This window comes from Triticum dicoccoides, chromosome 1B (genome assembly GCF_002162155.2).
Source record: "Triticum dicoccoides isolate Atlit2015 ecotype Zavitan chromosome 1B, WEW_v2.0, whole genome shotgun sequence".
Classification (NCBI taxonomy): domain Eukaryota; kingdom Viridiplantae; phylum Streptophyta; class Magnoliopsida; order Poales; family Poaceae; genus Triticum; species Triticum dicoccoides.
The window spans coordinates 295304925-295377013 of NC_041381.1; the positions used below are offsets into that span (position 1 = coordinate 295304925).

The following is a 72089-nucleotide window of genomic DNA, read 5'->3' on the forward strand; positions in this document are numbered from 1 at the left end:
TCCCGTGGCCTCGCTAGCCCATTGGGTACCCTAGGGCCGACCCAAAATTCAGCTAGAATTCCACAGTTTTTTAGCTATTTATACACGGAGAACATTTTCTAAGAAATCTAATAACAAGACAACAAATAATTACCTAAGTGGGCATGATAATATGAAATAAATAGATGTTACAAAGGAATTCTAAGTGTAATTTCAACTCTTTTCACATCCAATACATGACAATCTACATTCGCTGACGATATTACAGGTTCAATGAGCATCTAGCTACATATTTCAAGGAGCAGCGATTACACTTCATCATCTATGTGTATACAGCATTGTAGCATCGGCTGCCTGGCCAGAGCTCGTCGGAGCCATGTTTGGAAGGGTGAGGACACGAGAGGGATGCACATCAGCTCGGAGAAGGGGGGAAGGGGAAGGTAGCAGCCTGGAAGAAGAAGCGGTGACATAAAGCATATTTTTCTTAGTTTAATTATACGTCATCTCATCCAAATTACCTAATTAGCATGATGCATGCTACTCCCTCCATTCCCAAATATTTGTCTTTCTAGGGATTTCAAATGGACATAACATACGGATGTATGTAGACATATTTTAGAGTGTAGATTCACTCATTTTGCTCCGTATGTAGTCACTTGTTGGAATCTCTAGAAAGACAAATATTTGGGAACGAAGGGAGTACTTGATATGATACCCAAATAGATGATGCATGCTACTTGATATGATACCCCAGTAGAGGGGTATTAGATGTATATGAGTCAGACATCCTGGATTAATAAGTAAATAATCAGACTCTTTGGAAAACAGGAATTACATGCACACTCCTAAAAAAGGAATTACATGCACAATTCCCTCAAAAAAAAGAGTTACATGCAGAAAAATAAACACTGGAATTAATGCATGGTTTCCATGAGAACTGATGTCATAGTAGTTTCCTTTTCAATGAGATTTTTTTTGTGTTAGTCAAACTGTTGTGATTAGTTAGCGCATATTAATTAGAGGGAAATCTCCCCTTGTCCTGCGGCATGCAGGCGTCTTGTAGCAACCGACACATATCTTTTCCCCTCTCCTCTAACCGTTGCATCGGTTCCAACCATCGCGTCTTGTGCGATGCGTCTCTTCCAAACATATATAAGCTGTACTATTTCTATCAATCAAAACAAGTTGATCTTTTCATTCAAACACGTTATCACGCACGCTCTGCCGAGAGCACAGGAAGTCCTCGCCGACGGTGAGATGCCTGGACTCATCTCTTTCTTCCTCCGCCTCATCCGTGAGGACGGCCGCCGTCGCCGTTTCACAGCCCGTGGCCATTATGGAGTAGGCGGGCGCCGTCACCGCCGATTCGGACGCCGTGGCGCTGGACAAGGCCACCATGCCGCTATACGCGGCCCTTGACGTGGCCTCCACGCCCCCAGACACGGCCATCGCGCCGCTACTCCCGGTGACCACGCCCCAACGGTGGCCAGCCCCAGCGCGCCTCCCGCACATGCAGGAGAAGAGATCCCCGGGCCCATGCTCGCGGCTCCAACGCGGATTCCGCCTCCGCCTCCAGCGCCGACTGACGAGCCCGGCTTCTTCGTCTTTGTGCCGTTCCCGAATGGCGCCGGAGGGACGATCCAAGCCGCTGGCCCGACGCCGGTCGTGCAGCCTGAAGACGTGGACGCCGGCCCGAGTCGCAGCGCCACCGAGCACCCGCACGCCTCCACCTCCGTGCTGGACGAGGCACCGTCATCCCCGCGCGCGGTCGCCCGACCGCGCCTCCAGGACTCCGCAAGCATGGAGGGACGCCGCCGCCTCTTCAGTCGCGCCATCACCGCCATCGACCGCCGTGAAAGCAGCCACTCCGGCCTTGCCTCCGATCTGCCGAACGGCGTCCCTGCCGGCGTCGTCTACATCTCCTCGTCCGAGGAAGAAGGAGGCACGTCGGCGACCACTTTGTGAGAAGCAGCAATGGAGTGTGTGGGGGTGGCGGCGCACAGGAGTTGGTCGGGAGGATTGGGATCCCTCGATCCCTAATCACCAGCCGTATAAAGGCCAGCCGACCGCCCCCACTCCACGTGGGCTTTGGGCCTGTGCCCAGATAGTCCCTGGCTACGGGCTGAATTGCAGAAATTTCTCTTTCTTTCTTCTGTTTAATCCTTTTAACAGTAGTTGTAGCAGTAATTTATCACTGTTTTAGTACTGTTTAGCCTATGTACATGTAGTTATTTACATTCTAGTCTGGTATTTAGATTTACTCTATTTTAGGACTTGTGTAAATATTTGTAGGCTGTTTACATTATGTAATGTATTTGATAATGTAAATAAAGGACCAACATTATCTAGAAATGTCATGTTCAATGTGTTTACCACATTCCAATTTTCTAGAACATGTTCCAACGATTGAGATTAATTTCTCTCGTACAACAAACTTGCAAATTTTTGATACACGCCTCCCTCATTATATTTGGAATCACGGTCTATATTTTGTCCAATTCGACAAATGATTACCTTCAATGTGCATTTCCTTATATTTGAATTGATAACATACACACAGTAATAGAAACAAATGCATCTACTGACATTGTCAGATTATGTAGCCTATTACTGTGAGATCCATGCGATCTTGGACGTGTTATGTTCAATCAATTGAGGTCTACATTATTCAAGTTCTTCACTTGAGTATCAAATTTTGCACCATTATTACAATACAACCATGATGGTTTTTAATTTACCCTAGTAAATTAATTATCTCTGGTTCATCCATGTAGGTAAACGATGACCGCAAAAGAATTTGAGGAGCTTGCCCTCAATGGCCACAACTACCCTACATGGGCCATGGACGTCAAGATCAGTCTTGCTTCCCGTGGGATAGCGCGTGCAATCCAGGACCCGGAGACTCCTCTACCGGCCGGAACCACGCCGCTGACAGAACAACAAAACTATGCAAGTTTATACATCATAAGGCATCATATTCACCCAGATCTTAAGTCTGAATACTTAGAGGAGGAATCTCCCAGTACTCTGTTTCTAGCCCTCAAAACAAGATATGAACAGCAGAAGGCAGTTGTCCTGCCAGAAGCACTCCATGATTGGACTCACCTTCGTCTTCAGGATTTCAAGTCCATCGGTGAGTGCAACCACAAGGTTCATAAGATAAGTTCCAAACTGCGCTTTTGCGGGAAGGAACCTACTGACGCGGAGAAGATAGAGAAAACTTTATCTACTATGCTCCCTTCAGACAGGATCCTCCAGCAGCAATACGGTGCTCGCAACTATACTGTCTATTTCGAGCTTATTCATATGTTACTTGAGGCTAAAAAGCATGATGAGCTACTCGCTAAGAATGGCTCTCAACGCCCAGTTGGGGCACAACCTTTACCTGAAGTTCATATGAATGTCGCGAATAGACAGAAGTTTGATGGTGCCTTTAGAGGCAATCAATCAAATGTCCAGAACAAGCGAAAGCGCATTAGGAACAGGAGGTCTAGGAACTCAGACAAGGGAAAAGGCACTGCAAAGCCCAAGCATGATAAATCTCTGCTTTGCAACAAGTGTGGATGCTACACGCACCCCACCGACAAGTGCAAGATCCCAAAGCATCTGGTTATGTTGTACCAGCAATCTCAGGGACGCAAAGCACCTCAAGGGAAGAGGTTCGAAGCCAATTTCAACCTTCATTCAGACAGCACCAATGGAGCCGGTAGTTCGCACGACGTTCCTCCTGGACCGAGCAACACCATTGTGTTCCATCAACCAGAGGACCTTGCCGACACGGAAAACATGATGATTGAGTACACCTCAAACGAAGTGTTTGGAGACTTTGACTAGTCCCACAATCTCCATAGTGATCTATTTAGCTATGTCCATTTGTGATGTTGTAATAAGAATATAAGTATTGTTGTTGTCCTTATATTGTATCAGCACATTTGATATAATAAGATTGTAATTGTACTAACATATTTGATATAAATAAGATTGTATTCTATGTATTTACATGACATTTTCTTATTGAAAGTTCTTTGTTTTATATATAGTTCTCTACGGTGACAATCCGATGGAAGAGGAATTATGCCTTGTGGATAGTGCAACCACAAACTCCATACTGAGGGAGATGAAATATTTTCAAACTCTGGAAAAGATGAATGGAGATATTCTAACTATCGCTGGACGCGATACGGTAATCGTTGGCACTGGACGTGCCATATTTACCCTCCCAGGTGGTACACAAGTGACAATTGAGGATGCTTTGTTGTATGAGAGAATTCCTTATTTGGCCTTCTCTTAAAATTTGGTTCCCTTTTTGGCCCTAAAAGATCTTTTTTTCCTTTTCTGACACTCAAACTTCATTTTGTTCCCTCTATGACATTTCCGTCAGTTTTGCAAACTAACACCGTTAAATACAACATGAAAAGTCCATTTTACCCCTGGTGTATTTTGTGACCAAAATGGAAGCCAAAACAGTGGCAATATGAACTGGAATATATTACCAAATGAAACAAAATCTGCAATTATCCCCTGTACAGTACAGTACACACATGCACAAATTTCAATTGAAAATTTGGACAGAGCCTCCCTTGTATTTTGGAGGCATATCCCGTGTACAGTACACATATGCACAAAAAACACACATAATTGCTCCAGGTTCACATATATGCAAACATCCCACATAGCTGGTCATCTACACACATTCAGGTTCACATAAAAGTGACATACAATAGTCCAGGTTCACATAAAGATGACATAATAGCCCAGGTTCACAACAGGTCGCATATAGCACGTAAAGAGGGTTCACAACAGGTCGCATATAGCACGTAAAGAGCCAAGGTCCACACATATATCACATAAACAGCTCAGCTTTCAAAATGAGACATGATACGGAAAGTAATGACATGAGAATCACAAACTAAGTCTCCTTTTGCTTCGTGTGCTCATTGCAGGGCTAGCAGGGTTGAATTTCTTGCTGCGTGTACCCATTGCAGGGCTGTCAAGTGGCACCATAGGAAGGTGTGGAGTAATTTCAGCAACCTCTTTGCTTTTTCTTTTGGCATGTACCTTCACAGCAACATGTGTTTTCTTTTTGGCAACATCATGTTCGCCACAAATGGGTTGTGTTCCTGATCTAGACATACACGTACATGACATACAGGTAGCCCAAGTTAACAATAGAATAATGCATAACATAACATTAGAACTTCGAAACTACCATAGGTTACCTTTTTGCTCCTCCGGATCCAGATTTACCACCTTTCCCTTTTTCCTTGGTTGTTTTCTCCAAGATTTGGCTATGATGAGAAGAATGCACTTAGAACACAAAGGCATAATTAATTATATTTAATTATGAGCATGGTTGTTGCTAACCTTGGCGGAAAACGCATGGCTGATGGAGCATCATCCTCGCAAGGCACAATTGATGATTGAGCTGATTTTGTGGTCTTTGTCCTCTTCTTTGGTGGTCCTCTACATGAGCATCAAAAAAATAGTTAACATGTATGGTTTTTACAAAAAAAAATGCAAGTGATGCAATATACAATAAAATTCATTACCTCACAGCTAAAATAGCGGCAATGTCATCTGGGTTACCCTTCTTGCATTTGTGCCAATGATGCCCATAGTCCTTGCAAATAGGGCATAAGTGTTGGCCGCTTTTTCTTTTCTTCTCACTGCAGCCTTTATACCTCTCAGTTTTAGGCCTACCCAATGTGGCTTTTAGTAGTGGTGGAAACATGAAGAATCCATGGTCTGATTTAGGCCACTGGTTCTTGTCAACCATGGCAGGGATTAGTTGGTCATAAGCTGCTCTAAATTTGTGAATGGAGTAACACAAGTCCACATAGTTCTCTATGCGTGCATTGGTAAGAGATGTGATAAATGCTAGACCATGTTTGCAAGGAAGGCCAGAAACTTCCCATTGTCTACAAGAACATGTCCTGTCAAGCAAGTTGACCACAAACCTAAAGCCGCTGCCTCCCAATGCGGTTACTTCAGCAACTTCTTCTGAGCTTTCAACCACCTCCAAGTTTAATTCTCTGGTCTTTGCATTCAACTTCTTAATTATGTGGGGAAGAATCAACCCAACTAACTTTCTTGCTACCTTTCTCCTTCGGTTCCACATGATCATAATCAATTGCCTAAGCTTATCAAAGAAGTCGTCCAAGTTCAAGGACTTGTGATGCTTAATCCAATTATTGAAGCACTCAGCCAAGTTGTTTGTAACATAATCCACCTTGGAAATTGTTGAGAACTGACTCCTAGACCACAACCTAGTGTGCCACTTCCTAAGATATGCAGTTGCCGTTGGCTTTGCTATGTCCATTGCAACCCAATTTTTCTCAAATAAATATGGGTTCCATGAGTAAGCAGCAGCCCAAAGGTGGTCATCAAAAACCTTTCCATGAAACTTCTTCTTGAAGTTGGACACCAAGTGAAACATACATTCCCTATGTTCAGCCTCTGGGAACACTTCTTTTACACCGGTCATCACTGGCTGCCCAGCGTCGGTGCATATGGTTAAACCCCTTGGGGATCCTATGGCTTGCCTAACCAATTGCATGAACCAGATCCAGTTCTCATTAGTTTCAGAATCAAAAACACCCATACAGACTGGATACATCCAACTATGGCCATCAACGGCGGTAGCACTAGCCAGTTGCCCCTTGAATCTGCCTGTCAAGAAGGTGCTATCTACTGCCAAGTATGGCCTGCAACCACTAAGGAACCCGTCGATGCAAGGCTTCAAAGCGACAAAAAATCTCTTAAATCTGATTTTATCTTTTATTGTGTGGTGCTCAATTATCACTATGCTACCGGGGCAGCACCTTTCAATTTGTGCCTTAAAACTATACAGATTATCAAAGCTTGTATCCCAATCACCATATAGTTCCTTCAAGGCTAGCAGCTTACCCATGTATACTCTCTTGTACTTGATGTTGATTCCATGGTGCTCTTTAAGCTTCTTTCGCAATGCCTTTGGTCCTAGAGTTGCATCCTCAATTAGCCAATCCTTCACGTGCTCACATATCCACCGCTTGGTTGCATTCTTTATCTTCTTTTTCCTTTTTGTACTTGAGCAATCATGACCACAAGAGTTCTTTCTCACCTACAAAAGACAAACATAGATAATTAGTAAAGATCTTTTAACAATTTAAGCACACATGAGTAAAGTTAGAAATTACCATTACGGTGCACCCATCTTCCATTGTAGAAGCATATATCCTCCATGGACACTTATCTTCATCCCTTCTTGAACAATAAGCCCTGAACCTATGTGGTGCACTTTTCTCGGTGTTAAACTCGAATTCATGTTTGATTGCATGTTGAGAAAGCGCCAATTTAAACTCTGCCATATTGGGATATTTTCTTCCTTCGGTCATTGGGGGATCTAATTTATCATATTCTAAATGTGGTGCATGCTCTGCCTCGTGCACTTCCTCATCTTCCTCTACTTCCTCATCGCTCTCATCCTCGCTCACATCCTCGCTCTCATGATCAGGAACATAGTCTTCGTCCCTTTCTTTATCGGAACAGGGAACCATGATAAGAGGATCTAATTTATCATAATCATCATCGTCTAAATAAATATTTTCCTCATCAACACCAACATGTTCATTCTCAGGTATTGGGTTGCGAAGATAATCATCGTCGTCTTGTTCTGTGATGCTAGGTTGGATATGCACATCAATATGCCACTCCGTGATAGGCTCATATGGTTCAGATGGATCACAATATGCAACAAACAAGTGCACAACCTTTGTCTTAGAGAGTTTCTCAAACATAGACACCAATTCCTGGTCAGATGTTACTTCTGGGTAGATTTTAAGAAAAGGATCATAGTACTGAACATGTGCAACTTCCAAATAGCGAGGCGAGTACTGCTCTACGATTGATTCAACCAAGTCCTTATAATTTGTTAAGTCGGAATCAATAACCTTATCATAACAAAAGCATTTGATATCCTTCCTAGCTTTTTTTGGGTTGCCAAGCAATTTGATTTTCAGCAAATATGTTGAATTTGGATCCATCCTGTAAAAGCAAAAGATCAATTGTGCATGAACATACTTGCTTCATGTTTTAAACAAAAAATGTGACATGTGTAAACAGATTATCCAATATAACATATTTGCTTTATATGAACATAATCTTTGTCTATTGTTTCATTGCAGATTTGGCAGCAACAAATATCCATCTCTAACTACTCTGTTGCATCTTCGATCCATCTCAAGGACGTATCATGGCAGCAAATACTCAAATATAGAGAAAACAGGCACTTACCCTTGTAGCCATGCCGGAGCACTTGCATCCGAGGCCGTCGCACCTGAACCTCCCTCTGCCTCCCCGCCATGGCCGCCCTCCGGCGCCGCACCTGGAGCTCCCTCCGCCTCCCCGCCATGGACGCCCTCCAGTGGCGCGCCTGGAACTCCCTCCGCCTCCCCGGCATGGACGCCCTTCGCCTCCCCGCCATGGCCGCCCGTCGCCTCCCCGCCATGGCCGCCCGAGGCCGAGACCGGCGCAGCGTCGGCCACGCCCTCCACCGCGCCGTCCATCCCGCCACCAGTAGCAGCATCGGCCACACCCTCCTCCATCCGCGATTTTTTTAGGGTTAGGGATCGAGGGAGGGAAAGGGGAATCGAGCAGAGTAGGGAGGGGATCGGGGGGTTGACCCAGCGCAGCGCCTGACGGTTCGCTCAACCAGTTTTTTTTTCAGCGTCCTAGCAGGGGTAAGAACAACATTTCCAGTCACAGTTAACGTTGCTAACAGCAAAAACTGACAGATGTGTCAAAGAAGGAAGAAAATGAAGTTGTGGTGTCAAAAAAGGAAAAATAAAATTTTTAGGGTCAAAAAGGGAACTAGATTTTAAGAATGGGTCAAATAAGGAATTCTCTCCTAATCCCGACTCATCACGTACCCTGATCAGTTATCGAGATATCCGTAAAAATGGCTTTCACATTGAAACTCATGAAGACAACAAAAAGGAGTATCTACTCTTCACCAAAGATCACGGATATGGCAAGCAGGTACATGAAAAAATTCCTTCTCTATCATCAGGTTTGTACTATACGTACATCAAACCCGTAGAACATGTTGCATACAAAGTAATTTTTCAAAATGTTGATGCATTTCAAACCTGGCATGATCGCCTAGGCCATCCCGGGATCGGGATGAACGTTGATGCACATCAGCTCGGAGAAGGGGGGAAGGGGAAGGTAGCAGCCTGGAAGAAGAAGCGGTGACATAAAGCATATTTTTCTTAATTTAATTATACGTCATCTCATCCAAATTACCTAATTAGCATGATGCATGCTACTCCCTCCATTCCCAAATATTTGTCTTTCTAGGGATTTCAAATGGACATAACATACGGATGTATTCCGTATGTAGTCACTTGTTGAAATCTCTAGAAAGACAAATATTTGGAAACGGAGGGAGTACTTGATATGATACCCAAATAGATGATGCATGCTACTTGATATGATACCCCAGTAGAGGGGTATTAGATGTATACGAGTCAGACATCCTGGATTAATAAGTAAATAATCAGACTCTTTGGAAAACAGGAATTACATGCACACCCCTAAAAAAAGGAATTACATGCACAATTCCCTCAAAAAAAAAAGGAGTTACATGCAGAAAAATAAACACTGGAATTAATGCATGGTTTCCATGAGAACTGATGTCATAGTAGTTTCCTTTTCAATGAGATTTTTTTTGTGTTAGTCAAACAACCAGAAGAAGGTTGGAAGCGATCAATTGTGTTAGTCATCAAACAGGCCTCCATAGTATCTCACAGAAAGCATTTCCAATGACTTACCGACGAATGCCAAATCATGCGCGTTGTTCCACTTCCCCCTGTACTCTTTAGGTTACATACAATGCCTCGGTCGGGTAGTACATCTCTCAACTAACTAATGGTACGTATCACTCCTGTTGCCAGAAGGTGGGAAAGCCTGTCGCCTTCGTGGATTCTGGAAATTCCCCTCATCCTCTTCGCCGCCACCAGCACCGGGGGTTTGTTTCGAACTTTTCCGTTTATCTCCAGAATCCGCATTGATGGCCCTGGCAACTGCATTGTCCTTTCTTCTCTCAGATCTAACCTCTCCAAATGAAGTATTCTTTCTAGCTTCAGCGTAATCGAAGGCCTTCAGCTGATCATTAAATTCTGGTTCTTCCAGTGCTTGGTGCTTCTGTTGAAGGTCTCTGCTCTCGTTGAGGGATCTGAAGCGCTGCTCGATGCCAGAGGAAAGCTCAGGAGGGGAGCTACACACATCGGTATCTCCAGGTTTGCACTCACTCTGTCCATCTGCGTTGCCGTTTTCTGGGTCATCTGTTCCAGTGTCCAGCTGAATCACTTCCTCCATCCGAGACGCAGGATCCTCGCACATGATTTCCGCTTCAGGTTCCACCGATTTTGCTACTGGAAGGCTACTTGCTGGAGGATTTGCACCACCTGAGAAATGATGGAAAGGCAGTACCACAGAAGACTTGATCTTCTCCACCTTGCTTTTACTCTGCATTTGTAACACAAGCCAAACAAAGTCAAGCATTACTAGGGAAAGCTAATGCGGGGAAAGTGCTTTCTGTTGCACCCCAAAAACAGAACAAGGATAACATCATATATTGCAGATTAGTGAGCTTATAAAAACCTAAAGTCCCATAACGAAGACAAGTCACCAACCTTTCCACAGTGAGAACTTTGGTACAAATTTCAAGTAGCATCTATACTGAGACGTTGACATTTACCCCATGTGGCTATATAGAGAGAATAGAGACTACAAAGGAAATTCGCAAAAAGAGACTATTCCATATCTTGCCCCTTAACTACTTGAGTAAAGTGGGAGCTCTTAGTTTATATCTCTTTGGAACAAAACTCATAACTAATTTATTTACATGCACTTATTTTCCAACAGTGCCACAGGTATCCCGCGTAGGTAAGGGGTTGGGGTACACCCACAGTTCAAACACAATTAGTAAATTAATTCAAGATCTCCATCACTTGTTAATTCTACAGCGGAGGAAAGAGAAAAAAGGACAGAGCAGAAACATCCAATACCTGGTCACTTGAAAATCCTGGAAATAGATTTGGCCTTCTTGCGGTAGAGGGTTTTCCTAACAGAGCACCAAAAGCCGTAGGTCTCTTCGATACTTGAACTGTTGCCTTTATTACCTGAACAATGGAGCTGTTTAGGTACTGATACAGCAGAAGAAATATAGCAAACAAAGGCAAATGATTTTCTTACTTGCTGCTGACCACCACCATTGCCCGGTATCACTGTATCTGCTTGCTCAGTAGCGCCTGGCAACGCCCCAAAGCTCTTGGTTTCAGGTGTGATGTTATCTAGTTGCAAATTACCTAAAGAAGCTCCGCTCGTAACATTCCCCATACAGAAAGAAGCAGTATGGACATTTGTAATCACTGTGGGAGCTACATCAGGTGCAGCAATCAGCTGAAGATTATTTTCATTACTATCAGCATCGACGGCAGGAATCATTTCAGTGTCTTCACTGCCGTCCTTCGCTTCTGCCGCCATTAACTGCACAAAATGATGCATTAGTATGAAAAGCAGCCCAGATTCCTTAGTAAATCTCTGAGAAGTTAGTTCCTACAGATTGCAACAGTAAAGGAATGATAATAGATAAGTTTCACATAGATCACCAGAACTACCTCTTCCAGCCTTCCTTTCTTCAGTTGCTCAGCTATACTTTCAAAAGCATCGGCATTTGCGACGGCATTCCTTATGATAGTAATGACATGTCCGAGATAGTGCTCAAGAAATTTATTTTTTGACTTCACTGTTCTTTTTAACCTCCCAGTGGTCACAGGCATCTGTTTGGCTGTAGTCCAAATTCGAAGGATATATTAGCCAGGCTGACTAACGCATGTAAGCAATGTACATAGATTAGGAAAGAGCAATGCCTATTTCAAGTAGAGTCTTATTGGGTAATATATAACCAGTGCTCTCATCCTCGGCACGAGCGACGCCATCTCTCCATTGATATAGACCCTGTGATGGGAAAGAACTACATAAGGAATGGTAGAAATGATTTCATTTCAACTTATAACTGAGTATTAGGTAGTCACAAATAACAGTCTAGCACATTAGGCAAGCAGAGGCATAAAACACAAAACAGATCAATGTCATAAATAAAATTAAAATGTCTTTTCATTAAGGTAGATCATCTGGAGTTAAAGAAACCAGGCACAACTTACAACAGTGTAGTATAAATAAGAAAGCATCCACAAGGACTGAACTATGGGGTCTGGAAGAACTGTGTTCATTTTCAGCAAAACGCAGTGTATGTGTCCAAGTGGAGAAAACTTCTCAAGGATCAAGATGCCAGTACCAACAAGAATCACAAACACTTCAAACAGGAAAAGTACTTACAGCAAGAACTGCCAGCTGCCTTGCACTCAAGTCATTTTCTTTCAACCTGCAATTACATAAAAAATGACATTACACTGCTAGAATGGTTTCTAGAACAAAAACATGGTAAACCAAGAGAAATACAAACCCATGTATGTAAAGGTATGATGAATCAGTCAGCAGCTCCTTCTCATATAGTTGCAAGCAAATTTCATTGCTGCGCTTGCAAACCTGCAGTAATGGCAGACATCTGATTACTTGTTTGTATGCTCTACGGTCCACACAAGTTCAGGTACTGAAGTCAGAAGTCAATCCATAAGTAACAAAAGTGGTAGCAAAAGAATGTGCTTGTGTTCCTCAACACACAAGTTTACATCAGTTCTAAGGCACGCATTCTGAAATTCAAGCACACAATCAATTGCATCAGATACCGCATAGAAGTTGTCAACCAGAGGCAGAGAATACCAAACAATGCATGTAAAAGAAACTTAACCATCAAACAAGCAATCGGGGAAAGACTAGTGAGCAAAACAAACAAAAAAACATTACCTCCAAAAGAAGATCATCGCCTGAAGACTCATTCACCAATCGCAATCGCATCAAGTCATATATGTAGAGAAGATAGTGTGTATCTTCTCTAGCATACCTGAAACGCATAGTCACAATCAGACACACTTGATGGATATATTTAGTGAGGGCAGAGTAAATAAGAAATGGAAGAACAAAATGCGGCAATCCAAAGCTAATCCAAGAGGAATTCAAAGCACTGTACTTGGTCATTTCATCAGGAAGTGGCCTCAGCCTCCAATCTGCACTCTGATATCTGCAGGAGATGTATGTCTTAGTCATGTTCTTCAGAATATAATTCGTGACATGGCAAGTATAAGAAAAGTGTACTCTAGAATGAGAAGTAGTATCTACTCTTTGTTTGCTGTCACTCCACAGAAATATTGCAGAAGATGCTCCAGGCTGTTGCGGTCCATTTGTAAGATTCTTGAAGCCTATTTGCATTTTGATGAGAAGATCAAGCTTTAATTTATAGAAAACCAAAATGGCCATTTTAACTAAATAATTTAATCATAAAAGAAAACAATAACTGAACTGGATGCTAGGGCCATGCTACTGTTTATCTATGCTGAATCATACCTGCCCTGTGTCGAAAAGGTTGCACACATATATTCCAAAGTCCCTTTGAAGCCATATTATATCACGACCTGCCCCATGCATTACCTATTTTCCCATGAGAGCGATGAGAAACTGGACGTTGAACAATAGCAAGAACACATATACACAAAAGAGCAAGGTGTACCTTCTTCTTAGTTGGATCTTGAAAAACTTCTCTCAAGTTCTCACCAAGACAATTGCGGAGCTTAAGAGTGTCTACAATAAAGTCCTCAGTTCTAGTTGAAATCTGCATCAGGCAGGTGAGACCCTGAAAAGACCTATAGTGGTTGTGTTCCAAATCAACCTGAAAACAGAAAAATAAATGGAAATTGATTTAAGTTAGTAATTAGAGTATCCTGACACCAAAAAAACAATTCAATTGTACACAGTGACAATAGTTAGCAGTAGACAGTAGTTAGGAGGCAAAAGAAGACTGCAGAGCATGCTACATACTCCCTCCGTCCTAAAATAAGTGTCTCAACTTTGTACTAGCTCTAGTATAAATTTGTACTAAGCTCAAGACACTTATTTTGGGACGGAGGGAGTATTTGTGTAACCTGCGGCAGAAGTTGTGAATTTGCGTTGTTGGATGCGTACTACACTGAACATGAAAAAATTATAAGGAGGCAGAAACAACTATTGGCAGCAAAGGTGGAGTGAAACAAGGCAAGAAAGATGATGGTAAGTAATGAAACCTAAAGCACGGCATGCGAATGACTATTTAACATTTACAGCATGCCATATGAATATGAGTATTTAATTGTCAACGTCCATGCCTTAACAACTCTAGCAGGCAGGAAAAGCCCAACTTTCCACATAGATCTAGCACTGCAATGAGAATTGTGACTCTGGTACTAATAGCAACGTAATTAAACTTCTGAGTATTTTATAGTAAAATACAATCGACAGAATCAAAAGTATACTGCAAGTTACAATTCATATATGGTCGGCCAGACAGCTAGTTGAGTCGTGAGGCATAAGCAAGAACAATACTGCATTTAAGTGGAAGCAAGAAAACCGATAGATACTACTAGTATTGTTACTTACAGCAAACTCAGTTGCACTCTTCAGCTTTGCCACCAACACTTCCAAGGTTTTCCGGTCTTCAACAAATGTAAAAGGGGTGTCATCTAAAGCAGGTGGCTTTAATGGCTCACTTTCAGGAACACGCCTGTCAAATAGTTGCTCCATGGGGAGTTTTTCCTGCATTGAGACAACGGCGTCACACCACTCTGCTCACATTTGATAAATACATGCAGAATAAAGAAAACAGCACTTCTCTCCAATTTCTCTGACAGAAACACTGATATTAGATAAATTACTCTGCTGACTCTTCATTCCTCCATACTCATGTTATTTTCTTTCCCTAATTTTATTCACATAATCTCGTATGGCATCTAGTCTCCACTACCTAACGCATTTCAATAGTCATGTACCAGCTAATTTAAGGTTTTATACTACCAAATATTGAGAAAACTAATCACCGTCCGTGTGCAACACTTGATAATCTTGCAAATGCAATAAACAAATTCTCTACTGCATGATTCACTAAACAATAATGGCTCATTTGGCACCTTCCATGGATGATTTCATCATAAATTTCTGAACAGATTAATCTTGAATTGTTGAGGGGGGAGGTGTGATGTGAGATTAGAGCAAAAATGTGCGGAAGCACTAACCAGTGGGTGTATGGCACGGGCACCATCATCGCTGCGCTCAAGGAAGGCATGGTCGAATGGCTTGCTCGTGTTGTCCACCACAATGCGGTGCACGTCCTGCGGGCGTGGGATGGTGGGGATGTGGAAGGGCACCTTCGGCTTTGGCCCTGATGCTGCAGCCCTATCCATGGTGGCCATCCTCACCGAACCAGAAGATCCAAAGGCCTCACTTCTGCCAACTCCTTCCTCTCCCATACCCATCTTCTTCTTCTTCTTGCCGTAGACAACCTGGAACCCGTCCCCCGCCATCTCTTCTGCCGCGACCTTCCGTCCCTGGGCCTCCTCCTTCTCCCGCAGCGCCTTGAACTCGTCCGCGGAGGCGGCAAACATCTCGAGCAGGTCGTCATTGCGGGCGACGAGCCAGTCGTAGGCGTCGTCGAGGTCCTCCGTGGGGAAAGGCTGCTGCTGCTGCTTGGGGAGGAGCATGGAGGCGCCGAGGACGGCCAGGGAGGACTCGGCCCTGGCGGCGGCGGCGGCGACGGGGGACTTGAAGGAGGGGAAGTTGTTGTAGAAATGGAAGTCGCGGGCCGGAGGGATCGCGCGGGAGCGGGCTGACAGGCGCGCGGCGGCGGAGGCGAGCGGGCCCGACGAGGCGTCGACGGCCACGGCCGACTTGTTCTGCTTCCACGGCGGCGGCGGGTGAGGAGCCTCGTCCGCTTCCATGGCGAGTTGGGTGGGGAAGTGGCGCTAGCGGTTTAGGGTTTATGGCAGAAGAAGAAAGACGGGAGCGGCCTGTTGCGAGTTATGTGTGAATTTCCGCCCCCTTTTCTATTTATTTATTTTTTGCGTGGTTTTCGTGCTGAATTTCCGCCTCCTTCCTGTACGCGGTTCTGGTGCTTTACGGTTCGAGCACACGAATGCGTACGTAGATTACATTTTCAGATCCGATCTTTGCTCCACTCCAGGAATTGTGGATTTGTGGGTCATTTTCTTCAAATCAAGACCCTTTTTTTATCATAACAACTTTATTCATTAAATAATGGCCGGATCGTTTACATGATGTGGGAGAATAAATGTAGCGACCAGACTTCAAACAGTCTGATCTCTGTGCATCAGTGTCATCCCTGAATCAGTAATGCTGACACGCATAATACTTAAAGGATTTATAACAAAGTGGCAATCACACACTTATTACATCGAATGTCTCAAAAGAGAACTTATTACAATAAATATGGCTTAAGGCCATCTAATAACGATAACATGGGAAGGTTTGGAAGATAAAGCGAGTCCATCAACTCCAACAGCATCACTGAGTAAAAGATCACGACTTAAGGCACCTTACTCGTCGTCTGAAAAGTCTGCAACATGAACGTTGCAGCCCGAAAACGGGTCAGCACATGAAATATACTGGCAATGTAACACATAGAGAGTAACGAACAGAATATAGCTATCACTACATGCATATATAGCCGGTGGAAAGCTCTATGGTTACAGTTTTTGTGATGCCCCCGATTCAATCGAACACTAATCATACACGCAAATGTGTACGATCAAGATCAGGGACTCACGGGAAGATAACACAACACAACTCTAGACACAAATCAAAATAATACAAGCTTTATATTACAAGTCAGGAGCCTCGAGGGCTCGAATACAAGCTCGATACACAAGAGTCAGCGGAAGCAACAATATCTGAGTACAGAACTAAGTTAAATAAGGATGCCTTAAGAAGGCTAGCACAAAAGCAACACAATCTAAGAGGCAAGGCCTCCTGCCTGGGACCTCCTAAACTACTCCTGGTCGTCGTAGGCCTCCAAGTAGTAGCATCCATCGACGGTGGCATCTGACTCCAGGGATCCTCCATCTGGTTGCATCAACCGGAAAGAAGAAAGAAGGGGGAAATGGGGAGCAAAGCAACCGTGAGTACTCATCCAAAGTACTCGCAAGCATCAGATCTATACTAAGTATGCATTGGTATCAAATGGAAGGGTTGTATCTGTGGACTGAACTGCATAATACCAGAATAGAGGAGGAAGGCCTAGCCTATCGAAGACTAGCATCTTCAAGCAGTTCCAAGCATCTTGCAGCATGTAGAAGAGTAAAGAATAGCAGTTTAATATTTAACAAACATGTTGTAACATTAATGCCCAGAGATCCTTCTTCGACTCCCTGCGAGAAAGCAATCCCGGAGCCACATATCTCAAGTATTCATTTGTAGTTGTATAAGATCAGGATATAAGTCTGAACGTCCATTACCGTGGACACGGTATTCGAATATATAACTTCCCTGCAGGGGTGCACCACGTTACCCAAAACGCTCGATCACTCTGGCCGGACACACATTTCTGGGGTCAATGCCCGCCCTCAAAAGATCAACACGTCGCAGCCCTACCTAGGCTCAGCAGAGAGGTCCCCGCCGGTCTACATCCTAAGCACTCCGGGGTCTTGGGCCCATCGCCCGCAGCACTCCGGGTCGTTGCGAGCAGGGTGGATACCAGCACCGCCTCGGATGGCCAGCACGACCCGACCGTGCCGCACTGCTGAACTGGACGTCTGACAAAGCTTCGGCTGATACTGCGATGTCGAGGCCCATATCTATTCTCGCGTGGTGGTTAGTGCGTAAAGGCCAGAGGCCAACTCAGAACAAATACCCAAACCATAGTGTATTATTATCTTGCGGAGACGAGCAGAGACTCACGATCGAAAGTGACACCGTCGCCCCGTCTCGTGGACGTACGACAAGGGCCTAGAATGCCCGGCCGTGCCACGTAACCATCTTGCGGGTGCTCTCCGGGCCCGCTCGACTTTCACCAAGATCTCAAGTAAAGTCAAGGTAACTGTGTGTCCAGACATCAAGGGGAAAACCCGAGGAATCACCCCCGGTGAATTCCACTCAATGTAATCATCAAGGTGAACGTAAGAGGGACCACCCTCGAGGTTCACACTTGAGGTGTTGAACGACAGAGCCGTATCGGGAATGGTGAAAGAGGAAATCACCCTTGATGACCACGACCGAATAGCTACACTACAGAGTTATCATCAGGAGTGCGTTATCACCCTCGGCACTCGATAGTAGCTCTGTAGAGTCGAGCAACTAAAGGGGCGTGATGTGATGTGAGGTGTCGGGCTCTGGTCATCGATCACGTTGATCGGGTCGTCGATGATGAAGCAGGGGCAGCAAGGACAAGTGGGGGTCACTGATGGATCACTAGCCAACCTATACTAAGTAGTTTAGGATAAGCAGGTAGGTAACAATAAGTAGGTACAAAAGCAGGCTATGCATCAGAATAGGAGCAAACAATAACAATAGCAAAATCTAATGCAAGCATGAGATGATGGAATGGGCGATATCGGAATGATCAAAGGGGGGGGCTTGCCTGGTTGCTCAGACAAGAAGGAGGGTCGTCATCGACGTAGATGATCACAGCGATAGCATCGGCCTCGGGGTCTACCAGAGAGAAGAGGGGGAAGAAACAGTAAATACACGCAAACATAAAGCATGGCATGACAATAAGCAGCACTAGGCGTGTTCTAACGTGGCACTACACGCTACCGGCAAAGGGGGATAACAACCAGGAATGTTTTCCCGAAGTTTGGCATTATCGGACAGATGAAACAGAGGGGAAAAGTTGCATGTTCCCTATGCTAGGGACATGTGGTAGACGAACGGGCTGCGTATTCGGATTCGTCTCGTCGTTCTGAGCAACTTTCATGTAGAAAACTTTTTCATCCGAGGTACGGTTTAATTTCTATGAATTTCAAAGTTTAAACAATATTATGAAATTATTATTAAATCTAAATGCAGTTATTGCAGCAGCATGATGTCATCATGACGCCAGCGGTCAACACTAACCGTTGACTGGTCAAACAAGGCAGTGGGGCCCGTCTGTCATAGGCACAGATTAATTAAACAATTTTAATTAGACAACCTAGTTAATTAGGGTAATTAATAGAGTTAATTAAGTTAAATAAATAAATAATTAGTTAATTAAATGTATTTTTAACTCCTCTTTTTTTACAGGGGCATGGGGCCCCTTGGTAGTGGCCTAGGGGCCAGCCGGGGCGGGCTAACGGGCGCATTGAAGGAAATATGCCCTAGAGGCAATAATAAAGTTATTATTTATTTCCTTATTTCATGATAAATGTTTATTATTCATGCTAGAATTGTATTAACCGGAAACATAATACATGTGTGAATACATAGACAAACATAGTGTCACTAGTATGCCTCTACTTGACTAGCTCATTAATCAAAGATGGTTATGTTTCCTAGCCATAGATATGTGTTGTCATTTGATTAACGGGATCACATCGTTAGGAGAATGATGTGATTGACTTGACCCATTCCGTTAGCTTAGCACTTGATCGTTTAGTATGTTGCTATTGCTTTCTTCATGACTTATACAAAGTTCCTATAACTATGAGATTATGCAACTCCCGTTTACTGGAGGAACACTTTGTGTGCTACCAAACGTCACAACGTAACTGGGTGATTATAAAGGATCTCTACAGGTGTCTCCAAAGGTACATGTTGAGTTGGCCTATTTTGAGATTAGGTTTTGTCACTCCGATTGTCGGAGAGGTATCTCTGGGCCCTCTCGGTAATGCACATCACTATAAGCCTTGCAAGCAATGTGACTAATGAGTTAGTTGCGAAATGATGCATTACATAGCGAGTAAAGAGACTTGCCGGTAACGAGATTGAACTAGGTATTGAGATACCGACGATCGAATCTCGGGCAAGTAACATACCGATGACAAAGGGAACAACATATGTTGTTATGCGGTTTGACCGATAAAGATCTTCGTAGAATATGTGGGAACCAATATGAGCATCCAGGTTCCGCTATTGGTTATTGACCGGAAACGTATCTCGGTCATGTCTACATAGTTCTCGAACCCGTAGGGTCCGCACGCTTAAGGTTTCGATGACAGTTATATTATGAGTTTATGAGTTTTGATGCACCGAAGGAGTTCAGAGTCCCGAATGAGATCGGGGACATGACGAGGAGTCTCGAAATGGTGGAGACGTAAATATCGATATATTGGACGACTATATTCGGACTTCGGAAAGGTTCCGAATGATTCGGGTATTTATCGGAGTACCGGAGAGTTACGGGAATTCGCCGGGGAGAAGTATTGGGCCTTATTGGGCCATACGGGAAAGAGAGAGGGGCTGCCTAGGGCAGGCCCCCCCCCCCCCCAAGGCCAGTCCGAATTGGACTAGGGGGAGGGGCCGCACCCCTCCTTCCTTCCCTTCTCTCTTCCCCTTCCTTCTCTCCTACTCCTACTAGGAAAGGAGGAGTCCTACTCCCGGTGGGAGTAGGACTCCCCCCTTGGGCGCGCCTCCTCCTCCTTGGCCGGCCTTCCTCACCTTGCTCCTTTATATACGAGGGCAGGGGGGCACCCCATGATACACAAGTTGATCTTCGTGATCGTTCCTTAGCCGTGTGCGGTGTCCCCCTCCACCATATTCCACCTCGGTCATATCGTTGCGGTGCTTAGGCGAAGCCCTGCGTCGGTAGAACATCATCATCGTCACCACGCCGTCGTGCTGACGGAAATCATCCCCGACACCCTGCTGGATCGGAGTCCGAGGATCGTCATCGAGCTGAACGTGTGCTGAACTCGAAGGTGCCGTACTTTCGGTACTTGGATCGGTCGGATCGTGAAGACGTACGACTACATCAACCGCGTTGTCATAATGCTTCCACTTATGGTCTACGAGGGTACGTGGACAACACTCTCCCCTCTCGTTGATATACATCACCATGATCTTGCGTGTGCGTAGGAAATTTTTTGAAATTACTACATAACCCAACAGTGGCATCTGAGCCAGGTTTTATGCGTAGATGTTATATGCACGAGTAGAACACAAGTGAGTTGTGGGCGATACAAGTCATACTACTTACCAGCATGTCATACTTTGGTTCGGCGGTATTGTTGGATGAAGCGGCCCGGACTGACATTACGTGTACGCTTATGCGAGACTCGTTTTACTGTCGTGCTTTGCACACAGGTGACTAGCGGGTGTCAGTTTCTCCAACTTTAGTTGAACCAAGTGTGGCTATGCCCGGTCCTTGCGAAGGTTAAAACAGCACTAACTTGACGAAATATCGTTGTGGTTTTGATGCGTAGGTAAGAACGGTTCTTGCTCAGCCCGTAGCAGCCACGTAAAACTTGCAACAACAAAGTAGAGGATGTCTAACTTGTTTTTGCAGGGCTTGTTGTGATGTGATATGGTCAAGACGTGATGAGATATAAATTGTTGTATGATATGATCATGATTTTGTTGAAGTTATCGGCAACTGGTAGAAGCCTTGTGGTTGTTTTTTTATTGCATAAGATGCAAGCGCCAAATAATTGCTTTACTTTATCGCTATGCGATAGCAATAGTTGCAAGAGCAATAGTTGGCGAGACGACCATGTGACGACACATTGATAAAAGATCAAGATGATGGAGATCATGGTGTCATGCCGGTGACGATAGAGATCATGACAGTACTTTGGAGATGGAGATCAAAGGCACAAGATGATCATGGCCATATCATGTCACATATTTTGATTGCATATGATGTTTATCTTTTATACATCTTATTTTGCTTAGTTTGACGGTAGCATTTTAAGATGATCTCTCACTAATTATCAAGAAGTGTTCTCCCTAAGTATGCACCATTGAGAAAGTTCTTCGTGCTGAGACACCACGTGATGATCGGGTGTGATAGGCTCTACGTTCAAATACAATGGGTGCAAAACAGTTGCACACACGGAATACTCAGGTTAAACTTGACGAGCCTAGCATATACAGATATGGCCTGGGAACACGGAGACCGAAAGGTCGAGCGTGAATCATATAGTAGATATGATCAACATAGTGATGTTCACCATTGAAAACTACTCCATCTCACGTGATGATCGGACATGGTTTAGTTGATTTGGATCACGTGATCACTTAGATGACTAGAGAGATGTGAAAGCACAAGTGCTCCCTAGGTGGTTTTGGTAATTAATGTCAACATATCTCTTGTTGAACTAACACTTTTATCTAGTATGTTTCAGATAAGTTCAACAATGGAATGGCATGGACTAAAGGATGTGGGAACTCCTTCAAGATGCTAAGGACAAAGGATTGGCTCAAGCTTCAAGCTCAAGACTCTTCATTTCATATTTTAGTGGTCCAAGATCACATTGAGTCTATAGGAAAAGCCAATACTATCAAGGAGGGATAAGGTGTTGCTTAATGAGCCTCTTGCTTCATGTGCTTAGTGATATGCTCCAAAACCCTCAACCACTTTCCCACTTCCACAAATGACCTAAACCTAAAGCCAAAATCGGTCACACCGATTCTTCCTATCCGGCGCCACCGATTTCAGATGTCATAGCCACTGCCGCAAACCCTAGGCAAATCGGTCTTACCGATAGGGATCTCGGTCTCACCGAGATGGGATTGTAATCTCTCTGTGTATGTCCATTACCAAAATCGGTCCCACCAAGTTTGAGCAATCGGTACTACCGAGATTACAATGCAAACTTCCTGGATTGACTCATTACCAAAATCGGTCCCACCGAGTTTGTGTAATCGGTCAAACCGAGTTTGCCTGGCCAACTCTCTGGAAAGCTTATTACCAAAATCGGTCTCACCGAGTTTGTGTAATCGGTCTTACCGAGATTACCTTATGCCCTAACCCTAACCGAATCGGTCTCACCGAGTTGCATTTCGGTCCCACCGAAAAACCTAATGGTCACATTATTTGCTAAATCGGTCTGACCGAGTTTAACGATTCGGTCCCACTGAGTTTGGTAGATTGTGTGTAATGGTTAGATTTTGTGTGGAGGCTATATATACCCCTCCACCTCCTCTTCATTCGTGGAGAGAGCCATCAGACTGAACCTACACTTCCAGCATACATTTTCTGAGAGAGAACTACCTATTCATGTGTTGAGGCCAAGATATTCCATTCCTACCACATGAATCTTGATCTCTAGCCTTCCCCAAGTTGCTTTCCACTCAAATCTTCTTTCCACCAGATCCAAAACCTATGAGAGAGAGTTGAGTGTTGGGGATACTATCATTTGAATCACAAGAGCAAGGAGTTAATCATCAACGCACCATTTGTTACTTCTTGGAGAGTGGTGTCTCCTAGATTGTCTAGGTGTCACTTGGGAGCCTCCGACAAGATTGTGGAGTTGAACCAAGGAGTTTGTAAGGGCAAGGAGATCGCCTACTTCGTGAAGATCTACCGCTAGTGAGGCAAGTCCTTCGTGGGCGACGGCCATGGTGGGATAGACAAGGTTGCTTCTTCGTGGACCCTTCATGGATGGAGCCCTCCGTGGACTCGCGCAAGCGTTACCCTTCGTGGGTTGAAGTCTCCATCAACGTGGATGTATGATAGCACCACCTATCGGAACCACGCCAAAAACATCAATGTCTCCAATTGCATTTGAATCCTCCAAACCCTTCCCTTTACATTCTTGCAAGTTGCATGCTTTACTTTCCGCTGCTCATATACTTTTTGCATGCTTGCTTGATATGTATTGTGAATGTTAAACTTGTGCCTAATCTCCACTTAAACCTAAGGAAACTTAAAAACTGCAACTTTGGTACCTAGTGTCTAATCACCCCCCTCTAGACACATCTTCTCAAGGTCCTACAAGTGGTATCAGAGCATTGGTCTCCATTGCCTTGGTTTAATCACCATTGGAGGAAGATGGATGAGTCTACTTTGGGGAGTCTTAGACATAGAGTGCCTATTCTTGATGGAGAGTATTTTTATGAGTGGAAAAATGAGATGCTTGTAATTTTCAATCAATATCATTTGAACAAGTACATTGCTAGCCCTTGTGCACCTTATGTTGATCCTATGCATCCTACCCATGATGAGTCAATTGACATGATTAGGAATCTTAGAACTGCCGAACTTATCATTAGAGGATTGCCTAGAAACTTGATTGGATGTTTGCCTACTCTTAAGTGTGCCTACACTATATGGAAATTTCTTGAGGAACGATTTCCAGATTATTCCTTGAAAAATCTTGATGAAATTCTTCATAAGTCTATTGCTTTGAGTAAGATGAATACTAGTGATCCTATGTTTGGTGATCGTCTATTTGAGCTTACGAACCTTATGCGTGCCAAAGGAAATGTTGGTATTATTAGTGATATTATTTCCGAAGCTATAAAAATTCATAAGCAAGATCATTGTCAAACTCATTCTAATGAATCACCCTCTCTAGGACTTGATCCACCACATGACGATGTTGAACATGGATACTATGATGAGGATGATGATAGTGACTTCAATCTTGATGATGCAATGAGACACTTTGGTCTTATGGCAAATCTTCGGGGATATACGTCAGGAGGAAAGGAATGGGTTCTTGATAGTGGATGTACCAATCACATGACCGGAGATAAAGACATGTTTTGTGAGCTTGCTGATAATGATAGTCCTCGAAAGTATGTCACTTTCAGTGACAACTCAAAGGGTAAGGTGGTTGGCCTCGGTAAGGTGGCCATATCACATGATAGCTCCATACAAAATGTCATGCTCGTTGAATCTCTTGGATACAACTTACTTTCAGTATCTAGACTTGCTGATTTTGGTTTCAATGTCCTATTTACTGAAGTAGATTGCCAAGTGTTTCGTCGAGACAATCATAAAATGGTCTTTACCGGTGTGCGTAGAGGTGATCTATACGTTGTTGATTTCACTAAAAAGGCCCAACCTAAAACTTGCTTCATTGCTAAATCCTCAAAAGGTTGGTTATGGCATAGACGATTAGGTCATGTTGGTATGCGAAACCTTGACAAGCTTATTAAAGGAAATCATATCCTTGGAGTTAATGATGTCATATTTGATAAGGATAGACTTTGCAGTGCTTGTCAGGCAGGTAAACGGGTGGAGGAAGGCATCCCGTGAAGAACATCATGACCACAAGGAGGCCACTTGAGCTACTACACATGGATCTTTTTGGTCCCAACTCTTACAAGAGTCTCGGTGGAAATTCTTTTGGTCTAGTTATAGTTGATGATTTTTCAAGATTTTTGTGGGTGTTCTTTCTCGATGATAAATCGCAGGTCCAAAAGATCTTCAAAAACTTTGCTAGGAAGGCCCAAAATCAATTTGAAGTGAAGATCAAGAAGGTTTGCAGCGACAATGGAACGGAGTTCAAGAACGCAAATGTGGACACCTTTCTTGATGAAGAAGGGATTTCATACGAGTTCTCGGCTACGTATACACCTCAACAAAACGGAGTTGTTGAGAGGAAGAACCGGACGCTCATCGAAATGGCGAGAACGATGCTTGATGAGTACAAGACGCCGAAGCACTTTTGGGCAGAAGTGGTTGAGACAGCTTGTCATGCAACAAATCGCTTGTATCTTCACAAGCTACTCGGCAAGACGGCATACGAGCTCCTCACCAGTAACAAACCCCAAGTTGGATACTTTTGAGTATTCGGCTCAAAGTGCTACATTCTTGATAAGCATCGTCATTCTAAATTTGCTCCTAAGTCTCATGAAGGTTTCCTACTAGGTTATGGCTCAAACTCTCACACTTACCGTGTCTACAACAATTTCACCCGAAAGGTTGAATAGACGGTAGATGTGAAGTTTGATGAATCTAACGGCTCGCAAGTAGAGCAATTGCCAATTGATGTAGGAGACAAAGATCCTTCGGAAGCAATCCAAGACTTGTCTATTGGCAAGGTCCGTCCAACGGAGGTGAAGGAGAGTACCTCGTCTGTCCAAGTGGAAGCTTCTACTTCACGACAAGGTGAACCAAGAGTTGGTACGGAAGCATCCACAAGTGGGACACACCAAGACGAAGAAAACGAGGAAGTGCATCAAGATGAACGCCAACAACCTCCTTCTCCACCACAACAAGAGAACGCCAACGCCAACAATGAAGAAGGCCAAGAAGAAGAACAAGATGAAGAAGATGTTCAGCGAAGACCCAAGCAAAAGCTTTCACGAGTTCGAGCAAGAATTGCTAAAGATCATCCCGTCGAGCAAATCTACAATGACATTCAAATCGGGAGAATCACTCGCTCTAAAACTCGTTTAGCTAACTTTTGTGAAAACTATTCTTTCATCTCTAGCATTGAACCTATGAAGGTTGAAGAAGCATTGGAAGATCCGGATTGGATAAATGCTATGCATGAAGAGCTAAACAACTTTGAGAGAAACCAAGTTTGGACATTGGTTGAGAAGCCCGACAACAACCACAACGTCATCGGTACCAAATGGGTGTTTCGCAACAAGCAAGATGAAGATGGACAAGTAGTTCACAACAAAGCACGTCTTGTCGCCCAAGGCTACACACAAGTCGAAGGTATGGACTATGGTGAGACTTATGCTCCCGTTGCTAGACTTGAGTCCATTCGCATCTTACTTGCCTATGCTAATCATCATGATATCACCTTGTACCAAATGGACATTAAAAGTGTTTTTCTAAATGGTGAAATAGAGGAGGAAGTTTATGTTAAGCAACCTCCTGGCTTTGTCAATCCTAAGAAACCCAATCATGTTTACAAACTTCACAAAGCTCTTTATGGTCTTAAACAAGCTCCTAGAGCATGATATAAATGCTTAACCAAGTTCCTTATTGAAAAAGGCTTTGAAATTGGGAAAATTGATTCTACTCTTTTTACTAAAAGGGTTAATGGAGAACTATTTGTGTGCCATATCTATGTTGATGATATTATATTTGGTTCGACTAACCCTCATTTTAGTGAAAAGTTTGGGAAGCTAATGTCGGAGAAGTTTGAGATGTCCATGATGAGTGAACTCAAATTCTTTCTTGGGTTGCAAATCAAGCAAACTAAGGAAGGTACCTTTGTTTCTCAAAGAAGTACACCAAGGACTTATTCAAGAAGTTCAATATGCAAGAATGCAAAGGTATGTCTACACCCATGCCTACTAGTGGACATATTGACTTGACCAAAGATAGTGAACCGGTTGATCAAAAGGTTTATCACTCTATGATTGGTTCATTATTATATCTATGTGCTTCACGTCCCGATATCATGCTAAGTGTGTGCATGTGTGCACGATATCAAGCTGCTCCTAAGGAATGTCATCTTAAGGCCGTGAAAAGGATAGTGAGATACTTAATCCATACACCAATTTTTGGCATTTGGTATCCTAAGAGGGCCTCTTTCGATCTTGTTGGCTATTCCGACTCGGACTATGCCGGAGACAAGGTTGATAGAAAGTCCACTTCGGGTACTTGTCAATTTCTTGGTAGATCTCTTGTGTCTTGGTCCTCCAAGAAACAAAACTCGGTATCCTTATCCACCGCCGAAGCGGAATATATTGCCGCTGGTTCATGTTGTGCTCAATTACTTTGGATGACCCAAACTCTTAAAGATTATGGGATATATGTGAGACATGTTCCATTGCTTTGCGACAATGAAAGTGCTATCAAAATTGGTCATAATCCTGTGCAACATTCTCGAACTAAGCATATTGAAGTTCGTCATCCTTTCATTCGAGATCATGTTGCTAAGGGTGACATTGATCTTAAGCATGTTCGCACCAAAAAGCAATTAGCGGATATATTCACTAAACCTCTTGATGAGAAAGTGTTTTGCAGGTTAAGAGGAGAATTGAACATCATTGATGCTTTAAACTTGGAGTAGAAACTCCATTGGGTACATGCAAGACATGAGCTTATGACTAATCCTTGATATCTCTCTTGTGATAGAAATCTTATATCTTGGATATATTTGCATCTTGCATATTATCTAACCCATGTAGGTACTTGGTGGAACCAAATTCCATGAGATTGTAATCTACTCATATCTTGAGCAATCTCTACATCACCAAGCTTCTACACTATGGTGGTTGAAAACAAGGAAGCACGGAACCATTCAAACATATCCTTTGATAAATTCTATGTTGAGCTTCATGATTGTCATTTTTGGATACACAAGTGCTCTTCCTTGCAAAGAACTAACCCATGTAGGTAGATGAACTCAAATTCCAAGTGGTGCTCCCAATTCTTGATGAGCTACATCAACCTTGAGCAACTCACACAAGTTCAACTACGTGGACAACACCACCAACCAAGGTATGTTATTCCATCTTAGAGAAGCTTTACTCCAAGTCATGAGCTAAAGCAACTCGACAAGATGCGAATACATTAAGATGCTTAAACGAAAAATGGCAACCCCATTTTGAGCTTAAACGATGAGTATGACCTATGATCAAGTGATCTCACTTGACTCCTAAGTCAATATACTCTAACATAGGTGACTCTGTCGCCGACCATCTCTAGATGAAGTTCTCTTGTGTTCTTTTCTGTGTTTTTGCATTTGTCTCATGCATATTTGTTTCCCCTTTCAAAAAAAAACTTTATCTAGATTTCTTTTTGTTTGCTCTGCATTTTCTGCATCCAATTCCTTGCATATCTTTCTGTCAATTCCTTGCAAATCTTTGTGAGATCTCACTAGTCTAGTGAGCTGAGGTGACAAATGTTTTCCCTGCAATGAACTCGGTTTCACTGATTTGTTGTCTTCGGTCCAACCGAATCCTTTCGGTACAACCGAAGCATATCACTCGGTGTCACCGATTTCACATCAGGAAAAATAGATTGCCACATATTCTATGTTTCTTTTGATCCAGCTCCACTCAATGAATCTTCTCCTCTACAAGCATCACATTTTTATCATTGCTTTGTGCTGTGTCTCAAGGACCAAACCCATTCGACGGATTCCAGAAAACCCTTCTTGGAAATTGATGTCAAAGGGGGAGAGAGAGAACATCAAAGCTTATCATTTACAGAGAGATCACATAAGAGAAAGAGTTTATCACCTCCTCAAGGGGGAGAGAGATCCTCAAGGGGGAGAGAGATCCTCAAGGGGGAGAGAGACCCTCAAAGGGGAGAGAGAGATCTCCAGGGGGAGAGAATACTTAAGTAGAAGTATTTCTCAAGGATCCCAGATGCTTGGTGTTCAAGAGGAGAGATGCCCACATGTCTTCTTGAGGGGAAAGACATGTTCATTTGATCTTTTGTGCTTATTTGCATTAGCTTGCATTAGCTTTGTTCATCATTCATATCTTTCAGCTCTGACTTTCTGTTCCCTATCTTCTCCCAGTATCCCATGCTAGATTCAGGGGGAGCAAGACATCTAAGGGAAAGAAATCAATTGAATTCATTGCATATCTTTACTCTTGGGGACATGTCTAATCCTACGTGGTACTTAGTACTCACTTTCTACATGTCATCCCAGTCTTGGTATTCTTGTGGTTTCTTCTGTTTGCTCTAGCTAGTAGATGTATCTGTGTTATCTAACCATGTTTACGCAAGTTCATTTCATCCTAAGCCAACTCAAGACTTCAAGGTAAGTATATGCATCACAATCATGTGTATGAGGAATTCTTGCTAATGTACATACTGTTTGCAAGAAGGACTCATGGGCATGAAGGTATTTTCTTTAATATCCTTTGCTCTGATGCATATGGCCAAGATACATGTAACACATTGCCTGCTCTATCATGGTTATGCTCTCACATGCTTCTATATTCCATATTATATGATTGCATACATGTAGGGGGAGCCTATGTTTGTTACATGTCTTTCCAAAGATTTACTTGCTACTCTTTATATCTTTATCTAAAGCTTTGATGTATGTTGTCATCAATTACCAAAAAGGGGGAGATTGAAAGCACAAGTGCTCCCTAGGTGGTTTTGGTAATTAATGTCAACATATCTCTTGTTGAACTAACACTTTTATCTAGTATGTTTCAGATAAGTTCAACAATGGAGTGGCATGGACTAAAGGATGTGGGAACTCCTTCAAGATGCTAAGGACAAAGGATTGGCTCAAGCTTCAAGCTCAAGACTCTTCATTTCATATTTTAGTGGTCCAAGATCACATTGAGTCTATAGGAAAAGCCAATACTATCAAGGAGGGATGAGGTGTTGCTTAATGAGCCTCTTGCTTCATGTGCTTAGTGATATGCTCCAAAACCCTCAACCACTTTCCCACTTCCACAAATGACCTAAACCTAAAGCCAAAACCGGTCACACCGATTCTTCCTATCCGGCGCCACCGATTTCAGATGTCATAGCCACTGCCACAAACCCTAGGCAAATCGGTCTTACCGATAGGGATCTCGGTCTCACCGAGATGGGATTGTAATATCTCTGTGTATGTCCATTACCAAAATCGGTCCCACCGAGTTTGAGCAATCAGTACTACCGAGATTACAATGCAAACTTCCTGGATTGACTCATTACAAAAATCGGTCCCACCGAGTTTGTGTAATCGGTCAAACCGAGTTTGCCTGACCAACTCTCTAGAAAGCTTATTACCAAAATCGGTCTCACCGAGTTTGTGTAATCAGTCTTATCGAGATTACATTATGCCCTAACCCTAACTGAATCGGTCTCACCAAGTTGCATTTTGGTCCCACCGAAAAACCTAACGGTCACATTATTTGCTAAATCGGTCTGACCGAGTTTAACGATTCGATCCCACCGAGTTTGGTAGATTGTGTGTAACGGTTAGATTTTGTGTGGAGGCTATATATACCCCTCCACCTCCTCTTCATTCGTGGAGAGAGCCATCAGACTGAACCTACACTTCCAGCATACATTTTCTGAGAGAGAACTACCTACTCATGTGTTGAGGCCAAGATATTCCATTCCTACCATATGAATCTTGATCTCTAGCCTTCCCCAAGTTGCTTTCCACTCAAATCTTCTTTCCACCAGATCCAAAACCTATGAGAGAGAGTTGAGTGTTGGGGAGACTATCATTTGAAGCACAAGAGCAAGGAGTTCATCATCAATGCACTATTTGTTACTTCTTGGAGAGTGGTGTCTCCTAGATTAGCTAGGTGTCACTTGGGAGCCTCCGACAAGATTGTGGAGTTGAACCAAGGAGTTTGTAAGGGCAAGGAGATCGCCTACTTCGTGAAGATCTACCGCTAGTGAGGCAAGTCCTTCATGGGCGACGGCCATGATGGGATAGACAAGGTTGCTTCTTCGTAGACCCTTCGTGGGTGGAGCCCTCTGTGGACTCGTGCAACCATTACCCTTTATGGGTTGAAGTCTCCATCAACGTGGATGTATGATAGCACCACCTATCTAAACCACGCCAAAAACATCCGTGTCTCCAATTGCGTTTGAATCCTCCAAACCCTTCCCTTTACATTCTTGCAAGTTGCATGATTTACTTTCCGCTGCTCATATACTCTTTGCATGCTTGCTTGATATGTATTGTGAATGTTAAACTTGTGCCTAATCTCCACTTAAACTTAAGGAAACTTAAAAACTGCAACTTTGGTACTTAGTGTCTAATCACCCCCCTCTAGACACCTCTTCTCAAGGTCCTACAAGATGTCTGTCTAAGTGGGAGTTCTTACGTAATATGATTAATTGAACTTTAATTTATCATGAACTTAGTCCTGGTAGTATTTTGCAAATTATGTTGTAGATCAATAGCTCGCGTTGTTGCTTCCCTATGTTTATTTTGATATGTTCCTAGAGAAAAACTATGTTGAAAATGTTAGTAGCAATGATGCGGATTGGATCCGTGATCTGAGGTTTGTCCTCATTGCTGCACAGAAGAATTATGTCTTTGATGCACCGCTAGGTGATAGACCTATTGCAGGAGCATATGCAGACGTTATGAACGTTTGGCTAGCTCAATATGATGACTACTTGATAGTTTAGTGCATCATGCTTAACGGCTTAGAATCGGGACTTCAAAGACGTTTTGAACGTCATGAACCATATGAGATGTTCCAGGAGTTGAAGTTAATATTTCAAGCAAATACTCGAGTTGAGAGATATGAAGTCTCCAACAAGTTCTATAGCTAAAAGATGGAGGAGAATCGCTCAACTAGTGAGCATGTGCTCAGATTGTCTGGGTACTACAATCGCTTGAATCAAGTGGGAGTTAATCTTCCAGATAAAATAGTGCTTGACAGAGTTCTCTAGTCACCATCACCAAGTTACTAGAACTTCGTGATGAACTATAGCATGCAAGGGATGACAAAAAAATTCCCGAGCTCTTCGTGATGTTAAAATCGACGAAGGTAGAAATCAAGAAAGAGCATCAAGTGTTGATGATTGACAAGACCACTAGTTTCAAGAAAAGGGCAAAGGGAAAGAAAGGGAAACTTCAAGTAGAATGGCAAACAAGTTGTCACTCCCGTGAAGAAGACCAAAGCTGGACCAAAGCCTGAAACTGAGTGCTTACACTGCAAAGGAAATGGTCACTGGAAGGGGAAATGCCCTGAATATTTGGTGGATAAGAAGGATGGCAAAGTGAACAAGGGTATATTTGATATACAGGTTATTGATGTGTGCCTTACTAGTGTTTATAGTAGCCCTTGAGTATTTGATACTTGTTCGGTTGCTAAGATTAGTAACTCGAAACAGGAGTTACATAATAAACAGAGACTAGTTGAAGGGGAAGTGACGATGAGTGTTGGAAGTAGTTCCAAGATTGATATGATCATCATCGCACACTCCCTATACTTTCGGGATTAGTGTTAAACCTAAATAAATGTTATTTGGCGTTTGCGTTGAGCATGAATATGATTTGATCATGTTTATTGCAATACGGTTATTCATTTAAAGTCAGAGAATAATTGTTGTTCTGTTTACATGAATAAAACCTTCAAATGGTCACACACCCAATGAAAATAGTTTGTTGGATCTCGATCGTAGTGATACACATATTCATAATATTGATGCCAAAAGATGCAAAGTTAATAATGATAGTGCAACTTATTTGTGGCACTGCCGTTTGGGTCATATCGGTGTAAAGCGCATGAAGAAACTCCATACAGATGGATTTTCGGAATCACTTGGTTATGAATCATTTGATGCTTGCGAACCGTGCCTTCTGGGCAAGATGACTAAAACTCCGTTCCCCGGAACAATGGAACGAGCTACTGACTTATTGGAAATAATACATACCGATGTATGCGATCCGATGAGTGTTAAGGCTCGCGGCGTGTATCATTATTTTCTGACCTTCACAGATGATTTGAGCAGATATGGGTATATCTACTTGATGAAACATAAGTCTGAAACATTTGAAAAGTTCAAAGAATTTCAGAGTGAAGTGGAAAATCATCATAACAAGAAAAATAAAGTTTGTACGATCTGATCGTGGAGACGAATATTTGAGTTACGAGTTTGGTCTTCATTTGAAACAATGTGAAATAGTTTCGCAACTCACGCCACCTGGAACACCACAATGTAATGGTGTGTCCGAACGTCGTAATCGTACTTTACTAGATATGTTGTGATCTATGATGTCTCTTATCGGTTTACCACTATCGTTTTGGGGTTATGCATTAGAGACAGCTGCATTCACGTTTAATAGGGCACCATCTAAATCCGTTGAGACGACACCGTATGAACTATGGTTTAGCAGTAAACCTGAGCTGTCGTTTCTTAAAGTTTGGAGTTGCGATGCTTATATGAAAAAGGTTTTCAACCTGATAAGCTCGAACCCAAATCGGAGAAGTGCGTCTTCATAGAATACCCAAAGAAAACTATTGGGTACACATTCTATCACAGATCCGAAGGCAAAAACATTCGTTGCTAAGAATGGATCCTTTCTAGAGAAGGAGTTTCTCTCGAAAGACGTGAGTGGGAGGAAAGTAGAGCTTGATAAGGTAATTGTACCTTCTCCCGAATTGGAAAGTAGTTCATCACAGAAACCAGTTCCAGTGATGCCTACACCGATTAGTGAGGAAGCTAATGATGATGATCATGAAACTTCGGATCAAGTTACTACCGAACCTCGTAGGTCTTTCAAAGTACAGTCCGCACCAGAGTGGTACGGTAATCCTGTTCTGAAAATCATGTTACTAGACCATAATGAACCTGCGAACTATGAGGAAGTGATGATGAGCCCAGATTCCGCAAAATGGCTTGAGGCCATGAAATCTGAGATGGGATCCATGTATGAGAACAAAGTGTGGACTTTGGTGAAGTTGCCCGATGATCGGCAAGCCATATTGTATAAATGGATCTTCAGGAGGAAGACAGACGCTGATAGTAGTGTTACTATCTATAAAGCTCGACTTGTCGTAAAAGGTTTTCGACAAGTTTAAGGTGTTGACTACAATGAGATTTTCTCAATTGTAGCAATGCTTAAGTCTGTCCGAATCATGTTAGCAATTGCCACATTTTATGAAATCTGGCAAATGGATGTCAAAATTGCATTCCTTAATGGTTTCCTTAAAGAAGAGTTGTATATGATGCAACCATAAGGTTTTGTCAATCCTAAAGGTGCTAACAAAATGTGCAGGCTCCAGCGATCCATCTATGGAGTGGTGCAAGCATCTCAGAGTTGGAATATACGCTTTGATAAGTTGATCAAAGCATATAGTTTTATACAGACTTGCGGTGAAGCCTGTATTTTACAATAAAGTGAGTGGGAGCTCTACCGCCTTCCTGATAAATATATGTGAGTAACATATTGTTGATCAGAAATGATGTAGAATTTTTCTGGAAAGCATAAAGGAGTATTTGAAAGGAGTTTTTTAAAATAAAGACCTCAGTAAAGCTACTTATATATTGAGCATCAAGATCTATTGAGATAGATCAAGACGCTTGATAAGTTTTTCAATAATTACATACCTTGTCAAGATTTTGAAATAGTTCAAAATGGAACAGTCAAAGAAAGAGTTCTTGCCTGTGTTGCAAAGGTGTGAAATTGAGTAAGACTCAAATCCCGACCACAACAGAAAATAGAAAAGGGAATGAAAGTCATTCCCTATGCTCAATCATAGGTTCTATAAAGTATTCTATGCTATGTACCAGACCTATTGTATACCTTGTTCTGAATTTGGCAAGAGAGTACAATAGTGATCTAGGAGTAGATCACTGGACATTGGTCAAGAATATCCTTAGTGAGGACTAAGGAAATATTTCTCAATTATGGAGGTGATAAAAGAGCCCGTCGTAAAGAGTTACATCGGCGCAAGCTTTCACACTGATCCAGATGACTCTAAGTCTCAATCTGGATACATATTGAAAGTGGGAGCAATTAGCTAGAGTAGCTCCGTGCATAGCGTTGTAGACATAGAATATTTGCAAAATACATACGGCTCTGAATGTGACAGACCCGTTGACTAAACTTCTCTCACAAGCAAAACATGATCACACCTTAGTACTCTTTGGATGTTAATCACATAGCAATGTGAACTAGATTATTGACTCTAGTAACCCTTTGGGTGTTGGTCACATGATGATGTAAACTATGAGTGTTAATCATATGCAGATATGAATATTGGTGTTAAATCACATGGCGATGTGAACTAGATTATTGACTCTAGTGCAAGTGGGAGACTGAAGGAAATATGCCCTAGAGGCAATAATAAAGTTATTATTTATTTCCTTATTTCATGATAAACTAGCGGGTGTACCCGCGCATTTGCGCGGCTAGGTTCCGATATATTTATATTTGCAATGAATGATTTACATTTTTCATATTTCAGTTTAGTCATTTGATTATTTTATTGACATTGTACGAAAATTTGTCGTTAATGAATAACAAACTCTTGCCTACTTTCAACTTTATTTTTTTGTGCTTTGGTTATTACCATGTATTTTTTTAGTTTTTTTTCGACCATTTTTTCCATTTCATGTCGTTCCATTACATGGCCATAATCCATTAGAAGAATGTTGAATTATGTATCAAATTATAATTAATTAAATATAAAATCTCTTTACATATTTTATTTGTGCATAATATGTTAAGGATACCGCTTATCGGGAACTTATCGGTCGACCCATGATAAAGGGTAAATCGGCCAATTTATCGGCATATCAGTCAATTTATCGCCATGTCGTCTGATTTGTCGGCTGATTTATCTTATCGGCCAGACAATGGTAAGCGATAAATCGGTCGATTTATCGGAATGTCGGAAGATATCTTGAACAGTAATAGATTTTTTTTGTAGAATATATATATGATATAATTTTTATCTGAATTTGTCGGTCGATTCATTAGGTTCTGCAATATTTCAAAGGGCAATCTTTCAAATATATATGTTAGAAAAGTACCAAAAAATAGTGTGCATTACATTAAGATAGAAAAAGGTCAACAATATACCTGATTGTGTTTTCTTGTATTTTTTTTATTTTTGTAAAGCTTCACACGCCTGAGCCAATTATTGTCGTAATTGTATCTTTGCTGCAAATCAAATCCTGTAGCGATTCTGGATTTTTTTGTAGCAAATTATTAGAGCATATCTTTGTATTGCTGCCATAACTTTATCAGCCTGTGTGTCAGTTTTAGTTCACCACAGAAGCTGGTACTATTTTCTCAAAGAAAATAGAGTTTATGTCAAGAGCCAAGGCAAGACGTGCGAGGATAGTTTATTTGAGTCAGTATTATAATTATATGCCTAAATGTAAAACAATGTAATAATGAATAAAAAATTATGAGGTTGCTTTGAATTGATGATAATAGTAGTTTTCCATGGAGAGCATTTACCTTCTAATCTGAAGTCTGGCAAGCCCGATTTGTGTGCAAGTTCTTCGTGCGATTCAATCTAAATCGGTTGTGACTAATCTTGTTGACTTTGTTTTTGACGGGTTGATGGTCCAAAGGTCTAGATGATACGGTCCCTTGGTTCACCGAAGTGTATGTTCCAGCTATTTAAGGGCAGTACGCTAACACGTGCTCGTATCAGCCTACCCGATAAGGAATAGGAACTGAGTTCCGATAAGGAGTAGTAACTGAATTGTTAACGATTACGGTATAAAGATAAAATTCCAAATCCAAGTTTACATACACCACGTATGAAGCCTATTTAGGCCCAGCAGTTTTGGTGGGTGCCCATGTTAGTCATTTAGTAAATTACCACCCCGTATAAACAACCCGTACAGGTCGTCATCTACGTAGAACTCTCATCTTTTATAAAAGAAAAATATCTCTCAGCTCAGTCAATCCCCACCAGCAACCTTATCCATCCGCCTGCACCATCTCTTCCATTATCCGACTGATGAAGATCTCGCCGCTTGCCATCACCGAACTAATTCCCAAACCATCGCGGCTGCACTTGTTGATTCATTTCTTCCAACTTCTCTTCGTCTGGCGCAGTTTGTGGTTGCGCGGAGTGCGCAGGCGCATTCTCAAGGATCTGGATCCTCGACGACCTCGTGGAGTCCGGCGGAGCGTTCTCAAGGGTTTCGGCCAAGGTGATGACATGGCCGACGGCTAGAGAACCATGGCAGAGGTGTTGTAGTTTGGTCCAATGGAGGAGGCTGTTACGGAACTCACCGAGTCATCCGCTGATGGTGAATTATTGGATCTGACTACAGTGAGATGCTGGCCTCCTCATTGTTCTTGCTGGCCTCCTCATTGTTCTTCCTGTCAAACTACTATTAAATGTAAGTGGAAACTGATGATTTGTATCCTTTATACTGAAGATTATTTCTTGTTTATTTTCTTAAACTGCAAAGGCCTTATCTTGTGTGTGTTAATATGTCACCTTGGATATTAATTTTGGTATAGGTTTGTTGTGCAGTGCTTGCGGTCATCGTGCTCCTCGCCGGATTGGTTGCGCTGGTAGTTGTTGTTGCTGCCGTCGCTCGCGTCGGTGTACTGGTCGCGCTGGTAGTTATTGTTGTTGCTACTGCCGTCGTGCGGCTCACCGGACCGCGGCTGGTGGTGGTTCTGCACTGCGTTTGACGTCGGCGGGCGCTGCAGGTTCTTGACGTATGTTGTCGTGATGTTTGATTAGGGTCTTCTGTGAATCTGTACCAAAACCATGCTTGTAATTTGTTGTTCCCTGTCTCTAATCAGGGACAGACGCAGTTATTCTGGTGGGAGCCGTGGCTATGTGATTCTGGCCGGCGTGCATGCATAGTCGGAGGACGCCGAGTCTTTCTTGATGCCGGCGACATCAGCTCATGTCAGCATGAGGTCTGCACGCTTACCTTGCCTTTCTCTCCTATTGCTGAATCTAATGTTCATGCTCATGTTCTTTTGGTCTTGCTAATGTTCTTGGTGCAACTGATTTCTAAACAATTGAGTGTTTTCCCAATAATTATTAGAAAAATTGTAGAGCCAAACTCTAGTATTGTAGTATGATTCTGCCTATTGTGCTCGCCTTGTACATATTTGCCGAAAATAGCATGTACATAAAGGAAACTACATGAAGAAAGTTAACTGTCTCTTTTGAACATTGGTACATTCAGACCCTTAATCTAATAATATCCTTCTTATCCTGGTCAATATCAAATACTCTTACTTATCTTGGTCGATATAAATAAATTGCCGTACTATTTATTTCATAAGCTACTGATCAACTAATTATCTAGATGACTAAGAACATTGGTAACATTCACATCCTTAATATAGTAAGTATCCTTCTTATCCTGATCGATATCAAGTACTCTTACTTATCATGGTTAATAAAAATATATTGTCGTACTATTTATTTCATAAGCTACAGATTCACTAATTATCTAGATAACATCCTTGTTCTCCTGGGCTTTGCTTTCCATACTTCATCTTCATCTTCAAGCATTGTATTTTTGGCTTTTGCCTTAACACGTTTCTTGTTCCCGCAGGCACCTTTGTCCTTTTGTTCAAGCATATTCGTCTCAGTGCATTCATCCTCTGAGCTATCTGATATTGCAACAGATCTAAGTCTCCTTTTATTGCCACTTCGGAGCACACGTGATGATGATGATACTTTGTCTTGACGCTTATCTTTGTTTCATGTAGTCCCATTGCTATCATTTGGCTCCTCTTTCACAGGCACCCGTTCGCATGAAAGTTCGCCAGGTGAAACTTTATTATTCTTTGACTGTAAACATATAGAATTTAAAAATTAGACACATCTCTAAAATCTGAAGTTTGTATATAGTTTTAAAAAATCATTCACCTTTCTATCCGGCATGTTCTGCTTCTTCATTAACACGGTGTCAACTTCATCATCCATCAATTCCTGTGCAACATATGTAAGATGAATTAGTTAAGGAATTCTGAAAATGGTAAAAATTTAATGCAACTTTACCTCCTCGGCTTTATTCTCCAAGTAGAGCATCTCAAGCTTATCATTAGGCATAAATGTTCTTTTTACTGCATAGTTTTGTGTGCCAAATGTGAGATTACTATCATTGAGATTGAACCGAAATATAAGTCTTTTTCCACATAATTGTTGAATAATTTTTGGCGCTTCTTCCGATTTCCCATCTAGTGTGTCCAGCAACTTAGATGCAGATGTATTAAGCAATCTTGCAGCCTCCTCGTCAAATAAAGTGCAACTTGTAGTAGATGTATGGTCACTAATTTGGAGTCGAACACGGTACCTAACATACAACTCATGTTAGTGGAGAGTAAATATAATATAACAGTTCTTGTTCATATTTTAGTAACATAATATGCTTACCGAGGTGTGACCTTTTCTGGATATATACCACAACTGTTGCAATAATACTTGTTGGTTTCTTTGGTAGCCAATTTGTGACACTTATCACATGACATGTACCACCATTGAATATTTTCTTGCAAACGATCTACTGTTGCTATTGCTGTGAAGACAAGATCCTAAAAAAAATCAACGTTAGCATTGGGGATTAAGAGACATATATAAGTACATTATGGTTTCGTTGTAACTAATATTGAATGAATTGTTAATGCAGGTCTTTAACTCATATCACAAAGATTGATGCCATTATTTATTGGAATTCTGAGGCATTACCTGGCCTGGCTGGTTTTCGTGCCTCATTGTAGTAAGTTCTTGAATGTTCTCCTCCTATAAAACATTTGTTCTTCTAATGTTCCTTGATTACTTCTATCTATACTAATCATTTTTGGTAAGGTTTCTTCTGTCGAGTCCCTGCACATGTATGAAGTAAATAAGAACATACAATCTTGAATGAACGTGAATCACTATTTATGAGTGGAAAAAAAATTGGTTGTGTTTCATACCTATCAAGAAGTTCTTGTGTTTCTGGTATATCTAGATCTATATATATTCTTGTGGCACTGGTTGACTTTACGCACAAACCTATTTAATCAGTCAGTTAGAATTTGTAAATGATAAGAATAACATGTAGGTTTTATGGACTTACCATTAAATCTCTGTACCATCGTTGATGTAATAATAAGGACAATTTGGCTGCCGATTACATCCTCGGTCAAAAAATAAGCAAACTTTCCCCACAACGTGATTCTGATTTTGTCACCCCTAAAGAAATTAATCTGAGAAGTTAGTGCACATGGGGGAGGTTTGGTTAAATTTGAGACATCCATATGCATATGCACTTACTCTGGCATTAGGATTTCAATCTCGCGGAGATATGAAGGTTGTGGGTTCTTCTTTGTTATTCTTGTCTCCACAGGCTTCATTTGTGTTAGTAGTCCAATGACATCTGTATATTTGGATATTAGTGATATAACAATTAGAAATAACAATTACTTGGAAGTCAAAATTACAACTGTAAACATACCTGAGCATTGTGTATCTTTTTCTGCTCTTTCTTCTAGTGTGTCCATGGTAGCAAACTCAAAGCAATAATCTAGAAAAACTTCTGAACATCCTTTTATCTCCTTTACCTTTGTATTGTATGCAAAAAATATTTTAATTACATTGCTCACTGGCCTATATTTTGTGGATCCCACAACCTTAAAATTGCTGAATGCATAAACTGAGTTCTCAATGATTTTTGATCTAAAAGTATCTATAAGATTCTTCCAGATAGTAGCATGGATTGTTTCACCTTGTCGAAAGAATCAAATATGTTTAGTAATTGTTGCTTCATCTGACAAAAAAATTCCAATTAATATATTAAAAAAAACCCTGCTCATCCATCAGTATCATATCTAGGCTAATAAGCTCATGGGCTGTAGGATTGACTGAATCCCACATTCTCATTACTTTCACTTGAATGTTCCAATTCTGTCCCCTTGTAGTTAAGTCGCTCAACTTCTTGTATGCCATAGTGTTATGTCTTCAAAATTAACAGGGAACAATTTGTTAGTTGAAATAGTATTTATGAAGATTCTATCCAGAAGAAGTAAGCTTACTAAATAACAATTACCAATCTGATGATGCAGACCAGAAGTGGTTTTGGGTCACTTCTTCCGACGTTGATTGGAGCAGTTGGGCGTAACTTCGTCGGGCGTCGAGTGTGCTTTGGCGTGACTTCGTCGGAAGTCGATTGAAGCGGTTGGAGGTGGCTTTTGGTGTGGATGTCGAGTCGCATGTGGCTTGTTCAAGTCGTGGTTGCTGACTTCTAATTGTTTGGTGGGTGCTTATCCGGCCGGCTGTACTTATATAATGGGTTGCGTTGAGGTGGCCGAGACCGTGTGGAGATCAGATTGTGAAGTTGTCTGTATTTGTTTCTATTTTGGAACTTTCCTCACGTGGTCTGGTGGTTGTCCTTATTTGTTTAAGTTCCTTATTTGTTTAGGTTTGACTATTATTTTTTCTTATCCTTGACCTATTGATGGAAAAATAATTTTTATTTGTGCAGGCTAGTTGATGTTTCGATGGACATGGATGTTTCTTTTAACTTGTGTGCACTATTTGTACGTGCCATGTTGTAATAGTTGTACGTGCACATATTTTTGGACGTAACGTTTGCATCTTTTAAACTCAGCCATCAACAAATAAATCGAAGGATCAAGAAATTTAATCTATGTGGACGCACGTGGTGTCTTGTTTGACTTCTGTTTTAATTAAATAATAGATAATAGATGTTTATTATTCATGCTAGAATTGTATTAACCGGAAACATAATACATGTGTGAATACATAGACAAACATAGTGTCACTAGTATGCCTCTACTTGACTAGCTTATTAATCAAAGATGGTTATGTTTCCTAGCCATAGACATGTGTTGTCATTTGATTAACGGGATCACATCATTAGAAGAATGATGTGATTGACTTGACCCATTCCGTTAGCTTAGCACTTGATCGTTTAGTATGTTGCTATTGCTTTCTTCATGACTTATACAAAGTTCCTATAACTATGAGATTATGCAACTCTCGTTTACTGGAGGAACACTTTGTGTGCTACCAAACGTCACAACGTAACTAGGTGGTTATAAAGGAGCTCTACAGGTGTCTCCAAAGGTACATGTTGAGTTGGCGTATTTCGAGATTAGGTTTTGTCACTCCGATTGTCGGAGAGGTATCTCTGGGCCCTCTCGGTAATGCACATCACTATAAGCCTTGCAAGCAATGTGACTAATGAGTTAGTTGCGAAATGATGCATTACATAACGAGTAAAGAGACTTGCCGGTAACGAGATTGAACTAGGTATTGAGATATCGACGATCGAATCTTGGGCAAGTAACATACCGATGACAAAGGGAACAACGTATGTTGTTATGAGGTTTGACCGATAAAGATCTTCGTAGAATATGTGGGAATCAATATGAGCATCCAGGTTCCGCTATTGGTTATTAACCGGAAACGTATCTCGGTCATGTCTACATAGTTCTCGAACCCGTAGGGTCCGCACGCTTAAGGTTTCGATGACAGTTATATTATGAGTTTATAAGTTTCGATGCACCGAAGGAGTTTGGAGTCCCGGATGAGATCGGGGACATGACGAGGAGTCTCAAAATGGTCGAGATGTAAAGATTGATATATTGGACGACTATATTCGGACTTCGAAAAGGTTCTGAATGATTCGGGTATTTATCGGAGTACCGGAGAGTTACGGGAATTCGCCGGGGAGAAGTATTGGGCCTTATTGGGCCATACGGGAAAGAGAGAGGGGCTGCCTAGGGCAGGACGCCCCCCCAAGGACTAGTCCGAATTGGACTAGAGGGAGGGGCCCGCACCCCTCCTTCCTTCCCTTCTCTCTTCCCCTTCCTTCTCTCCTACTCCTACTAGGAAAGGAGGAGTCCTACTCCCGGTGGGAGTAGGACTCCCCCCTTGGGCGCACCTCCTCCTCCTTGTCCGGCCCTCCTCCCCTTGCTCCTTTATATACGAGGGCAGGGGGGCACTCCATGACACACAAGTTGATCTTCGTGATCGTTCCTTAGCCGTGTGTGGTGCCCCCCTCCACCATATTCCACCTCAGTCATATCGTTGCGGTGCTTAGGCGAAGCCCTGCATCGGTAGAACATCATCATCGTCACCACGCCGTCGTGGTGATGGAACTCATCCCCGACACCCTGCTGGATCGGAGTCCGGGGATCATCATCAAGCTGAATGTGTGCTGAACTCGGAGGTGCCGTACTTTCGGTACTTGGATCGGTCGGATCGTGAAGACGTACGACTACATCAACCGCGTTGTCATAACGCTTCCGCTTACGGTCTGCGAGGGTACGTGGACAACACTCTCCCCTCTCGTTGCTATGCATTACCATGATCTTGCGTGTGCGTAGGATTTTTTTTGAAATTACTACATAACCCAACACGCATGCCCGAGAAGGGGCGAACCCGAGCATGGCGGGGTGCTGGCCATGGGCGCTGGCCACGGGAGCTGGCCGGGTCGGTGAGAGGGCACCGGGCGAGGGGCGTGGTCGCTGAGTGCCACCTCCGGCGAGGCCAGGCCGTAGAGGGACGCGGCGACTGGGGGAGTGACGCGGCAGAGCACGCGACGGGGGCGACAGGGCGGACGGCAGTAGGCCGAGGCGGGGGCAGGGGCTCGGCGGGGCGCAGCTGGGCCACCGGGGAAAGGAGCCAACGGGCAGGGCGAGACCGCGCAGGCGGGCGCGGCCAGGGAGCAGCGGGCGCGAGCGGGGGCACGCGCAGGCGGCCAAGGGCGTGGCCGTGCGTGGCCAGGGGCGCGCGGGAGGGCGGGCGATGACGTCGTGAGCACGAGCTCCGACGGCATCGGGCGCGATGGTGATGGCGGCCTACGGCAGTGGTTCAATGGGGAAAAATAGGGGGAACCGGAGCAGAAGCTCACAGCGATCCTGTAGAGGTGCTAAGTGGGCTCGGGGAGGGCTCGACGGTGCCGGAATAGAAGACGAATGCCGGCGGTGGTCCGAGGTTGAAGACGACCTCGAACGGGGCGTTGCGACGCCGCTGTGCTCGAACCGATGGTCGAGGTTGATGTCTACTACACAACCTTCTTCTTGTAGACGTTGTTGGGCCTGCAAGTGCACAAGTTTGTAGGACAGTAGCAAATTTCCCTCAAGTGGATGACCTAAGATTTATCAATCCGTAGGAGGCGTAGGATGAAGATGGTCTCTCTCAAACAACCCTGCAACCAAATAACAAAGAGTCTCTTGTGTCCCCAACACACCCAATACAATGGTAAATTGTATAAGTGCACTAGTTCGGTGAAGAGATGGTGATACAAGTGCAAAATAGATAGTAGATATAGGTTTTGTAATCTGAAATAATAAAAACAGCAAGGTAGCGAGCAGTAAAAGTGAGCGTAAATGGTATTGCAATGGTAGGAAACAAGGCCTAGGGTTCATACTTTCACTAATGCAAGTTCTCTCAACAATAATAACATAGATAGAACATATGAAAAGCCCTCAACATGCAACAAAGAGTCACTCCAAAGACACTAATTGCGGAGAACAAACATAGAGATTATGGTCGGGTACGAAACCACCACAAAGTTATTCTTTCGGATCGATCTATAAAAGAGTTCGTACTAGAATAACACCTTAAGATACAAATCAACCAAAACCCTGATGTCACCTAGATACTCCATTGTCACCTCAAGTATCCGTGGGCATGATTATATGATATGCATCACACAATCTCAGATTCATCCAACCAACATAAAAGTACTTCAAAGAGTGCCCCAAAGTTTCTACCGGAGAGTTAAGAACGTGTGCCAACCCCTATGTATAGGTTCCCAAGTTTCACGAAACCCGCAAGTTGATCACCAAAACATACATCAAGTGGATCAATAGAATAACCCATTGTTACCACGGTTATCCCATGCAAGACATACATCAAGTGTTCATAAAAGACTCAATCCAATAAGATAACTTCAAAAGGGGAAACTCAATTCATCACAAGAGAGTAGAGGGGGAGAAACATCATAAGATCCAACTACAATAGCAAAGCTCGGGATACATCAAGATCGTGCCATAGATGGAACACGAGAGAGAGAGTGATCAAACACATAGCTACTGGTACATACCCTCAGCCCCGAGGGTGAACTACTCCCTCCTCGTCATGGATAGCACGAGATGATGAAGATGGCCACCAGTGATGGGATCCCCCTCCGGCAGGGTGCCGGAACAGGGTCCCGATTGGTTTTTGGTGGCTACAGAGGCTTGCGGCGGCGGAACTCCTGATCTATCTTCTGTTCTGGAAGTTTTAGGGTACGTAGGTATATATGGGTGCAAGGGGTACGTCGGTGGACCCCCAGGGTGCTCACGAGGTAGGGGGCCGCACCTAGGGGGGAGGGGCGCGCCCCCCACCCTCGTGGATAGCCCGGGAATCCCCTGACGTGCACTCCAAGCCCAACAGATTGGTTTCCTTCCAAAATTAACTTCTCCAGTTGATTTCGTTCCGTTTTGACTCCGTCTGATATTCCTTTTCCTCAAAACACTGAAATAGGCATAAAACAACAAATCTGGGCTGGGCCTCCGGTTAATAGGTTAGTCCCAAAAATAATATAAAAGTGGATAATAAAGCCCAATATTGCCTAAAACAGTAGATAAAGTAGCATGGAGCAATCAAAAATTATAGATACGTTGGAGACGTATCAGAGGCCGATGAGGCAAACGACGGAGGGACTCGTGGACTCGACAAGAGGGCGCGGGGGTGTGAGTTGCTGCGGTGGTGCACGCCGGCGACCACAGGAGCGGTCGGGTGAAAGGGGATCTGAGGAGGGGGCGCGTGCGAGAGAGAGAGAGAGAGCGAGGTGGAGATATTTTGGGCGAGAGGGGGAGGGCTTGGGGATGCTCTTATCCTCCTATGGCTCCCTATAGCGGTGCAGGTGGCGAGGTGGTTCGAGGGCAACGGCGAAGACGCGTACCCTCGGTCGCCCTCCTGTAGCGGGAGGTCAAAGGCGACCGAGGGGGCTGTGGGGGCTGGGCTGGCATTGGGTAGGCCGAGGCCCAGGGAGAAACAGGAGCAGGGTCTTCTCTCTTTCCTCTTTTTTTCTAAAAAAACTGCTAGTGTTTCTTATTTAGAATAGATAGTAATTGATTTTTGTCGAAGCTCCAACTTTGTACAAAAATGATATGCAATATCCTAGGGCTGCAGAAAAGTTTTTGAGGCATTTGCAAAGGTTGAGAAGATTTGCTTAATTGAAAAGGCCAATATAGATGCATTTGGACCACTTATTGAATCCCTAGGAATTTATTTGTGAGTCAATTTGAGCTGGTCTCAACTTGACAAAGGTCAGGGGAATTTATAGAATTATCCGAACATTTTAGTTTTACCACTCGAGAATTTTTGAATTTTGACTTTAACTTGAAAATGAAATGTGAACCCGTTTGAAACAACGTGGGATTTAACAACAGTAAATGTGATGACATGGCACCATTAACAGGGGATTACTGTAGCTTAATTATCCGTACGTCACAATTCTCCTCCACTAAAAGAAATCTCGTCCCAAGATTTAAGGGGTGGAGTAAGGGGGAAAGACTCGGGAAGGACGGAGTCCAACACAAGATAGGTACCTGGGGTTATCTCAGTGAACGTGGCATAGAGGCATCCCGCGAATTGAAATTCAGGAAAGTCATCGAGACCAAGGTAAGGAGGTGCAATAAGAAGTTTCAAACGGGTAGGCAATCGTTCATTGCCTGAACAGAGGGTGAAAGGGGTTCAGAGCAATGGGAATAAGTATTTTGTCTGATACCAGAATAGATGACTGGGAAGGTGGCTCGTGATTTACATACGAAGCCAAGTGCAAAGAATATTTCGGAGTCAAGGTTGTACAGGAGGGTCAGGTTTCGATCCTGTGGAACTGTGGGTTATGGGCCCACCATTTGGGTTAAATAGTAGGAAGGGGCTAATCATTTTGCATGGCCATGACAGCAAGGCAGGTCAGAGGATAGCATGTCAGTTATGTTGGCAACAACGTTGGTACCAAGGGCGAGGGTCGAAGAGAACCATTTTCCTGCTCGTTAAGATGAGGCGGACCAATAGGCAAAGTTCTCGTCCATTGGTGGCTACCAGAATGTCATCAACAATAGTAACAAGGTCTTACTGACAGAGCTTGTACACCGAGGTGTTTACATAAGCAGGGAATTATCACTGCTCAGATAAGATAGGTTACCAGAAAGATTAAACAAAACAATGGAAAGGAAAGCGTAGACTCGAATCAGTTATCTGTATTCTCGAGTGTCTAACAACTCCGAACTAGTGAAAAATTAGAATCAGTGAGAAATAATAGTTGATGAAGGACTTAAAAGAAGCTACGTAGTTCCATGATATACTCGAGATACCAGAGGGTAATACTCGAAGGTAGAACCGGATAAAGGTTGGATAGATGAGAAGATCTGCAGAAGACAAGTACTTTAACTTGTCCGAGAACTGAGATCAAAGAAGAACAATCTGGTCGGAAACACGATTGTGAAGGACCAAACATAGATACAAGATGAACTTATCAAAAAGGGATTATTATTATTTCAAGAAGCTTCCCTGATAAGTTCCACATCGGGTCCATGGGCATGAACGCAAAGGCTCAAGGTCGACTCCCACTTCATCAATGCATAACCTATCATTGACTTCTCATTTTCGACAAAGCCATAGTGTTCAGATTTTATCTAGCATAACACTAGTAGAGTATGACCCGTAGAAGTTTCCGGGTTCACACAGCTTGTGGAAGGCATAGGTTCAACCCATCGGGGCATCTTAGGAACACATACCACAAACTTTAGGAATAAATAACTCAACCTCGGAAGCAGAGCATGGTTGATAAAAGCAGGGGATACAATTTACCAAAGGCATTATGTATCCGAGGGAAGCTCACAAGGTTACTAAATATGAAGGACCCTATTGGATAAAACCCAACAAAGTATCTGGTGGTACACGAGGGATCTGATGTGAGTATCGATACTCAGCCAGAAGAAGAAAACATGCAAAGAAATCAGATTATAGAAACAACTGACTAATTCAAAGCTCAAATGCAAAGGAATTATGATTCCCAAATCAAGGGATCAGAAGCAAGCACTCTGATCAAGAATGGATAAGTTGAATAGACTCAGGGTACAACCGATGGCAATCTGATTGGCCGAGAACCAGCTCATGTTCAGGAAGATGTTTAAGCTAGAATGATAATTTATAGGGACCAACTGATGATTGTGACTACTCACAACATATCAAATCGAAAGACTCAAAATGACAATGAGAAAGCACATCAATGGATACAGCTAGGCATATGGAAATAGCCAGAGTGTAGGCATGTAAGACCTTCTAGAGCAATTGGCGATAGAGGTCCTCAAAAGCTCGGATTGTATTACAAAGTATCTTATGAAGCATAAGAATAACTTGGGATGAATGGATACTCTATAAGAGCGAGTAATTATCCCTAGGGGTATTCATGCGGCAAGGAACTGCAGGGCAGTAAGCATAAAGAATTGTCGGAACATCAAAGAGTATTTCAGGACATCTTCTAATAACAAGAGCAACTGGGGATGAAGGTATGAACGACAACATAGGTAGTTACGCATAAGGATTTATCGGTGGTAGGGATCGCAGCAGCGAAGGGTACGAGGGACTCGGTAAAACATCGAAGAGTATCTTCAAAATCTTCTGGTGAAGCGGGCCATCATTTGGAATGAAGGGGCTCTCCAGGAGAAGTATTTACATGAACCTAGAGTTATAGTTTGCAAAACTATTTAACCCGAATAGAAGAGAGATCAGTGTCCGAGAGTGTAGACGAGGAATAAAAGATCCTAATATCACCCAATGGCGACGTGGGCCCGTAAGCCACACAACCATGTTAGCAAATTAGTTTTTCAAAGACTAGACTCAACTTCGGCCAAGGAGTTGGAAAGGGGGATCCTACAGGCGGTCGGCTCTCATACCAACTTATGACGCCCCCGATTCAATCATACACTAATCATACATGCAAATGTGTACGATCAAGATCAGGGACTCGCGGGAAGATATCACAACACAACTCTAGAAACAAATCAAAATAATACAAGCTTTATATTACAAGCCAGGGGCCTCGAGGGCTCGAATACAAGCTCGATACACAAGAGTGAGCGGAAGCAACAATATTTGAGTACATACATAAGTTAAACAAGGATGCCTTAAGAAGGCTAGCACAAAAGCAACACGATCGAAGAGGCAAGGCCTCCTGCCTGGGACCTCCTAAACTACTCCTGGTCGTCGTAGGCGTCCAAGTAGTAGCATCCATCGGCGGTGGCATCTGGCTCCAGGGATCCTCCATCTGGTTGCATCAACCGGAAAGAAGAAAGAAGGGGAAAAGGGGGAGCAAAGCAACCATGAGTACTCATCCAAAGTTCTCGCAAGCATCAGATCTATACTAAGTATGCATTGGTATCAAATGGAAGGGTTGTATCTGTGGACTGAATTGCAGAATGCCAGAATAGAGGGGGAAGGCCTAGCCTATCGAAGACTATCATCTTCAAGTAGCTCCAAGCATCTTGCAGCATGTAGAAGAGTAAAGAATAGTAGTTTAATATTTAACAAACATGTTGTAACATTAATGCCCAGAGATCCTTCCTCGACTCCCTGCGAGAAAGCAATCCCGGAGCCACATATCTCAAGTATCCATTTGTTGTATAAGATCAGGATATAAGTCTGAACGTCCATTACCGTGCACTCGGTATTCGAATATATAACTTCCCTGCAGGGGTGCACCACGTTACCCAACACGCTCGATCACTCTGGCCGGACACACCTTTCTGGGGTCAATGCCCATCCTCGGAAGATCAACACGTCGCAGCCCTACCTAGGCTCAGCAGAGAGCTCCCCGCCGGTCTACATCCTAAGCACTCCGGGGTCTTGGGCCAATCGCCCGCAGCACTTCGGGTCGTTGCGAGCAGGGTGGATACTAGCACCGCCTCGGATGGCCAGCACGATCCGACCGTGCCGCACTGCTGAACTGGACGTCTCACAAAGCTTCGGCTGATAGTGCGACGTCGAGGCCCATATCTATTCTCGCGTGGTGGTTAGTACGTAAAGGCCAGAGGCCAACTCAGAACAAATACCCAAACCATAGTGTATTATTAGCTTGCGGAGACGAGCAGAGACTCACGATCGAAAGTGACCCCGTCTCCCCATCTCGTGGACTTACGACAAGGGCCTAGAATGCCCGGCCGTGCCACGTAACCATCTTGCGGGTGCTCTCCGGGCCCGCCCGACTTTCACCAAGGTCTCAAGTAAAGTCAAGGTAACTGTGTGTCCAGACATCAAGGGGAAAACCCGAGGAATCACCCCCGGTGAATTCCACTCAATGTAATCATCAAGGTGAACATAAGAGGGACCACCCTCGAGGTTTACACTTGAGGTGTTAAACGACAGAGCCGTATCGGGAATGGTGAAAGAGAAAATCACCCTCGATGACCATGACCGAATAGCTACACTACAGAGTTATCATTAGGAGTGCGTTATGATGGATCACCCTTGGCACTCGATAGTAGCTCTACAGAGTCGAGCAACTAAAGGGGCGTGATGTGATGTGAGGTGTCGGGCTCTGGTCGTCGATCACGTTGATCGGGTCGTCGATGATGAAGCAGGGGCAGCAAGGACAAGTGGGGGTCACTGATGGATCACTAGCCAACCTATACTAAGCAATTTAGGATAAGCAGGTAGGTAACAATAAGCAGGTACAAAAGCAGGCTATGCATCAGAATAGGAGCAAACAATAACAATAACAAAATCTAATGCAAGTATGAGATAATGGAATGGGCGATATCGGGATGATCAAAGGCGGGGCTTTCCTGGTTGCTCAGACAAGAAGGAGGGTCGTCGTCGACGTAGACGATCACAGCGGCAACATCGGCCTCGGGGTCTACCAGAGAGAAGAGGGGGAAGAAACAGTAAATACACGCAAACATAAAGCATGGCATGACAATAAGCAGCACTAGGCGTGTTCTAACGCGGCACTACACGCTACCGGCAAAGGGGGATAACAACCAGGAATGTTTTCCCGAAGTTTGGCATTATCGGACAAATGAAATGGATTGGAAAAATTGCATGTTCACTATGCTAGGGACATGTGGTAGACAAACGGGCTGCGTATTCGGATTCGTCTCGTCGTTTTGAGCAACTTTCATGTAGAAAACTTTTTCATCCGAGGTACAATTTAATTTCTATGAATTTCAAAGTTTAAACAATATTCTGAAATTATTATTAAATCTAAATGGAGTTATTGCAGCAGCATGACGTCATCATGACGTTAGCGGTCAACACTGACCGTTGACTGGTCAAACAAGGCAGTGGGGTCCGTCTGTCATAGGCACAGATTAATTAAACAATTTTAATTAGATAACCTAGTTAATTAGGGTAATTAATAGAGTTAATTAAGTTAAATAAATAAATAAATAGTTAATTAAGTGTATTTTTTTAACTCCTCTTTTTTTTACACGGGCATGGGGCCCCTTGGTAGTGGCCCAGGGGCCAGCCGGGGCGGGCTAACGGGCGCATGCCCGAGAAGGGGCGGACCCGAGCGTGGCGGGGTGCTGGCCACTATAGATGGCCAAACGGGCCGGCCCGGCCCGGCACGGCACGGCCCATCCTAATCGTGCCTGGCACGGCCCGGCCCGCCAAGGCACGATTATTATACGGGCCGTGCCGTGCCAGCCCGCGTGCTGCAGCCTGCAGCCCAGGCACGACCCAATTAGTAAACGGGCCGGCACGTTGGCCCGTTTAGCACGATGGCCTGCATAATTTTAGCCTGTTATTTGACGCACTGAGCGTTTTTAGCCTATTTTTACATGTTGGGCCATATATATATGTATAAAAAAAAAAAGAAAACGTAATCGGGCCGTGCCGTGCAGGCCCGCGTGCCCAGCCTCCAGGCCCAGGCACGGCACAGGGCGTGCCGCGTGCCTGGCCTGGCCCGTTTAGCCCGTGCCGTGCCTAGCCCAAGGTGGGCCGTGCCTGCGTGCTCACGGGCCGACCCGAAAAAACCGGCCCATTTGGCCAGCTATACTGGCCACGAGCGCTGGCCACGGGCGCTGGCTGGGTCGGTGAGAGGGCACCGGGCGAGGGGCGTGGTCGCCGAGCGCGGCCTCCGGCGAGGCCAGGCCATAGAGGGACGCGGCGACTGGGGGAGTGGCGCGGCAGAGCATGCGACAGGGATGGCAGGGCGGACGACAGCAGGCCAAGGCGGGGGCAGGGGCTCGGCGGGGCGCAGCTGGGCCGCCGGGGAAAGGAGCCAGCGGGCAGGGCGAGACCGCGCATAGGCGGGTGCGGCCAGGGAGCAGCGGGCGCGAGCGGGGGCACGCGCAGGCGGCCAAGGGCGTGGCCGTATGTGGCCAGGGGTGCGCGGGAGGGCGGACGATGACGTGGTGAGCACGAGATCCGACGGCATCGGGCGCGACGGTGATGGCGGCCTACGGCGGTGGTTCAATGGGAAAAAATAGGGGGAACCGGAGGAGAAGCTCACAACGATCCTGTAGAGGTGCTAAGTGGGCTCGGGAAGGGCTCGACCGCACCGGAATCGAAGACGAACGCCGGTGGTGGTCCGAGGTTGAAGACGACCTCGAACAGGGCGTTGCGACGGCGCTGTGCTCGAACCGATGGTCGAGGTCGACGAGGCAAACAGCGGAGGGGCTCGTGGAATCGACAAGACGGCGCAGGGGTGTCGGTTGCTGTGGTGGTGCACGCGGGCGACCACAGGAGCGGTCGAGTGAAAGGGGGTCTGAGGAGGGGGCACGTGCGAGAGAGAGAGTGAGGTGGAGATATTTCGGGCGAGAGGGGGAGGGCTCGGGGATGCTCTTATCCTCCTATGCTCCCCTGTAGCAGCGCAGGTGGCGAGGTGGTTCGAGGGCAACGGCGAAGACGCGTACCCTCGGTCGCCCTCCTATAACGGGAGGTCGAAGGCGACCGAGGGGGCTATGGGGGCTGGGCTGGCATTGGGTGGCCCTAGGCCCAGGGAGAAACAGGAGCAGGGTCTTCTCTCTTTCCTCTTTTTTTTTCTAAAAAAACTGCTAGTGTTTCTTATTTAGAATAGATAGTAATTGATTTTTGTCGAAGCTCCAAGTTTGTACAAAAATGATATGCAATATCCTAGGGTTGCAGAAAAGTTTTTGAGGCATTTGCAAAGGTTGAGAAGATTTGCTTAATTGAAAAGGCCAATATAGATGCCTTTGGACCACTTATTGAATCCCTAGGAATTTATTTGTGAGTCAATTTGAGCTGGTCTCAACTTGACAAAGGTCAGGGGAATTTATAGAATTATCCGAACATTTTAGTTTTACCGCTCGAGAATTTTTGAATTTTGACTTTAACTTGAAAATGAAATGTGAACCGGTTTGAAACAACGTGGGATTTAGCAACAGTAAATGTGATGACATGGCACCATTAACAAGGGATTACTGTAGCTTAATTATCCGGACGTCACAGTTTTGCATAAAGCCAATGTTTCCCTACAACAAAGAAATAAATTTCATTTAACTATCATGGTGGTTGTTAAACATTGAGAAGGTTTCTCCAACTCAAATCCCAATTAAGCTTCAACATTAAACCCAACAATTTAAATTAAGTAACATGATGAGATTCACATGATAATCCAAGTACTAGATACTCAAAACGTCCATAGCCGAGAACACGGCTAACCATAATTAGTTTATACACTCTGCAGAGGTTTGCGCACTTTTCCCCGCAAGACTCAATCTCCTCCATTGGATTTCTCGCACTACATGGTGTTTGAGAAACAGATGACCGAGACACAGTCTTTCAGAAGTATTAACTCTTTACTCTGGATAGATAGTACCAACCTACATCCCCTACATCTACTAGTCTACTACTGAAAGAGGTCGCGCAACATACTCAATTATGCTAGAGCCCATAATAGCTTGCGGCTTCACACGGAAGTTTCTAGCATGAATAATCTCATGATCCCTTTGAGCCTGGGTGGCAGTCCATAGGAGAATCACACGGTACCCCGGGATTTCCAAAAATACAGGCAACACTGGGTTCCCCAGGTGCCTCAATCCACCCAGATGTAAATTAAAGTTGCCACCTTAAGTTAACCTTAATTAACCAATACTCACATCTGTCATGGATACACTCACCCAATCCACGTCTACTAGCACAGCATAGCAATATAAGCAAACGTAGAAGTAACTCCCAAAGGTTTGATAATAAACAGGACAATAGGTACTACCTCATCTACTTCCCAAAACCCACATATTAATCAGATCCTAACCATGTAATTGTTTGAGGATTGATGTAATGCAAGAAAACTGGGTAGTAAAGAGGTATGATCAAAGTGTTACTTGCCTTGCTGATGATCCGTGAAACCTAGAGACTCGAAGTAGCACGCTGCGCACTCCGGGTACTCTATCGCAAACAAACAAGCATACAATAAGCACTCATCTAATGCACAGGTAAAACTCAAATAAGAGATCTAACCAGAAAGTTCAACTTAAGAACTCCGGTTTGCAAAAAGAATCAAATCAAACGAAGCAACGAAACTTAAACGGCGAAAGAAACAGGCTTCGTTTACTAATCTGGACCTAAGTCAAATTTTATAGTAGTAAAAACTTGTTTGAGTTGGTTAAACAGAAATAGGGTTTCGAGACGAAACTCTAGGCGCTTGAATTGCCTGATTCCGATAAACGAGCGAAAATTTATACTAAAACAAAATTCGGATCAGAAATTGCGATCGAAAATAATCGCGAAAAACCCAAGAAAAAGAAAAACTGACGAACAGGCTAACGAACGAACGTTCGCTGTCTGCGGCTAAACGGTGAAAACCGTTCGTTAAAACGAACATATGGACGAACGTCCGCTAAATAAACTAAACCGAGAAAAAACCGTGAACCTATCTAAAAAAATAAAAATAAACCGGATCTATGGTTTCGAAACAAAACCAATCGGTTTTTCCGAGAAAACCGGCAGCGACGGCTATACCTCCGGCGAGGTCCGGCGAGGCGGGCTCCGGCAGCGGTGGCGGCGCGACGGGAGGCGGGGTTGGCGGCGACGGCTAGCGGCGGGACGACATGAGGCGCGGTGGCGGCTGCATATCCGGCGGCTGGCGGCGGCGGCGGGGTCGGCTGGGGTGGGGCTAGGGTTTGGGGGCGGCTCGGGCCTCCACTTAAAAAGACCGGGCGGGCGAAGTCTTAGTCGGGCAAGGCCCAGCTAGGTCGGTTGACTTTTTTTTAAATTATTCCGCGTAGAAAAACAAATAAAAGAAATACTAAACAGACTGCAAAAATCCCGAAATAAACTTTCCCCATCCTCTAAAAATAAGTCGAATAAGGTGAACATTTATTTGGGTCTAAAATGCAATTCTGAAAAACGTGTATTTTTCCTAATTCAAATAAAATAGTGATAAAACTTTGAAATAAAATATTATTTGATTTTAATATTATAAACCTCCAATATTTCTTTATTTTGGGAAAGTCATTTTATTCCCTCTCTCTTATCTTTATGAAAGAAATATGCGAAGATAAAATAATTAAAATCAAAAGATCCACTTTTCAAAATTTGAGAAAAACTCAAATATGTAAATAACGAAATCCCCAACTCTCTCCGTGGGTCCTTGAGTTGCGTAGAATTTCTAGGATCAAGCCAAAATGCATTAAAATATGATATGCAATGATGATCTAATGTATAACATTCCAAATTGAAATTTTGGGATGTTACAAACCTACCCCCCTTAAGATGAATCTCGCCCTCGAGATTCGGGTTGGCTAGAAAATAGGTGAGGGTGGTCCTTCCGTAAGTCTTCCTCTCGCTCCCAGGTGGCTTCATCTTCGGTATGGTGACTCCACTGAACTTTGTAGAACTTGATAACCTTGTTGTGCGTGACTCGGCTAGCAAACTCGAGAATCTTTACTGGTTTCTCCTCATAGGTCAAATCGCTATCCAACTGAATCGCTTCCAGCGGCACTTTATCTCTCAGAGGAATATCAGCCATCTCTGCGTGGCACTTCTTCAACTGGGAAACGTGGAACACATCATGAACTCCTGACAATCCTTCAGGCAATTCCAACTTGTAAGCAACTTCTCCCATACGTTCCAAAACTTTGTATGGTCCCACAAAACGTGGTGCTAACTTTCCCTTAACTCCAAAACGCTTAACTCCTCGAAGTGGGGATACACAAAGATAAACTGTATCTCCAACTTCGTAAAGTGTCTCCTTGCGTTTAGAATCCGCATAACTCTTTTGCCTGGACTGGGCTACCTTGAGTCTATCGTGAATCATCTTAACCTTCTCTTTAGACTCCTTAACCAAATCTGGTCCAAACAACTGGCGGTCTCCAACTTCATCCCACAACAACGGTGTCCTGCACCTCCTTCCGTACAAAGCTTCAAAAGGGGCCATCTTCAAACTGGATTGATAACTGTTGTTTTAAGAGAACTCTGCATATGGAAAATTGTCGTCCCAACTAGATCCATAATCTAGCACACAAGCTCTCAGCATGTCCTCCAGAATCTGATTGACTCTCTCGGTCTGTCCATCTGTCTGTGGATGAAAGGCTTTACTGAACTCTAGGCTGGTACCCAAAGTTTCGTGCAACTGATTCCAGAACTTTGAGGTAAACTAGGTTCCTCTATCTGATAGAATGGTCCTCGGAACTCCATGCAGACACAGGATCCCGGTCATGTATATCTTTGCCAACTTAGCACTGGTATAAGTGGTCTTTACTGGGATGAAATGAGCTACCTTCGACAAACGATCAACTACAACCCATATCGAGTCATAGCCTGAACGTGTCCTGGGCAATCCTGTGATAAAATCCATGCCTAGCTTATCCCACTTCCATTCGGGTATCGGCAATGGTTATAGCAATCCTGTTGGCTTTTGATGCTCTGCCTTCACTCTCTGACATACATCACAAACTGCTACATACTCCGCAATATCCTTCTTCATTCTGGTCCACCAGAAAGTGTCTTTCGGATCTAGATACATCTTGGTATTTCCTGGGTGAATAGAATATGGTGAATCATGGGCCTCCCGCAGAATCAACTTCCTGATCTCCGGGTCATTAGGCACATAAACGCGGTCCTCAAACCATAAGGTATCGTGCTCATCCTCACGAAAACCCTTAGCTTTTCCTTTGCTCATCTTCTCCTTTATCCCAACAATCTCCTTGTCGGCCTTCTGAGCTTCTCTGATCTTATCCATCAACGTAGACTGAATCTCTAAAGCTGCTACATAGCCTCTCGGAACCATCTCCAAACATAGCTCGCGAAGATCCTCGGCTAACTCCTTGGGTAACTCTCCGGTCATGAGTGTGTTGACATGGATCTTGTGGCTCAACGCATCGGCTATATGTTAGCCTTTCCTGGGTGATAATGCAATCTCATATCATAATCCTTAATGAGCTCCAACCATCTCCTTTGCCTGAGATTCAACTCCTTCTGTGTGAAAATGCACTTCAAACTCTTGTGATCCGTGTACACCTCACAATGGTTTCCGATGAGAAAATGTCTCCATGTCTTCAATGCATGCACTATGGCTGCTAACTCCAAATCATGTGTAGCATAATTCAACTCATGGGGCTTAAATTGTCGGGAGGCATATGATACAACTCTTCCCTCCTGCATAAGCACTACTCCAAGTCCTCGACGTGAAGCGTCGCAATATACTTCATAATCCTTGCGTTGATCTGGCAAAATCAACACCGGTGATGTAACCAAACGTTTCTTCAACTCCTGGAAACTGGCCTCACATTCCTCAGTCCATTTGAAGTTGGTGTCCTTTTTCAACAACTCCGTCATGGGTTTTGCAATCTTCGAAAAATTCTCAATGAACCTCCGGTAGTATCCTGCGAGTCCAAGAAAACTCCGGATCTTTCCAACTGATGTGGGGGCCTCCCAATTTGTCAGAGTGACAACTTTGGTGGGGTCTACTGCTATTCCTTCTCTGGATATAACATGTCCGAGGAATCCAACTTCCTTCAACCAAAACTCACACTTGCTGAATTTGGCATATAACTGATGTTCTCTGAGCTTCCCAAGTACCAAAAGCAAATGCTCTTTATGCTCCTCTTCATTTTTCGAGTAGACCAAAATATCATCAATGAACACCATGATGAACTTATCCAGAAACTCCATAAACACCTTGTTCATCATGTTCATAAAGGTGTGTTAGTCAGACCAAATGACATAACAGTATACTCATATAGCCCGTACCTTGTGGTAAAAGCTGTCTTAGATATATCCTGCTCTCGAATCTTCAGCTGGTGGTATCCTGATCGCAGATCGATCTTGGAAAATACCTTAGCTCCTTGCAACTGGTCAAACAGATCATTGATCATCAGCAGTGGGTACTTATTCTTGATTGTTACTTCATTCAATCCTCGATAATCAACAACCATCCTTAATGATCCATAATTCTTCTCCACTAGAAGCACTGGTGATCCCCAAGGTGACGAACTTGGGCGAATATAGCCTTTATCCAGTAACTCCTTAATCTGATTCTTAATTTCCTCCAAATCTTTTGCGGGCATCCTGTACGGTCTCTTAGATATTGGCCCTGTGCCTGGCAAAAGCTCAATCAAAAACTCAGTGTCTCTATCCGGTGGCATGCCTAGCAACTCTGCCAAAAATACATCGGGGAAATCCTTCACCACTGGTACCTCCTCTTGTACAAATCCTGATAAGGAATTCACTTGAGTCCTCTTCGGCACATGCCGTGATACATACTTGATCCTTCTTCCTTCTGGGGTGGTAAGAAAGATCGACTTACTGGCGCATTCAATGTTCCCTCCATACTTCAATAACCAATCCATGCCTAATATCACATCTAGTCCTTGTGACTCCAATAATATTAGGTCTGAGGGAAACACGTAGTTACCAATCCTTAATGGTAACCGATCACACCATAGATTAGCCATATACTCAGCTCCTGGCGAGGTTACTAACATGGGTGACCTAAGGGCTTGGGTTGGCAGTTTATACTTATCCACAAATCCCCTTGATATGTATGAATGTGATGCACCAGTATCAAAAAGAACGATTGCAGTAAATGACTTAACCAAAAACTTACCTATTACTGCATCTGGCTGGGCTTCAACCTCTCCATGTTAACGTGGTTCACCTGTCCCCTGTCGAAAGGGTTAGGCTTCTTCCCAGAGCTTCCATTTCCATTACCATTCTTAGCTCCAGGACATTTAGTGGCATAATGTCCAGTCTTCTGGCACTTATAGGAAGTAATGTGGCTTAGATCCCTCTTGGCTGATGTTGCTGGGTTGGAACGATTCTGGCCGTTGCTTCCTCCATTCCCATTGCCATTTTTGGGGCCACTATGGTTGTGCAAACTCCCTCCATTGTGATTGTGACCTCCATGGGTATGCTGAAAAGGTCCTCCCGAGTTCGGGGTAAAATGAGGCTTCTGCTGAGCTCCAGAATTGTACTTCCCTTGTCCATACTTCGTCTTGCGGCTGTCAATCTGCTATTTCTTTCCTTCAATCATGAGAGATCTATCTACAAACTCCTGGTAGTTGTTGAAGGTTGCCACCATCAACTGCATGCTCAGCTCATCATTTAGTCCTTCCAGAAACTTCTCCTGCTTAGCTGCATCTGTAGCAACGTCATCTGGGGCATAACGTGCTAGCTTACTAAAGTCATCCACATACTAGACAACTGTACGTCCTCCTTGGTGCAAGTTGCGAAACTCATGCTTCTTCATGGCCATAGCTCCTACTGAAACATGGGAAGTACGGAAAGCCTGCTGAAACTGGTCCCATGTGACAGTGTCGATGGGGTAAGTGGCTATAAAATTCTCCCACCATGATGCTGCGGGTCCATCAAGCTGATGTGCGGCAAAATGCACTCTCTCCGCATCAGTGCATCCTGAAGTGGTCAACTCCCTTCCAATCTTGCGGAGCCAATCATCTACAACTATCGGCTCGGTGCTACCGGAGAACACCGGCGGATTAAGCCTCAAGAAACAGGCTAAGTGATCAATAGGTGGTGGTGGTGGTGGGTTATTATTGTTGTTGTTGTTCCCCTGATTCTGATTCTGGACTAGTATCTGCATCAATGCATTCTGCTGCTGGATCAACTGAGTGAGCTCCGGTGGGAAAGCAAATCCATTGTCACGTCTCGGAGGCATCTGAGGGTCTAGAAAGGATGAGAATATAGAATAGAAATAGGTCTAGAGAGAAAACACTACCCATATGCACATGAGACAAACACAAACAATATCACTTCAATCAATTCAAACAAGGGCATACAACGGTCTAACTATCGTTACCAAAGTGCTCGGACTATACTATATTCATGGGGGAATACTACTACTGTTATGGTGGTCGACTAGAAAAATTGATCGGTCGAAGACTCCATGATATCTGCTCGAGCTTCATCAACGTAGTCATCATCGCTATCGTCGGGGTCCGAGTCGGTGTCGTCAATGATGATGTAGTTCTCCGGGCAAGTGGAATCGTTGTCTTCTCCTTCTGGCGCGGGGAATCCCATGAATACTTTTAGCTTCTTCTTCAGATCATCATTCTTCTCCACGAGTGTCGTCATTTCCTCTTCATATCCATCGCGTGTAGACTTGAGTTCTTCTTCCAGTTCCATGATTCTGATCATAGCCTTCTTCAGATCTATCATGCCTGCGCACATCTAGTTCTCCTGGAGTCTAATGTGCTGATTTAACTCCTGGATGAAAGCTGCAATAGATCTATCCTTCTTGGTGCTGATCATCTCCCATTGCTTATCTCGGCGCCCACAAATCTGGTAGATAGTATCCTTGATATCCTTATGGTAAACTTCTCCAATGTGTCCCATGGTGATGTGGGCTGCCATGCTCTTTCCTAGACTCCAGGTTGGTGCATCAAAAGGAAACTCTATGGGCTCAGTGACTGGCATGAACGTCCTTCCTGGAACTTGAACTTGAATCATCCAACGCTCCTCTTCTAGTAAAGTGGCGATGTAGGTCCCGGTGAAGCTTGGTACTCCGATGTTCAGGTATCTAGTGACTTCCTTCAAGTGGCGTCCAAAAGATGTATCTTCATCCGGTTGTGCGAACTTGTTCCTTGCATCCGCCATCCTAAAAAGTAGAAAAGGGAGAGGAGTAAGAAATGAGAAGAGAGTAGTGATCTAGGGCTTTAGCTTAGTAGTCATGTCCTGTAGTCAGCGTGTGCTCTAATACCATGTTGTAGCGACCAGACCTCAAACAGTCTGATCTCTGTGCATCAGTGTCATCCCTGGATCGGTAATGCTAACACACATAGTACTTGAAGGATTTACAACAGAGTGGCAATCACACACTTATTACATCGTATGTCTCAAAAGAGAACTTATTAAAATAAATATGGCTTAAGGCCATCTAATAACGATAACAGTAGAAGGCTTGGAAGATAAAGCGAGTCCATCAACTCCAGCGGCATCACTGAGTGAAAGATCACGACCTAAGGCACCTTACTCGTTGTCTGAAAAGTCTGCAACATAAACATTGCAGCCCGAAAACGGGTCAGCACATGGAATATGCTGGCAATGTAACACATAGAGAGTAATGAACAGAATATAGCTATCAGTACATGCATATATGGCTGGTGGAAAGCTCTATGGTTACAATATTTCATAAAGCCAATTTTTCCCTACAACAAAGAAATAAATTTCATTTAACTGTCATGGTGGTTGTTAAACATTGAGAAGGTTTCTCCAACTCAAATCCCAATTAAGCTACAACATTAAACCCAACAATTTAAATTAAGTAACATGATGAGATTCACATAATAATCCAAGTACTAGATACTCAAAACGTCCATACCCGGGGACACGGCTAACCATGATTAGTTTATACACTCTGCAGAGGTTTGCGCACTTTTCCTCGCAAGACTCGATCTCCTCTGTTGGATGTGTCGCACTACATGGTGTTTGAGAAACGGATGACCGAGACACAGTCTCTCAGAAGCATTAACTCTTTACTCTGGGTAGATAGTACCAACCTACATCCCCTACATCTACTAGTCTACCACTGAACGAGGTCACGCAACATACTCAACTATGCTAGAGCCCATAGTAGTTTGCGGCTGCACACGAAAGTTTTTAGCATGAATAATCTCATGATCCCTTTGAGCCTGGGTGGCAGTCCATAGGAGAATCACACGGTACCCCGGGATTTCCAAAAATACAGGCAACACTAGGTTCCCCAGGTGCCTCAATCCACCCCAGATGTAAATTAAAGTTGCCACCTTAAGTTAACATTAATTAACCAATACTCACATCTGTCATGGATACACTCACCCAATCCACGTGTACTAGCATAGCATAGCAATATAAGCAAACGTAGAAGTAACTCCTAAAGGTTTGATAATAAACAGGACAATAGGTACTACCTCATCTACTTCCCAAAACCCACATATTAATCAGATCCTAACCATGTAATTGTTTGAGGATTGATGTAATGCAAGAAAACTGGGTAGTAAAGAGGTATGATCAAAGTGTTACTTGCCTTGCTGATGATCCGTGAAACCTAGAGACTCGAAGTAGCACGCTGCGCACTCCGGGTACTCTATCGCAAACAAACAAGCATACAATAAGCACTCATCTAATACACAGGTAAAACTCAAATAAGAGATCTAACCAAAAAGTTCAACTTAAGAACTCCGCTTTGCAAAAAGAATCAAATCAAACGAAGCAACGAAACTCAAATGGCGAAAGAAATAGGCTTCGTTTACTAAGATGGACCTAAGTCAAATTTTAAGTAGCAAAAACTTGTTTGAGTTGGTTAAACGGAAAGAGGGGTTCGAGATGAAACTCTAGGCGCTTGAATCGCCTGATTCCGATAAACGAGCGAAAAGTTGTACTAAAACAAAATTCGGATCAGAAATCGCGATCGAAAATAATCGCGAAAAACCCGAGAAAAAGAAAAACTGACGAACAGGCCAACGAACGAAAGTTCGCTGTCTGCGGCTAAACAGTGAAAACCATTCGTTAAAACGAACGTACGGACGAACATCCGCTAAATAAACTAAACCAAGAAAAAACCTATGAACCGATATAAAAAATAAAAATAAACCGGATCTAGGGTTTCGAAACAAAACCAATCGGTTTTTCCGAGAAAACCGGCGGCGGCGGCTATACCTCCGGCGAGGCGGGCTCCAGCGGCGGAGGCGACTGGCGGGCGGTGGCGGCGCGACGGGAGGCGGGGTCGGCGGCGACGGCTGGCGGCGGGGCGGCGTGAGGCGCGACGGCGACTACGGATCCGGCGGCTGCGGCGACGGCTGGCGGCGGCGGCGGGGTCGGCTGGGGCGGGGCTAGGGTTTGGGGGCGGCTTGGGCCTCCGCTTAAAAAGGCCGGGCGGGCGAAGTCCTAGTCGGGCACGGCCCGGCTAGGTCGGTTGACTTTTTTTTTCAATTATTCCGCACAGAAAAACAAATAAAAGAAATACTAAACACACTCCAAAAATCCCGAAATAATTTTTTCCCGTCCTCTAAAAATAAGCCGGACAAGGTGAACATTTATTTGGGCCTAAAATGCAATTTTGAAAAACGTGTATTTTTCCTAATTCAAATAAAATAGCGATAAAACTCTGAAATAAAATCTTATTTGATTTTAATATTAAACCTCCAATATTTCTTTATTTTGGGGAAGTCATTTTATTCCCTCTCTCTTATTTTTATAAAAGAAATATACGAAGATAAAATAATTAAAATCAAAAGATCCTCTTTTCAAAATTTGAGAAAAACTCAAATATGAAAATAACGAAATCTCCAACTCTCTCCGTGGGTCCTTGAGTTGCGTAGAATTTCTAGGATCAAGCCAAAATGCATTAAAATATGATATGCAATGATGATCTAATGTATAACATTCCAAATTGAATTTTTGGGATGTTACAATAAAGTCAGTGACATTCGATTCCCAGACCTACTAATGCTAAAACAATGTTTTGCTAATACACCCGTCAAAGTATTTGCTTCTCAGCTATAATAAACAAAGGCAATTTAGCGAACTCCATGGCCCTTTGGCATTTAGCGAATTCCATGGTCATAAAAGAGCACTCTGCAATGATTGAAACATCGGTTCCCATGTACGCATTTGGATCAGATACTGTCTCCAACGCCACCATGTTGTCCGACTCTATGATGACCTTAGTACATCCCAAATTTGCTTTTAAAGTTAACCCACTTCGAACCGCTAATAATTTTGCTCAGTGAACATTAGAGATATCGGGTAGAACACAAGTTTTAGCTGCCAAAATATTGCCCCGATCATCATGAGCTATAGCTCTGCTAGCTCTTGACAAAGTTTCTGCATGAAATGGCGCATCCACAATGACTTTAACAGCTCCATCAGTTGGCTTCTTCCAGTTGTGATCATTCTTACAGATAGGATGATTTGGCGTATAGGCTCGGACAAAATAAGTAGCTAATACCCGGATCAACATAGCTGACTGTTCTGGCATTTGGATCGACTCTCCCTTAGTACACTGATGTCGCTGCCACCATAAGAACCACATCGCCACCAGGATTAATTCGGCCACTGGTATTTCATGACTCACTGAACGAAGCCGGACAAGGATCTCTAAACTGATCGATCCCGAGTGATCCTGCTGCACCGCCCGATCAATTTCCTCTTCCAATCCCAGCTCAGTCCGCACCTCCAATGCCCAAGGGCACGTGAACAAGCAGTGTTGAATGTCCTCAAGACCTATCTTACACATTGGACATTGAGAGATTAATGGGATATGTCTGCCTACTAGAACTCTGTAACACGGTAGCACCCCCTTAAGAACCTTCCAGACAAAGTTTTTAATTTTCCCCGGGTGCCGAAGATGCCACAACTCTTTCCAGATTGTATTCAGTTGAACACTTTCTGGATTGTTCACACCAGGATAATGGCGTCGAAATTGATGATCAAACTCCACGTACGAGTTTGATGAATCCAAATGATTTGAGCCACTCAACCACCTATATCCAACTTCTAACTCTGCTTCACAATGTATCCATCACATCATTTATAATTTGGAAACATGTCAATTGCATTAGTGGTAATTTGGAAACGACATTAATTGCATTAAATGTAACTAATCTTGAAATATACATTAATCATGGTCAATCTCGAAAAAGATATTACAGTCAAACTGGACGTGCGATGCGCGTACATGGTTACTAGTCGTAAGAGGGGCAGAGCTCATCACAAGGCTATCTAAAATAATAATTCCAAACAAGAAACATAGGGGTTTGGGACTAAGTTTGCCAAATGATGCCACACCTAAGATTAGGCAAATTTGACCAACTTAGATGTGTGTTTGGTTCAAGCCGCATCCTAGGCAAAGCCACACTAGGGTTGCACATCATATACACTCAAAAGGTATGGCAAGACTCCCTTAGGTTTGCGAACTTGTGGCTCTCATTTTAAAACTAACCTTAGACAAGTTTGGCAACATTGTATGGCAAAGTGTGGCACTCCTAGGCCTAGAACCAAACAAACCCCTAGTCATCTTCGTTGATTAAAGAGTCACCATATTGGTATTTTCCAAAGTAGTGCTAAAAGGAAAATACACGGAAGTAATGAGAGCGACGTTTCTGCTCTCGGGCTCTAAAAGTAGAAGAAAAATCTAAATTATTTTTGCAAGCAAGATGCTCCCATGCGTGATGTTCACGCAAAAATTGGTGGAGTTTGGACATTCGAGGAGCGCGTGACAAAAAAGACAAATGCGTTGTTCGGACTGATTTTCTTTCTTTCTTTGCCACGAGCTCCTAGGATGTCCAAAGAGAATGAAATTTGGACGAACATCACGCACTCAAACATCTTCCACGCAAAAACTTCAGATTTTTTTAAAAAAATAGTATTTTTTTAAATGTACTGTAGCTCGGGAGCAAATGAGCCTGGGTGCAGAGATGGATTTTTGACGGGAAATCACACACCAGATGATAACAATCGTCCAGAATCATTGCGGGGTTGTCTAAATTCACTGTCAAACTGTTACATCTAGTAGCTTGAGCAAGTAATAAACCGTGTCGGAGAGCTACTGCTTCGACGGATAATGCATCACAATATCTATCGATTTTCTAGTCCCCGCACCGATGAAATTCCCCTTGTTATCCCAAATAAAGGCACCGTCTTTACCCATCAAGAGACATTGTAACAAAATGAATTGTCTCCCTCGGTGTCTTTGCATGCTTTAAAACGTACTCTAGTTTGGACCTTCAAACTTTTTTTTGAAAAGGGGGGTATGTTAATATCACGAAGATAGGAATTATAACCAGCCTCTGCACCTACAACATGTCACAAAGACATCCAGGACGGACACAACCAAAGGAGAAAAAAAAGAGGCAAAAGAAAGGTTCCGCCACAACGACCGACTCCTCTCAACAACAACACACATACCACCACCTACTACAACACGCGGAAAACATAAAAGGTCTCACAAATCAACACCTCCAAGAAGAAAATGATGCACAAGCGTCATCGTTGCCCGATCCAAGATCTTAGGTTTTCACCCGGGAGAAAGTCCGTGCTATCAAAACAATTCCTTCAGCAAGACAATCATCAGACACAACCAATAAAGGTCAGAACTTAGTTTTTTCACCTTGAAAGTCATGATTGGTGGCAACACTGGTGGATTTCATTTTTGGACCTTCAAACTACATTCGTAAACTATAAAATCAAGTAAAATATATCCCATCAACTATTAAAAAATGTGCAGAACATCCTTGTGGAACCATTACAAATGGTAATAGATGATGTGGGGCGTACGCATAAAAGAAAATCTCATCCCCTAACATGTAAAGTTGCCTTCTAGTTCTGCAAAACGGGAAACCAATTTGAGAAGAAAAAATGAAAACATATAACTTTCATATTTAATACATGTAGGATCGAAAGTATGTCTAGAGGGGGTGATTAGACTACTCGACCAAATAAAACTTATCTTTTTCCCAGTTTTAGTCGTATGCAAGTTTTAGGAATTCTACCAAGTCAAGTACACCCTACACATGCAAGTCTAAGAGTTGAGCAGCGGAAAGTAAAGACTTTGCATATGAATGTAAAGGAGGGATCGGAGATTTCGAATGCAATGAAGAAAGGATGTTTTTTTTCATGGTTCCGATAGGTGGTGCTATCGTACATCCACGTTGATGGAGACTTCAACCCACAGAAGGTAATGGTTGCGCGAGTCCACGAAGGCTCCACCCACGAAGGGTGGACGAAGAAGCAATCTTGTCTATTCCATCATGTCTTATGCCCACGAAGGACTAGCCTCACTTGGGTAGATCTTCATGAAGTAGGCGATCTCCTTACCCTTACAAACTCCTTGGTTCAACTCCTCAATCTTTTGGAGGCTCCCAAGTGACACCTAACCAATCCAGGAGACACCACTCTCCAAAAGGTAATAAACGGTGATAGTCTCCCGACACTCAAACACTCTCTCACATATTTGGCTTTGGTGGAAGAGAGGATTGAATGGAAAGCAACTTGGAAAAGGCTAGAAATCAAGGTTCAAATGGTTGGATTGGAATCTCTTGATCTCAACACATGAGTAGGTGGTTCTCTTCTCACAAAATGAGTAGTGGAAGTTGTGGTTCATTCTGATGGCTCTCTTTGAGAGTAAGTGGTGGTGGAGGGGTATAAATAGGCAGCACCAAAAATCCAACCGTTACAAGTCTTTGACCCAACTCAATGACACCGACATAAAATCTCGGTGAGACTGGCCACTATTAGGAAAAACCTTATAGGTAGAACCTTCAAATTAGCGCGGGGTAATGGTGCAACGCTACTACTATATATCAGTAGCATTGGGCATGAACGAGTGCTACTGCTAGGACTATATCCAGTGCTACTACTAGGGTTTTCCCTAGTAGCCGACTAGTGTAAAAGACTTGACCGTTAGGCTTTTCAGTGAGACCGAACATAACATCTCGGTGAGACAGAAATGCAATGGCTAGGGAAAGACCTTGTTTTGGAAATTCCGATTAGTTCATCTCGATGATTCCAAAATGAAACAACTTCATCATAGAAACTTGGTCAAGCCATCTCGGCCAGATCAAGATCCATTTTGGCTGTACCGAAGTGTTAGGGTTTGGCATGTGGCAGTATGGGTCATCTCGGTGGGTCCGGATGGGAACTTTTTGTTGGGGCCGGGATGGACTTTTAGGGTTTTGGATAGGAGTGATGTGGAGAAGTAGTTGAGGATTTTGGAGCAATACCACTAAGCACTTGAGCAATTGAGTCATGATCAAAATCTCATCCCCTTTTAATAGTATTGGCTTTTCTATGGACTCAATGTGATCTTGGACCACTTAACCAAAAAATGTAGAGTCTTAGAGCTTTGCCAATCTTTGTCCTTAGCATTTTGAGGGGTCCACTGAGAGAGTCCTAATTAGGGGGTATCCGGACAGCCGGACTATGTACAACGTCCGGACTATTGAAACGTGAAGATACAAGACTCAAGACTTCGGCCCGTGTCCAGATGGGACTTTCCTTGGCGTGGAAGGCAAGCTTGGCGATCCGAATATTATATTTCCTTCCTTGTAACCGACTCCATGTAAACCCTAGCCCTCTCCGGTGTCTATATAAACCGGAGAGGTTGGTCCTTAGAAGGCCGACCACAATTACATTCATACCATCATAGGCTAGCTCCTAGAGTTTAGCCTCTACGATCTCGTGGTAGATCTACTCTTGTACTACCCATATCATCAATATTGATCAAGCAAGAAGTAGGGTTTTACCTCCATCGAGAGGGCCCGAACCTGGGTAAACATCTGTGTCCCTTACTTCTTGTTACCATCAGCCTTGACGCACAGATCGGGACCCCCTACCCGAGATCCGCCAGTTTTGACACCGACATTGGTGCTTTCATTGAGAGTTCCTCTGTGACATTGCTGTCAGGCTCGATGGCTCCTTTGATCGTCATTGACGACGCTGCCCAAGGTGAGACTTTCCTCCCCGGATAGATCTTCGTGTTCGGCGGCTTCGCACTGCGGGCCAATTCGCTTGGCCACTTGGAGCAGATCGATAGCTATGCCCCTGGCCCTCAAATCGGGTTCGGAAACCTGAACCACACCGCGGATACCCAAGGAGACTTGATCTTCGGTGGATTCAGGCCAGCGCCAGAAAAGCCGAACAGTCACGATGAGCACGTCTTAGACCTGCTGTCAGACGTTGCTCGGGATATCATCTCGGCAGAAGCCCCGGACCTAAATCCGGGACAGGTTGCATTGCCTAAAGACGGAGGGCTGGACCCCGCCCCACAGGCCGTACCCTCATCGGCGATGGAGCCGAACACATGCTTCACTTTTGAGGAAACCGGTGACCCCGGGCCCCTGGACTCATGTCCGGTTGTAGGCTCCAGTTCGTGCGTCCCCGGGCCCGCCGATCTTGGTTGGGCTCCGGTGATGGAGTTCACTGCGGTGGACATCTTTCAGCACTCGCCCTTCGGCGACATACTAAACTCATTCAAAACTCTCTCTTTGACAAAGAATCTCGGGCCGAATTATGTCCGGCTCGAGTGGGAAGCAGGCGACGAAGACATTCGTTGCCCACCCACCACCCACTTCATAGCCACGGTTGATGATTTAACTGACATGCTGGACTTCGACTCCGAAGGCATCGACGGTATGGACGACGATGCAGGAGAAGACTCAGAATCTATGAGGTGCCGGATTCACGCCTCGCCACACGACATATACATGGTGGATATGCCCAAGGAAGGCGACGGTGATGATTCGGAAGATAACACCCCTGGGCAAAAACCAAAGCGACGGTGCAGACGCCGTTCCAAATCCGGCAACAATAACAATATCAGCAAGAGCGCCAGAAGAATGGATACTCCGGTCAACCCCGATGGCAATAACGACCAAACAGAACCAGCGATGGAGCAGGACGAACCTGGTCACGCCGAACATAGTCCGGGTCATACGCCCGAAGTAAACGATCCAGAGGGACGAGTTGACCAATCCGGCCCAGGACAAGAAGACAGTCTGGACGATGACACATTCATCGTTCCGGAAGAACGCGTGGAACGAGAGAACCTCCATAGAAACCTTATGGCCACAGCAAGAAGTCTGAAGAAGCAGAAGCAACGGCTTAAAGCCGCACAGGAAACGCTCAATCGCAGATGGAATAAAGTGCTAGACACTGAAGAAAGATATGGCGACGATCGCCATACAAAGAGCTACCCAAAACACAAGCTACTGCTAGAATTCAACGACGAGGCCGTTCCACCGAAGAACAACATGAACAGGAGACCAGGAGTACCACCTCATAGCCACAATAAATCAGCTGCCGGAGATGCCCATGATCTACGTGAGCACCTGGAGAAGAAAGCTGGCGCAACTAGGTCCATCTACGTATCTAGAGGAGACACCTCGGCGAGGGACTATGGCTGTCAAAACAATTTTGACAACCAAACACCAGTTCGGAATAAACACCAAACACAACAACAGCCGACGGCATGCCACAGCGCGTCCAGATACAGAGGGGCTGCTCACCCCCTGTGTTTTACTGATGAAGTACTAGACAATGAATTCCCATAGGGCTTTAAACCTGTAAACATAGAGGCATACGACGGAACTACAGACCCAGGGGTCTGGATCGAGGACTTTATCCTCCACATACACATGGCTCGTGGAGATGACCTCCATGCCGTCAAATACCTTCCCCTCAAACTAAAGGGACCAGCCCGACACTGGTTGAAAAGCCTCCCCGAAAATTCAATCGGGAGCTGGGAAGAATTAGAGGACGCTTTCAGGGCCAATTTTCAAGGGGCTTATGTCCGACCTCCGGATGCTGACGATTTAAGTCACATAATCCAACAACCCGAAGAGTCTGCCGGCAAGCTTTGGAACAGATTCCTCACTAAGAAGAATCAAATCGTTGATTGTCCGGATGCTAAAGCCTTAGCGGCATTCAAGCACAGCATCCGGGACGAGTGGCTCGCCAGACACCTCGGCCAAGAAAAGCCAAGGACAATGGCAGCCCTAACAAGTCTTATGACCCGCTTTTGTGCGGGAGAAGATAGCTGGCTCGCCCGCAAAGGCACCAGCGACCCCAGCACATCCGAAGTAAGGGATGGCAACGGGAAGCCACGGCGTAATAAAAACAAACGCCAAACCAAGGAAGAGAGCCCGGACAACACAACGGTTAATGCCGGATTCCGAGGCTCTCGACCTAACCAGCAAAATAAGCAAACTAAAGGCAGTAAAGAGGGACCGTCCGGTCTGAACAGAGTTCTGGACAGACTATGCCAAATTCATGGCACCCCCGACAAACCTGCGAACCACACGGACAGAGAGTGCTGGGTCTTCAAGCAGGCTGACAAACTGAACGCAGAACACAAGGGAAGGGAAACACCAAGTGAAGACAAGGATGAACCTTGCCAACCAAACACTGGGGGACAGAAAACATTCCCGCTAGAGGTTAAAACAGTGAACATGATCCACGCGACTCGTACATCCTTGGGAAGGCATGAACGCGCCCATAAAGACGCGCGCAATATAGAGCCCATCGTACCCACACCTAACTGTTGGATGTCTTGTTCGATCACCTTCGATCACCTAGACGACCGAACTAGCATTCGGCGTGAAGGATCAAATGCCTTGGTGCTTGACCCAATAATTGATGGATACCATCTCACTCATGTCCTCATGGACGGCGGCAGCAGTCTCAATTTAATATATGAGGACACTGTCCGCAGGATGGGGATAGACTCATCCAGAATCAGCAAGATTCACACCACCTTTGAAGGGGTGATACCAGGCGTTGAAGCCCATAGCAAGGGCTCCGTCATACTCGAGGTAACATTCAACTCTCCAGGTAACTCCAGAAGCGAAGACCTAGTCTTCATCATTGCACCCTTCCAAAGCAGCTATCAAGCATTGCTTGGAAGAACGGCCTTCGCCCACTTCAATGCATTGCCGCATTATGGCTACCTTACACTCAAGATGCCCGGTCCACGCGGTGTCATCACCGTTAGCGGAACAACGGAGCGCCTTTCG

At 43.9% G+C, this 72089-nt stretch overlaps 2 protein-coding genes and 1 long non-coding RNA gene across 5 annotated transcripts; 1 reads left to right on the top strand and 2 right to left on the bottom strand.

The window, feature by feature from the left end:
* Nucleotides 1-4656: 4656 nt before the first annotated feature.
* Nucleotides 4657-8564, bottom strand: LOC119350336. Its single transcript, XM_037618216.1, has 6 exons — nucleotides 8254-8564; nucleotides 7158-8004; nucleotides 5529-7081; nucleotides 5344-5442; nucleotides 5199-5267; nucleotides 4657-5104 (listed from the first exon to the last, which is right to left on the bottom strand). Exons 1-6 carry the CDS (start codon nucleotides 8562-8564, stop codon nucleotides 4882-4884), a joined length of 3102 nt encoding a protein of 1033 aa, XP_037474113.1. The 3' UTR covers nucleotides 4657-4881.
* A 1098-nt stretch (nucleotides 8565-9662) lies between these two features.
* LOC119331731 (protein RRP6-like 2) lies at nucleotides 9663-15928 on the bottom strand. Its single transcript, XM_037604898.1, has 14 exons — nucleotides 15186-15928; nucleotides 14554-14709; nucleotides 13652-13810; nucleotides 13489-13572; nucleotides 13264-13343; nucleotides 13115-13165; nucleotides 12892-12988; nucleotides 12491-12573; nucleotides 12364-12409; nucleotides 11895-11982; nucleotides 11643-11812; nucleotides 11218-11511; nucleotides 11031-11144; nucleotides 9663-10488 (listed from the first exon to the last, which is right to left on the bottom strand). The coding sequence occupies exons 1-14, from the start codon at nucleotides 15885-15887 to the stop codon at nucleotides 9886-9888; spliced, it is 2727 nt and encodes a 908-aa protein (XP_037460795.1). The 5' UTR covers nucleotides 15888-15928; the 3' UTR covers nucleotides 9663-9885.
* A 21150-nt stretch (nucleotides 15929-37078) lies between these two features.
* Nucleotides 37079-41629, top strand: LOC119331743. Of its 3 annotated transcripts, none has more exons than XR_005160631.1 (6): nucleotides 37079-37540; nucleotides 37665-37868; nucleotides 37962-38075; nucleotides 38726-38942; nucleotides 39803-39892; nucleotides 41220-41629. It is a non-coding gene; the product is annotated as an uncharacterized LOC119331743 (long non-coding RNA). The 3 variants fall into 3 exon arrangements; XR_005160629.1 differs by having other exon boundaries at nucleotides 37678-37868; XR_005160632.1 differs by having other exon boundaries at nucleotides 37678-37868; nucleotides 37968-38075.
* Nucleotides 41630-72089: the final 30460 nt, after the last annotated feature.

What these genes read in the sequence shown, in the direction of transcription:
- LOC119350336 (XM_037618216.1), bottom strand. Translation starts at nt 8,564, where the DNA reads ATGGAGGAGGGTGTGGCCGATGCTGCTACTGGTGGCGGGATGGACGGC. An exon ending in GCTCCGGCATGGCTACAAGG is followed by an intron (nt 8,005 to 8,253) that starts GTAAGTGCCTGT and finishes TTGCTTTTACAG; the next exon opens with GATGGATCCAAATTCAACAT. An exon ending in GGATCCGGAGGAGCAAAAAG is followed by an intron (nt 5,105 to 5,198) that starts GTAACCTATGGT and finishes GTGTATGTCTAG; the next exon opens with ATCAGGAACACAACCCATTT.
- LOC119331731 (XM_037604898.1), bottom strand. Translation starts at nt 15,887, where the DNA reads ATGGAAGCGGACGAGGCTCCTCACCCGCCGCCGCCGTGGAAGCAGAAC. An exon ending in CCCGTGCCATACACCCACTG is followed by an intron (nt 14,710 to 15,185) that starts GTTAGTGCTTCC and finishes GTCTCAATGCAG; the next exon opens with GAAAAACTCCCCATGGAGCA. An exon ending in ACCTTTTCGACACAGGGCAG is followed by an intron (nt 13,344 to 13,488) that starts GTATGATTCAGC and finishes AAATGCAAATAG; the next exon opens with GCTTCAAGAATCTTACAAAT.